At 38.6% G+C, this 72,089-nt stretch overlaps 1 protein-coding gene, 1 long non-coding RNA gene and 1 pseudogene across 5 annotated transcripts; 2 read left to right on the forward strand and 1 right to left on the reverse strand.

Annotated features, from left to right (window-relative positions):
• Positions 1 to 10,268: 10,268 nt before the first annotated feature.
• LOC133823179 (two-component response regulator ARR5-like) lies at positions 10,269 to 11,764 on the reverse strand (annotated as a pseudogene). The gene is made up of 5 exons (XR_009888170.1): positions 11,457 to 11,764; positions 11,290 to 11,369; positions 11,089 to 11,166; positions 10,910 to 10,980; positions 10,269 to 10,786 (listed from the first exon to the last, which is right to left on the reverse strand). The product of XR_009888170.1 is annotated as a two-component response regulator ARR5-like (transcript).
• Positions 11,765 to 30,133: 18,369 nt separating this feature from the next.
• Positions 30,134 to 31,639, forward strand: LOC133821381 (uncharacterized). 3 transcript variants are annotated; one of them, XR_009887526.1, is made up of 5 exons: positions 30,134 to 30,310; positions 30,466 to 30,531; positions 30,670 to 30,704; positions 30,807 to 31,001; positions 31,489 to 31,639. It is a non-coding gene; the product is annotated as an uncharacterized LOC133821381 (long non-coding RNA). The 3 variants fall into 3 exon arrangements; XR_009887524.1 differs by lacking the exon at positions 30,670 to 30,704; XR_009887525.1 differs by lacking the exons at positions 30,134 to 30,310; positions 30,466 to 30,531 and having other exon boundaries at positions 30,544 to 30,704.
• Positions 31,640 to 35,413: 3,774 nt separating this feature from the next.
• Positions 35,414 to 37,256, forward strand: LOC133821382 (E3 ubiquitin-protein ligase BRE1-like 1). Its single transcript, XM_062253711.1, has 5 exons — positions 35,414 to 35,455; positions 35,514 to 35,597; positions 35,692 to 35,811; positions 35,911 to 36,043; positions 37,091 to 37,256. The coding sequence occupies exons 1-4, from the start codon at positions 35,429 to 35,431 to the stop codon at positions 36,019 to 36,021; spliced, it is 342 nt and encodes a 113-aa protein (XP_062109695.1). The 5' UTR covers positions 35,414 to 35,428; the 3' UTR covers positions 36,022 to 36,043; positions 37,091 to 37,256.
• Positions 37,257 to 72,089: the final 34,833 nt, after the last annotated feature.

Raw genomic sequence — 72,089 nt, forward strand, 5'->3', positions numbered from 1 at the left:
CCGGTAACTTTGGTAAGGAAAATAGGCTAGAATCTATATGTTTATGTTTATGTTTATGTTATCTTATGTGTTATGTTATGATATGTTATGAATATGTTATGAATGTGTATGTTTGTAGGCTTGGGCTTATGCCCTATTTGACTAACAAGACCCCAAAAAGATTGTGGGCATATGCCTATTTAGCTGGTAGGACCCCACCAATCTCATGGGCATAAGCTTGTTTAGTCTATGGGACCCCAAGTAATAATGGCCATTATAATAAGTGTATTATGTGTTATGATATGTCTTTACGTTTATTATGAAGTTTATGTTTATGACTATGTGTTAGATTTTCCTTGCGGGGCATTAGGCTCATTCCTTTCTGTTTTATGTGCAGGAAAATAAGCTTTAGAGGCGGTAAGATTCGTTACGCTTAGAGGATGTGTATCGATGGTGAATGGAGTCAAGGGGTCGAGCGTTATTCGATTCGAGGATGTAGTCTTGTTTATGTTTTTATGGTTTTAGATGTATTTTCCGCATTTTCTATGTAACTCTTTTTACTTTAAGTTATTTTTGTTTTAAAGACAATGGGTACCCATATCCTACTTATTTTTATGAAAGTAACCTTTGTTTCTACAAGTTTATAATAAATTATGGTATTTTCGCAAATGTATGTTTTAGTAAGAATTTGTATGTATAGTTCGATAATGGTCCAAGAGTCTAGATTAGTGGGTCATTACAGTTGGTATCAGAGCAACGGTTCCTTCGCATGAAGTTCTCCTCGATACACACGCTCAAAGCTCCGAATCGGACCGCCAAGTAAGTGTTTAAGTTACTAGTTATGTTACTTATGTGTATAGCTAACACCTTTAGTGTTTATGTTTTCAGTTAAGAATGAACGGAGCTTTAAGCAATGAGGATATCCGAGCCATTAAGGCTTTAAAAAGAATAAGGGAGCCAAGGAACACCGTAGGAGCACTAGAAAAGATCACTCGAAGATTGATCTTGTTCCACAAAGAGATAGGTCACCTTCAAGAGTCTAAGCAAATCATGATGAGAGCTGCAGAACAATATGTCCTAGTAATTAGGCTTTTAAAAGATTTTCCTTCAGCAATTTTAACTTTAGAAGAAATATGGGAGAATATAAATAATGATGATGACTTACAAGCAGCCCTAAGATATTATTCTCTCATACTTAAGTTCACCTATGATTTAGAGTTTCAATTCACTAATGAGCAACAACATAGGATCTTCTTGAATCTTCCCCGAGGAAATTTTGAGGCTCAAGACAATGATGATTATAAGGAGATGGATGATGATATGCTAGATGAAGGATCGGATGTAGAAGATCCCAATTTTTAGAATAATAGTTTTCATTATTTGTTTTATTTCTTTCTTTATTTATGATTGTAATAAGTGAAAATTATTTTTTCCAAATTAATTTCATGTTATTTTATCATCATGTATGAGTTTAATTTTATTTTCGCAATCATAATAAGTAATAAACAAAATGAATAATGACTAAGTTCAGTGAGGGTGGATACAAATCAATGAACCAAGTTTCCTTATTGAGAGTTAGGGGGGCCTTAGTAGTGGGAACGATTTTACTGATCCCAGCCCTCCCTCAATATGGTTAACTTTGGAACAAAGATAAGTTTCGAGCCTGAGAATTAAGTCATATAGGATGAGTAGAAACACACTTAGAAAATAAAGCTGACTTGTTTTTCTAAGTATAGAAACCCACTCTAATGATAAATAAAGACCTATATAATTTTTTCATAAGAAGTCATAATAAATAGGTCTGAGATATGTTTGTTTTAGAATAAGTTTTTGCCTTAGAGCCTATTAGGGTAAGTTCTAACAAGTTCTCGACTGTTAGAACTTTTGGTGAAGATGTCGCTCCGAAGATCTGCACGCACCAACGGAAACGTCTCCAACGTTGTTCCAACGACCAATGATGCCCTCCAGTTCGCAGAAGGGGAGTGCGTGCTACTACTAGCCGCAACGCGCCGACACCGCCAGCTGACAATCGCTAGACGGCGACAACAAGTCGAGGAACTCTTGCAGCAACAACGTCAACATGCGCAGACTCAGCCTCAGCCTCCGCCGCAACCGCAGCCGCAGCTACAACAAATGGCCCTAGCACCCCAACAAGTTGGTCCATATGGGGGATGGCCAGTGACGAACTACGCGCCACATCCAGTACCGAATATGGAGTCAGTGTATGAAAGATTCCGCAAACAGCACGCTCCAAACTTCGAAGGGACTATAGACCCCTTTGAGGCAGAAGAGTGGCTAAGGAATGTGGAGCCAATTCTTACGCACATGAATCTCAGTAATGCAGACCGCATATCCTGCGTCTCGTCATTACTCAAGAAGGATGCCAAAATATGGTGGGACTTTGTTCACCAGACTAACGATGTCACCACCATGATATGGACAAGATTTGTGGAGCCGTTCCACAAGAAGTATTACACCTCGGCAGTCATCGCTAATGGTAGAAGAATATGATCGTCAGTTCAACAGATTATTCAAGTTTGCACCAGAGTTGGTCCCAACCGACTTTACGAGGTTGACCAAGTTCGTCAGAGGACTTAGACCAAAGATGGAATTAGGGGTTAAGCTAGCAGACCTGGGAACTACAACCTATGTCAATATTCTAGAAACGACAATAGAAGTAGAAAGGATTCAGATGAATGTTAGCGAGGAAAAGAGAGATTAAACGATTGTTCCAGACCAAAGTCTTTGTCTTGACCCAAGGAGGAACCCATGCTAGTAACAAGCATTTACAGGTCAGATCCTATCCTCGATAGTATATGTTCTAGTATCGCTTGATTGGTAGCAGTATACTCGTATATCTCGTTAGGAATGATAGAAAAACTAGACAAACCTAGTGAAAGATTTAGAACTAGGTTTGTAACCGAGTTGCCTTCGGGCAAAGTAGTTCTATCATCACGAATAGTACGAGGCGTACCGATCAAGATTGAGGACATAGAACTAGAAGGAGACCTGATAGAGCTAGTAATCAAGGACTTCGACGTAATACTAGACATGGATCGGCTAGCATGGCATGGCGCAACGATCGACAGCAAACGCAAGAAGGTGATGTTCGAGACTCCTGACGACCAGAAACTGTGCTTCATGGGACAAGCTTCAGGACTACGCACACCGTTAGTGTCATCTGTCAAAGCTCAGAGAATGATGGAGAAAGGATGCCAAGCATTCTTAGCCAGCATCACGAATATGGAGAAGGAGACATCACTTAAAGTTGGAGATGTTCGAGTTATACAAGAATTTCCAGAGGTATTTCCCAATGACTTGCCAGGATTGCCGCCAAATCGAGAAATAGACTTCACAATAGAATTAGTACCGGGCACCGAGCCTATCTCTAAGGCACCATACCGGATGGCATCTACGAAACTCAAGGAGTTAAAGCTACAAGAACTCCTAGACTTAGGCCAAGCCATTCACCATGGGGAGCTCCGGTACTATTCGTGAAGAAGAAGGATGGAAGTATGCGGATGTGCATAGACTACCGTGAGCTGAACAAAGTAACAATTAAGAACAAGTACCCGCTACCTCGGATTGACGATTTATTTGATCAACTCCGAGGCGCGACTGTATTTTCTAAGATCGATTTACGGTCCGGGTATCATCAGCTCAAGGTAAAGGGAGAAGATATTCCTAAGACAGCCTTTAGGACTCGTTAGGGACACTACGAGTTCTTGGTTATGTCTTTTGGTCTTACTAACGCGCCAGCCGCGTTTATGGATTTAATGAATAGGGTCTTCAAAGACTACTTGGATAAATTCGTCGTTGTGTTCATCGATGACATTTTGATTTACTCCAAGGATGAAGTGGAGCACGAGGAACACTTGAGGATGATTTTGACGCGATTGAAGGAGCACCAACTCTACGCGAAGTTCAAGAAATGCGAGTTTTGGCTTTCACAAGTGGCGTTCCTCGGGCACATCATATCGAAAGACGGAGTTGCAGTAGATCCATCGAAGGTAGAGGCCGTGAAGGATTGGCCTATACCAAAGAACGCGTCAGAAGTAAGAAGCTTCTTAGGGCTAGCAGGTTACTATAGAAAGTTTGTAGAGGGCTTTTCTAAGATAGCCACTCCACTCACCAACCTGACCCGGAAGCAACAAAAGTTTAACTGGAATGATAAGTGTGAGGAAAGCTTCCAGTTACTTAAGGATAAGCTTTGCTCAATACCAGTACTTAGTGTCCCAACACCCAACGATAAGTTCGTTGTCTACTGCGATGCATCAAAGCTAGGATTGGGATGCGTGTTGATGCAAAACGACAAGGTGATAGCCTACGCCTCACATCAGTTAAAGGAGTATGAACAACGCTATCCAACTCACGATATGGAGTTGGCAGCGGTGGTCTTTGCGTTAAAAATCTGGCGCCATTATCTTTACGGAGAACGGTGCGAGATTTACACGGACCACAAAAGTTTAAAATGCTTCTTTACGCAGAAGGAGCTCAACATGAGGCAGCGCAGGTGGTTAGAGTTAGTAAAGGATTACGACTGCGAAATCCTATACCACCCGGGAAAGGCAAATGTAGTTGCCGATGCACTCATCCGGAAAAGCTATGGGAACTTAGTAGCCTTATCTAGAATAGAAAAGTCGCTACAGCGGGAGCTGATCAGTGCCGGAATCGAAGTGGTTGTAGGCAAGCTGGCTAACTTGTCTATCCAATCAAATCTGCTAGAAGACATACGGAATGGTCAGAGACATGATGACTCGCTAGCAGCACACACGGATGCAGTCAGAGAAGGCAAGACTACAGATTTCTCAATATCCAGTCAAGGTTTATTGAGATATAAGGATCGAGTATGCGTGCCAGACGATCAGAGTATTAAGAAGACGATCCTAGAAGAAGCGCACAGCACCCCATACTCGTTTCATCCAGGGTCTACCAAGATGACTCATGACATCAAGGCAGTCTATTGGTGGCCAGGGATGAAGAAGGACATAGCAGAGTATGTATCTAAGTGTCTGGTATGCCAGCAAGTGAAGGCGGAGCATCAGCGGCCTGCAGGATTATTGCAACCGCTTAGCATACCGGAATGGAAGTGGGACGATATAGCCATGGACTTCGTAACGGATCTGCCAAAGACGAATAAGCAGCATGATTCCGCTTGGATAGTCATAGATAGACTAACCAAGTCGGCTCATTTTCTGCTTGTTAAGACTTCATATACGGCAGACCAACATGCAGACATCTACATCCAGGAGATTGTACGATTGCATGGAATCCCCAAGACGATAGTGTCAGATAGAGGATCAATATTTACGTCAAGATTTTGGAGAAGCTTACAGCAAGCTATGGGTACTAAGTTAAGCCTTAGTACAGCTTTCCATCCTAAGACAGATGGGCAGTCTGAGCGTACGATTCAGATCTTAGAGGATATGCTACGCGCATGTGTACTTGATTTCGGAGGATCATGGAACAAGTACTTACCACTGATCGAGTTCTCGTACAACAATAGCTACCAGTCGACGATCGGAATGGCACCTTATGAGTTGCTATATGGAAGAAGGTATCGATCACCGTTGCACTGGGACGAGGTAGGAGAAAGGCAGCTTCTAGGGCCCGAAGCTGTTAGACAAGCACAAGAAGCAGTAACGCTTATTAGACAGCGTATGCTTGCTGCTCAAAGCCGTCAGAAAAGCTATGCGGATACCAAGCGACGCGATGTGAAGTTCCAAGTTGGAGATCAAGTCTTCCTGAAGATATCTCCTATGAAGGGTGTCAAGCGGTTCGGGAAGAAAGGCAAGCTCAGTCCCCGATTCATAGGTCCTTTTGAGATATTGGACAAAGTTGGACCAGTTGCGTATAGACTAGCCCTACCGCCAGCACTAGCCGATAGTCACAACGTCTTCCACATCTCGATGTTACGCAAGTATGTGTCAGACCCATCTCACGTCCTCAAGTACGATACCATAGCGCTCCAGAAAGACTTAAGTTATGAGGAACGACCGATTAGCATCCAGATAGAGGGATGAAGCAGTTACGGTCCAAGAGCTTTCCTATAGTCAAAGTCCTATGGAGCAATAGTTCTGAACGCGAGGTAACATGGGAGTTGGAGGAGGACATACAGAGCCGGTATCCGGAGTTATTTGGTAAGTAAATTTCGAGGATGAAATTCTTATTAGTAGGGGAGAATTGTAGAGTCCAAGAACTTTACTTAGCTAAGATAGATAGTAGTATTATAGTATGTATAGTATTATCTTTGTTACTGTGGATTTTTGGTTCAGACCGGGAATTATTTGGACACTCATAGTAGTACTTATAGATTTTCTAAGTTTAACCTATATTTTAAGAATATTAAGTATAACCTAAGGTTTGATTATATGACTGATATTAAGGATAATATTTGTTATATTATAAGGTGTAGATATCAACCAATAGGATTTTAAGCACATGTTATGAATGGGTAATTAAGGATTAAGTATTTTTTAGGATTAAATTAAATAAGGGTAAAGTTTGAATGTTATAAGGTCAGTCAGCAGCTTTGAATATGTTGAAGGCTTAGTCAAGGCTGTTTACTCCATTCAAACTTAGCTAAAAATGTGTAATTTCGTGTTTAAATATTCAGCGTGTGCCGATATATCGCAGCTATAGGGGGCGATATATCGCAGCACGTAGATACGGAAAACACGAGACGATGCACGGTCGCCTCGGGCATACTGGCCCAGGCGATATATCGCCTACAGGGGGCGATATATCGCCTCCTCCAGCATAAATTCAAACACTTTTGAATTCTTTTCCTTTCAGCCATTCAAACTCCTCCATAAGTCCAGCATCTTTTGAACGAGTCTTCAGCCTCTGCTGAACGATTATTCAAATGATTTTCACCTAAAAAGCCATTATTTTTATTCAAGTAAAATCAAGATGCTTTCATTCCCAAACTCTATAAATAGGACCTAGTACCCAGCCATTATTCACCTTTTTGCTCTAAGTTCAGAAGCTGCTAGTGTTAAGTGAGTGTGAGAGTGTAAACACCTGGTTTGGGAAAAATCATAAGCTTAAACATCATAAGCTTATCAAACACTTTGGGAAGTGAGGTTCTATAGCATTTCGGTTGAGTCGTAGATTGGTCTTTCAAGTCTTTGAGGTAACCAAGACTCTAGTTCCTTTCTGTATTATGTTATTTTTTTTCTCATAGTCTTCTACTCAATCTCTAACCTTAATCTTCATTTTGGTTAGGGAATCTAAGTTCTTGAGCACATAAGTTTCGGTAAGCATGTTTCTCAAATGGTTTAGTCTTTCCATCCCTTCCATTTCATCTCCTTTCTTCTTTAGACTCACTCTTTCTTATGGTTTTAGGAGTGTTCCAAAAAGTCCCAACTCAGTCCACATATCCCGGTAACTTTGGTAAGGAAAATAGGCTAGAATCTATATGTTTATGTTTATGTTATCTTATGTGTTATGTTATGATATGTTATGAATATGTTATGAATGTGTATGTTTGTAGGCTTGGGCTTATGCCCTATTTGACTAACAAGACCCCAAAAAGATTGTGGGCATATGCCTATTTAGCTGGTAGGACCCCACCAATCTCATGGGCATAAGCTTGTTTAGTCTATGGGACCCCAAGTAATAATGGCCATTATAATAAGTGTATTATGTGTTATGATATGTCTTTACGTTTATTATGAAGTTTATGTTTATGACTATGTGTTAGATTTTCCTTGTTGGGCATTAGGCTCATTCCTTTCTGTTTTATGTGCAGGAAAATAAGCTTTAGAGGCGGTAAGATTCGTTACGCTTAGAGGATGTGTATCGATGGTGAATGGAGTCAAGGGGCCGAGCGTTATTCGATTCGAGGATGTAGTCTTGTTTATGTTTATATGGTTTTAGATGTATTTTCCGCATTTTCTATGTAACTCTTTTTACTTTAAGTTATTTTTTTTTTAAAGACAATGGGTACCCATATCCTACTTATTTTTATGAAAGTAACCTTTGTTTCTACAAGTTTATAATAAATTATGGTATTTTCGCAAATGTATGTTTTAGTAAGAATTTGTATGTATAGTTCGATAATGGTCCAAGAGTCTAGATTAGTGGGTCATTACATTTCACCTCCAAAAATAAAATTTTGGTACTTAAAGTGTAAAAAAAGTGAAAGTTTTACTACTGTAGTGTCAAATATTCCAAATGAGAAACATGTTTTGTAAATGATAATTGTAGTTGGGAAATTTCATGTTATATGCATGACAACTTGGTGGAATTTTTTAATATGCCAACATATGTTACTATCCCAAATATATGACAATTTAAATTTTTTGGACAAAAATACCCCTAACATTCAAACATCTATTCTCTCTCTAACTTCTCTCATTCTCACACTCTCTCTCTCTCATTCTAATATTGTAAATCTTGAAAAAAAATACCAAAATTTTAAAAAAATCATCTGAAATGAACATTTGAGTGTAAAAAATATGAACCTCTAAAGTTTTCTTCAATTTTCAATGCAGAGCATCAAAATTGCATCGAAAAAATATCGTTTTGGCCAAAAATCAAATTTTCGTGATTGCATCACAAAAGCATCGTTTTGGCCCAAAAAAAGTTTTCATAATTGCATTGCAAAAGGATCGGAATACCATCGATTTTGCTTCGAAAAAACATCGATTTGGCATCGAAAAAGCATTGATTTTGCATCGAAAAAGCATCGTTTTGCCCAAAAATCAAGTTTCATGATTGCATCGCAAGAGCATCGAAATTGCATCAATTTTTCATCGAAAAAACATTGTTTTGGCCAAAAATCAACTTTCATGATTGCATCGCAAGAGCATCGAAATTGCATGGATTTTGCATTAAAAAAAAACATCGTTTTGGCAAAAAAAAACACAAATTTTCATGATTGCATCACAAAAGCATTGAAATACCATCGATTTTGCATCGAAAAATCATCGTTTTGGCCAAAAATCAAGTTTTATTATTACATTGCAAGAGCATCGAAGCACCATCGATTTTGCATCGAAAAAGTATCGTTTTGGCAAAAAAAAAAATCAAGTTTTCATGATTGCATCCCAAGAGCATCGAAACACCATTGATGCAAAATCAATGGTGTTTCGATGCTCTTGCGATGCAATCATGAAAACTTGATTTTTTTTTTACCAAAACGATGATTTTTCGATGCAAATTCGATGATGTTTCGATGCTTTTGCGATACAATCATGAAAATTTATTTTTTGACCAAAACAATGCTTTGTCGATGCCAAATCGATGCTTTTTCGATGCAAAATTGATGGTATTTCGATGCTTTTGCGATGCAATTTTGATGCCCTGTACTGAAAACTTTAGAAGTTTATATTTTTTTTTTACTTAAATGTCTGTTTTAGATAACTTTTTTTTAAAATTTTGGTATTTTTTTTTTAGATCTACAATATTAGAATGAGAGGGAATGAGAGAAAGAGTGAAAGAATGATTGACGTTATGGAGAGAAAGAGAGTTCTTACCGATTGAGAAAATAAATATTTGAATGTTAAAGATATTTTTATCTAAAAAAAATTAAAATTGTCATCCAACATAACATGAAATTTACCTTGTAGTTTGTATGTTTTCATTGCTTTAGAGGTATATATATTGCAAGTGGATGTGAACTAAGTCTAATAGGTTGACCCTTAAAACGCAAACTCAATAGACCAAGACGTGCCCCTCATTGATGGTTCAACCAATCAACCACAATGATGTCTCAGCAAAGAGGAGCCATAACCCATAAATACAGGGCGTAGAATAGTATGCCACAAAATTAAAAACAATAAACAAAAATTAAAACAAAGTATGTGACATGACTTGGGAGTGGGTCTCAACTCATCAAAGTCTCCACTTGTCAATCTCTCTTTGACAGCTTGGCACAATTGTTTTGAGTATCACAACCAAGACCATACGACAACCCCTCCGGTTCGAGCCCAGGTCCCACCCAAGCCAGCCACCGAGCCCCTCCAAAAGGGAACATTTCAAACATGTCCAATTCACAATCCAGTTCTAATATTCCCTCTACCAGACAAGATCTTGCACACCTTCAGTCCCAATCAGACCAAATCCTTTCCACTTCACATCAGGCTCTTCCTCTTCACTTCTTTTTTCTTCTTCTTTATTATTACATTCATACTCTCCAACAACCATCTCAACAAAAAATTAACTGACCACCCCACAGTAATAATAATTTTCATTTAATAATTTAGGGTTCCCAACCCCATAATCAACAAGCATAATAATGTAATTGGTTAGTTAATGTTAGTAAGTGTACGAAACCACCGTCATATCAACAAACGATATAAATAAACGCCAAATGAAAAAGAACGGTAGTGCAACAAAAAACCGTTAAGGCCTAATGGGTAAGTGCAGTTTAACCCATAAGAAAATTTTTAAATTAAAAATTATAATTAAAAAAAAAAGTAATTTGCAGAGATTGCAGGGCATTTCAATTTTTCTTTTCTTTTTCGTATTGATGATTTGGCAGATCTAATAATTTGAGTTGGTCATTTTGAGCCGTCTGATTGGGGAATCTATCGGCGTGGGTGAGGATGGCGCCGATAGGGATGACGACAACGGTGATCTTGACGGCGAGGGTGATGACGGAGATGATAAAGATGATGGTGATGATGAAAGTGACGGTGGTGATGAAGAGAGATCAAACGACTCTCGTAGCTTTCTCTTGTTAATTCCACTCTCTTCGGATTCTATTTTCACCTCTTTCGTCATATAATCTCTGATCCTCTTTACATCTGCTAGTTTCACCGGTTTTACTATGAAATCCTCTGCTCCTTCCTCCAAACACCTAATAATTAAAAAAAAAAAAAGAATCAGTCTAATACAATCTTTTTAATTAATTATATAGATGAACTTGTTGAAATTTAATTTTAAAGAAAATAGTAGGAAAAAAAAAAGATAAGTAAAGTACCTGTCTATGCGAGTCAAAACGTTCTCAGAAGACATAATCACCACCGGTATTTGCTTGAAAGTAGATGATTCCTGTATCAACATAAAAAATAAAAAAAATAAAAAATTATTTATGTTTAAAGAAAAAAGTTTTAAGAATCTTTCTGAATACAGAACGGATTACAGGGTGAGAATTCTGACCTTTATTTTCTTGAGAAGTTCATATCCAGTCATTCCAGGCATACAATAATCTGTGATGATCAGATCCACCTTCAAACCCTAAGAATCACATACAGTTTCAAAATCAGTACATTGCGAAACCAAAAAAAATAAAAAATCTGCTTAAATAAAAATCAGAGCAGAAATTCGTATCATAATTATATATGATTAAAAAAAACTCACATCGAATCCGACAGAAGAGGTCTTCTCCTCATCTAAACCAAGAAATTGCAGAGCTCTTCTTCCGCTATCAACAGCAGTAACTGCAGATTCATGAACCAGAATTCAAAATCCCGTAATAATTTTGTTTCTAGTGGAAATTCTGTCTTTTCTAAGACGGAAATACAAACCTTTACAGGAAGTAATTTTGAGTAACCGCTCAATGACTTTCCGATCAACTAAGCTGTCATCGACGGCTAAAACATGAACCTCTTCAGAATCCATAATAGGCGAAAACTCAAAGGCAGTGTCAACCTTCTCTGACCTTCTGAATCGCCGAGAAACAGTGCCGTTTCTAGCCATATTAGCCAAGTTCAAGCCTAAAAGAAAATCCTTCCAACTTTGATTCTCCTTGAAGAAGAGGCAAACAAAGGAGTATATGGAAAGAGAGGGAGAGAGGTTCCTTCTTCTTCAGCTTCTTTATTCTGAGACCAAATTGTTTTTATACGCTGTAATAATGTATTGAGTGAGTCTATCTGTCTTTCTCTCTCACTTAATACGTGTCTCTATCGCAAATCAAATCTTTCTCTCTCTAAGAAATCTCAAATCTGCTTTATTTTAATTCTAAGCCATAACGCTGAGATTCTGAAATCCACTTTGGTGCGATCTTCCAAATAAAAAAGACAACGATATCTCGCGTTCTTTTGTCCCCAAGAATCCAAAGAATCGCGAGTGATTCCTTCCTTTTTAACACTTTATTTTACACGGTATTTTGGTCAATCTCGGGTTTTGTGCACACTAGCAAAGTGAAAATCTGGTAAAAGTAGTTGACGCCAAGTCAATGGACCACCTCCGCCGGCAAATTTACCTGAAAAGCTGTCAGTAAACTGACACGTGTCCCTGAACCGCTGCATGTAAAAAAGAGGCTCTCAAAGTTTACCGTCTTTAGCCGGTGACCTGTTACAGGCATTGACCGGTAACTTACAGACTCGGTTAGTCTCTTCCAAGTGAATTCCCTTCTCTTCTCATCAAAACAAAACTAATGTCAATATTTTCACAAGCTAAGGGTCTGATTAGTTCGTGATTAGAAAATTATATTTTTGAAAAGTGAGATTCTAAAATGAAAATCTGAATTTAGTGACTAAAATCATGTTTCTGAAAATATGATTGGTTGAATGTCAGTAAACTGTTTTTGAGTTTAAAAAAAATGAATCTGTGATTGGTATTAAATTTGAAAATATAACATAAACTGAATATGTGATTGGAACAGCTGAATTTAAATATTATTTTAATTTTATATATTTTATATACATAAGTTGTATAATATTAAATTTTGATTTATCAATAGCTTTAATTAAGTAAAATTTAATTATATTAATAAACTAAAATTTAATAATAATTATTGATTAAATTTATAACAATATTGCATTGTCATCTATAAAAATACCAGCACAATTTATTTTTAAATTGTGCATAAATGTCATAAAATGTTCCATAAACACCTTATTACTAGTGGAAACATACTCAAGTCATAAAAATTAGCAAAAAAAGAAAATAAATACAAACAATGATACAAAGAATAGGAGTAGAGAGAACAAACAAATCCTGATTTTGATTTTAAGTTTTTGGAGAAAAAATCACAAAACAGAGAAAACGCAAAATTGTTGTTTTCTAAATTACAACACAAAATTAGAATTTTGATTAGGATATAGTTTTCAAAAACAATCTACCAATCAAATATTTTGGTAGGTCCCACAAATTTTAAGTTTTCAAAATCATAAAATCATTTCCAAATCCCCAACCAATCACACCCTAAGATTTCTGTTCCAAAATTCTGAATTCTGAATTTTGATTTTATTTTATTTATTTAACCAATTTAAGTTGCTTGATTTCTTTCTCTTCACTCTTAGGCATTTGATCAGATTTCAAATCATATCAAAATCAATGCAAATCTGATTACTAACGAGGAATTTATTGATTTGGTATCTTTTATTTTATTTTTTTGTTTTCAAATAATGCTCGTATGGTATTTTATATTTTGAAAACATAGATATTTAATATTCTAATTGATAAAATTTTGTCATGACCAAATTGTCAACAGTTATATATAATTTGTAGCTCATATGATTGAGAGTAATTTGATTAAATTGGTAAAATTTTATTAACTAAATTTGAATTTATGGTACCAAATATGTATAATTTTAAAATAAAAAGTACTAAATATATACAATTTTAAAATACAGGATACCAAATAAGTATTATTTATAAATATAAGTACCAAAATGATACTTTGCAAAAACACATGTACCAAATAATTACACCCCTAATAACAATAACAACTATTCGATTAGGGAAAAAAATCCAAATTCTTCACAATATTGTTTATTCTTCGTTTTAAAAGACATGGGATGAGTATCTATTTCATTATTTTTATTTTATTTTCCATTTTTATATACAAAAGAATAGGTCTTCAATATTCATATCCCAGTCATGCGAGTCATGCCCTTCTCATCTTACACGTGCCACCTCGAATTCATTTTTTATTTTATTTTAGATAATTAGAAGAATGTTAAAGTATTTTTAATTAATTGTAACCTAGAAGAATGATAATTAAGTCTTCAGTATTAAAATTTGATATATATATATATAACTAAAAACAAAGATAATTTAGAATAGAGATTAAAATTAGTAAAATGTTTATTTCTTTTATATATATATATCAAACTAAAGCCTTGTGACAGGTCAATTTTGTATAGTGAAAGGCAAGAATATGAAACATCCAAAGCTAAAAAGTGACAGGAGTGGGTTGATAATTCAAAGGTATGGGAAGCAAACCTCGTGGGCTATGGACCATGTTATGTTAATTGTTATACAACAAACCAAAAGGAAAAATAATTTTTGGGCACAAGAATCCAAAGCGACAAGAGAGAGAATTGAGGAGATTTGGGAGTCCCAAAGAAATCTGGTGGTGGGACCCAAAATTACCCTTTTTTGTGCTTGGACTTTTGTTACCCTAATCCCTCAAATTCTTTTTTTTTTCTTTGGCGAAGAGTGCTACAGATCATAAGAAGTGGCTAGTTCGCAATCCCTGCTTCCCTCATCTCCTGCTCTACCCGGATTTTGGATTTACCCGTATGGTAAATCCCACAATGTTACTGATTTTCCTTGTGTACAGTTTTTAGGAAATTGTTCTTCAGTGAACCCCATCATATTCAAACACAAATCTACGTATGGGACCAACACTACGCCATAAACAGTGACTTGTTCCCTCCCTTACATTACATTTCTGCTCTTCTTCTTGTGTGTGTTCTTAAATCATATTACATACTCAACATATTTCACAATTTCACAAAAATGGGATGGTTTAAATATATTAAAGAAAAAAAAAACCAAATAGGGTTTTAGATTATTTAGTTTTCCAACGGGGCTAGCTAATCAGGCCCCATTACCAAAATAAATGAGGCAGCCAGACCATACCACTTGTGAATTACAAGGCATTTAGGGACAAAATTCTAATGATTTGAAAAGGCTTATACTATCATGTTTATATACGCGAAAATTACTATATTGGGCACTCAATTTCAGTTAATTATCAAGTTTAACTTTGAGTTTGTGAAATAAAAAAAATTAAAAACAATTTTATGTTATTTTGTCAAAAATGACACCTTCATTTGTTTTTAGTGAAGTTTTTCTTTTGTTTTAAAATATACAAATATATTATCACTTAAAATTCATTAAAAAAAATTAGTTTTTAGATTTTATTAATTGGTTTTATTGATATTTTACATTTTAATGCATAAAAAAATGTCAAATATAATTTTTATTTGTTATAATTTTAGATTTTTTATGCATTATCAATCAATTTTAGAAATTATATTTACATATTAAAATATTAGCGCATTTTTGGTGAGAACATTTTCAAAGTATTTTTAAAAATACCAATTATTGAGAATTCATTCCCCTTCAAAAAAAAAAAAGTATTAGTTTTAAACTTAGTAGGGTTTAAACCAAGGGGCCAAAATGTTAATATTTTTATATATTATATATAAAAAAAAGTGTATATTTAACGAATTTTTTTGGTTTTAAAGGTTTTTTATTTCGTTAACTTGAATGGAATATTAAAAATTTTAACGGAATATACCTTTAAAACAAATTAAAAATATGATAGAATATATATTTTAATAATTATATTAATATAAATTTAAATATTATAATAATATTTAATCCAAGACCAAATATTTAATAATTATATTAAAATAAATTCAAATGTTATTAAAAATATTATTATTGTTATCCATATTTTCCACCTTGGACACGTGAGATGGTCAAACGAGTTTCATGGGCTCTCGGGAGAGGCCTGGGCCCAACCAGGGCCCAGCGAACAATGAGCAACCAAACCCTATCGGTCCAGACCATGCCGAGCCCAATAATTAGCGAGTAGCATGAGCATAGTAAGGGGGCCGGAAATGGGATGTAGGCCTGAACTACCTTCCCAGGTGCACCCAATCTCTATCCTCTGGGATTCATATTATGGTGGTGGATGGTCAATTTCAGGAAGCAGATCCTATCGAGTAGGATCCATATGAAGTCTTCGGGTCCATCCCCAATGTTTTAATTCACCATCAGGATGTCCTTTGATCTATCATCGCTAGTTGATATCCTCCCTGGTAAATGAACCCGTATCTTGGTAAATGAACCCGGACATCAGTAAACGATTCCGGACCATATGTCCGGATAAAGACAAGCTCAGTCCTTCCTACAACTGATGTGTCCCTGAGAAATCCGGCAGTTGGTCTCCCTAAGTAACATGCAGAATGGGGTACGCACGGAACGTACAATGTTCCTACGAAATCGTACTGCCACTACTCTAACAGAACCTGTCCCCAAGATTGTAATGCCCCAAAATCCCTAATGAGGTTTAATGGTCGGATTAGTAGGTGAGGAGGGCCATAATTGATTTATTATGTCATTAAATGATTATATGCATGATTATGTGAATTATATTATTATATGATGATAAATGCATGCATGTAGGTCCACTTTTCATTTTAAGGGTATTTTGGTAATTTGGCCTGTTGAGGGCATATTTGTATATTTTCATGCATGTTGGTGATTATGGATGAGGCCACATTATAATTTGGATTTTTTTGAGCTATTCGGCATGAGACGATCTTTGAATGCAAGTTAGCGGTTTAGTCATAACGGGGTTAATTTAGGGGCTCGGGGTGAGTCTCGGGTAATTTGATGATTACTACATTACCCAGAATTAAAGGGTAATGGGATATAATTTATTAGCATTTGAGAATATTGGGAATAACGGGAATTAGAGGACGTTAATTATGATTAACGAGATAGACAGGAAATGACGATTTTGCCCTTGCTAGCCTTGAAAGGATTTTACTTAACCTAGGGGCATTTTGGTCATTTAACCAAGGGTTATATTCAACTAGAAAGTTGTTGAAAGCTTAAGCAAAACAGAGCATTCTTCCTTCTTCTCCTGATCATTTTTTCCTTCTCTTTTCTCTTTGAATTTTGAAGCTCCAATTGAGGATTCAAGCTAGGGAATCAAGCCTTGAGGGTCTAGAATTGTGTTTTACCATTGAAGAGGGTTTAATCTTGAGCTTGAGGTAAGAATTCAACCATGGAAACTCTGGTTTTTACTCTTTTTTTCATTGATATTCAGTTGGGATTTTTGGATTGGATAGTTAAGAATTTATTGAAGTTTTTGGCAAAGTTTGATTGGGTTTTGATGCCTAGGACTTGTAGAATGGGTTTTTGGGTTCACTTGTGAGTTTGGTTGAGGTTTGGAATCAATTCTTGAAGTTTGGAAATTGGAGAAGTCGAAGGGGGAAAAACCAGGGCAGAATCACCCTGGTTCTAGCGCTACAGCGCCCAAGGATGGGCACTACAACGCTGTCCAGGGCATGTCAGCCCTGCTTGTAGCGCTATGGCGCCAGAGGGGCAGCGCTACCATATTTTTCCAGGGTACTATTTTGGGTAATTTTGAGGGTTTTTGGCTCGGGGTTTCAATTCCTAAGGCTCAGGATTGAATCTACTAACCGTTTTAGTACGATTCGGGGTCCCGGGAGTGAGGTTTAGATCATGAACCTTTTATTATTAATTTCATTGATGGAGTTCCATATTTGGTTATGACTAGGTGACCGCTAAAGGATCAAATGATCGATCGTTCTCAAGGGTCATTTTTAACTTGTTTCACACTCGAACTAGAGGTAAGAAAACTACACCCAGTATGTGACATGCATGGTTATTAATGAGGCATGTTGAGTGCTCTAAATGTGGACATTGATTGCATATTAAATGCTTAGCAATCTTTCTTACTTGTGAGTGGCACTGACTTATTAGTCAGAAACGTCAATGGTGTCAGTATTGATTATGAAGCGGTGACTTATTAGTCAAGTTCGGCAGTTGTACTGAGCATTGGTCGTATGGTATTGGCTTATGAGTCAAGAACGATATTACTGTGTTTAATGCAAGCCGAAAAGATTAGATCTAATCGACATAAGCATTATCGTCATAAGCATGAAATGCTTGACCGGCCTTAAGTTCGATGAAAACAAAAGCGCTTGTCTAGTCTAAAGGCTAGTTACTTAGAGTCGTGGAATTAAAGGGTAATGGGATATGATTTATTAGCATTTGAGAATATTGGGAATAACGGGAATTAGAGGACGTTAATTATGATTAACGAGATAGACGGGAAATGATGATTTTGCCCTTGCTAGCCTTGAAAGGATTTTACTTAACCTAGGGGCGTTTTAGTCATTTGACCAAGGGTTATATTCAACAAGAAAGTTGTTGAAAGCTTAAGAAAAACAAAGCATTCTTCCTTCTTCTCCTGATCATCTTTTCCTTCTCTTTTCTCTTTGAATTTTGAAGCTCCAATTGAGGATTCAAGCTAAGGAATCAAGCCTTGAGGGTCTAGGATTGTGTTCTACCATTGAAGAGGGTTTAATCTTGAGCTTGAGGTAAGAATTCAACCATGGAAACTCTGGTTTTTACTCTGTTTTTCATTGATTTTCAGTTGGGATTTTTGGATTGGATAGTTGAGAATTCATTGAAGTTTTTGGCAAAGTTTGATTGGGTTTTGATACCTAGGACTTGTAGAATGGGTTTTTTGGTTCATTTATGAGTTTGGTTGAGGTTTGGAATCAGTTCTTGAAGTTTGGAAAGTGGAGAAGTCGAAGGGGGGAAAAACCAGGGCTGAACCACCCTGTATCTAGCGCTACAACACCCAAGGATGGGCACTACAACGCTGTCCAGGGCATGTCAGCCTTGCTTGTAGCGCTATGGCGCCAGGGGGGCAGCACTACCATATTTTTCCAGGGTACTATTTTGGGTAATTTTGAGGGTTTTTGGCTCGGGGTTTCAATTCCTAGGGCTCGAGATTGAATCTACTAATCGTTTTAGTACAATTCGGGGTCCCAGGAGTGCAGTTTAGATCAAGAACCTTTTATTATTGATTTCATTGATGGAGTTCCATATTTGGTTATGACTAGGTGACCGCTAAGGGATCAAAGGATCGATCGTTCTCAAGGGTCATTTTTAACTTGTTTAACGCTCGAACCAGAGGTAAGAAAGCTGCACCCAGTATGTGACATGCATGGTTATTGATGAGGTATGTTGAGTGCTCTAAATGTGGACATTAATTGCATATTAAATGCTTAGAAATCTTGCTTACTTGTGAGTGGCACTGACTCATTAGTCAGAAACGATAATGGTGTATGTATTGATTGTGAAGTTGTGACTTATTAGTCAAGTTCGGCAGTAGTACTGAGCACTGGTCGTATGGTATTCGCTTATGAGTCAAGAATGGTATTAGTGTGTTTAACGCAAGCCAAAAAGATTATATCTAATCAACATAAGCATTATTGTCATAAGCATGAAATGCTTGACCGACCTTAAGTTCGATGAAAATGAAAGCGCTTGTCTAGTCTAAACGCTAGTTACTAAGAGTCGGGGCGAGAAGGCCTAGGCAACTGCATCGTCACATGGCTAAGGGTGCGGAGCCCAAGTTCGTGACTCACTCATTAGTCACTTATCTAATTCAAGTTCGTGACTTACTCATCAGTCACTTATCTAGTTTAAGTTCGTGATTTGCTCATCAATCACTTATCTAATTAGGGCTACACGCTCCAACATGATTATTAGAATCTCAATACCATCTGATTAGGGCTACACGCCCCATCATGATTATTAGAATCTTGATATTATTTGATTAGGGCTACAAGCCCAGTACGATTATCATAATCATCTTTTAATATTGTATACATGCAGTAATGAGTTTTCTTGCTGTGCATTGACTCACGGATGCTATGTGGTGCAGGTAAAGGGAAAGAAAAGCTCACTCGGCCTTGAGTGGAGAGCTTAAGTGGCGATGTTTACGTATGCGGCCGCTTGACCACCACGGCCAAGATGTTTCTCAGGGGAACTAGGGGTTAACCCTATTTTTGCTGCTTAGGTCGGCGGGTTGTAATTTTTACACTGTAATGACCATTTTGGATTGTAAATAACTTATAAATATTTTTTATGGGCCCATGTATAGTTTTATGTTTTAAATGAAATATATCATTTCCTTTTGATCGAGATTTTTCACCTTAGCCTATTAATAACACTTAGATGCACGTTTATAACCTAATGACTCAATTAGCGAGTTAAGAACGGTTTAAAGTTCACAGTAACGGTCTTGGAGTAACCAGGGCGTTACAAGGATCCCCCTGGCAGCCCACACAGATCAGTCCGTGCCAACATACGTAGGGCAGGTGTAAGGCTCTACTACACTTAAGCCGGCCCAATGGGCCTAGATTAACAACTTGCAATCATGTTATATTCTTGTATTATAGCTCTGTTAGAGAGCATTTGTCATTATATCCTCATAGGTTCAGGATTAGTCCAGCCGAAGTCACATGACTGCCTATAAATAAGGTAATTCGTGCACTCTAACGGGGATCCCGATTTTCTCTTGTAAGCAAAAACACTGCTGAACTTACAGAAAACCTCCATTGTTAAACTCTCTAAAACTCAATACTAGTGACTCGTGGAATAAGGCTCATTAACGCCCCAACCACGTAAAAACTGTGATCTTGTTCGTTTCTTTGCCTTTCTTTCTAGCTCTTATTTCTCAATATATTTATAGTATTCGAAAAACTTGGCAAACATTTTGGTGCTTTCATTGAGAGCTGAAGAAATCTTGAACCGATACTTGTCATCTACAAAGATGGTGAACACCAGACATACCATGTTTGATCCCACTCAAGAGCAACGACAACAAGACAATGGAGAACCATTGCAGAATTAGCAAATTCCTCAAAACCAACTAGAGGACGTGCCTTATCACGGGCCCCTGCCTGATGACTCCCAAAACTTCAGAGAAGGGGGTGAATATGATGAATACTATTACGAGGAAGACGGAGAGAGGTATGAAGACCTTGAGACTGAGAATCTCGTCGATCTCGACGAGAATGATGTGGAACCTGAACAGGAGGACCTAGAAGTGGTCCGTTTGAGACAGCAGGTCCTCAACCAAGAAGCAAGGATGGCGAAACAACAAGAGACTACCTGCCAGATGCAAGAGTCTCTCCTGACTCTTCAAGCTTTTATTGCTGCTCAGGGATCTACAGTCAATCCCTCAGCTGTTCCTCCCCCAGAACTCAGCAGCATGTCCCACCTACAGGAACTGGCACACTCAACAACGCGACAACCCCTACTCCCCCTCCGGGATGATCACCTCATCCCGGAGCCGGTCCTTTGAACCCTGCTCAAGAAAAAGGGAAAGCTAAAGCAGTCGATCCCATTGAAAAAGAAAACCCCCAAAGAAGACTCTTCCCGCTCCAAAAACTAGGGTGGACCCAGGGTATTTCCCTAGGAAAGAACGGGTGAATCTTATCCCAGGACGGAATCACCCGAACAATCCGCAGGGGAAAAGCCTGTAAGGTAATAAGCTCTGGAATGTTCCGAGACAGGACGACCAGGGAAGATGTTTTTATTCTAGCGCTTCCGTGAACAAGGATCACGGAGGGCATAAACGCGGAGATGAGCCAAAAGTTGTTAGTTCGAGAGACGACACATCTCGTGTCGATTTGCTAGACAACCTCAATGCTTGAAAGGAGCATGCCCGGAAAGAAAAGATTCACCCTCGAGGAGGTAGCTTGAAGAATAACCTCAACAACAGGAGGAACGAAAGAGTTCCCCTTGATGATGGAATGACCAGAAAGTTCATGGAGCAGCTGGCCGATCTCAAAAAGGTCACGAACCTCTTGGTCCGGAAACAAGAAGGCAAAGGTTTCGATTCTGAAGATGAAGAAAAGGAACCATGTACAAAACACATCCTGGACGTCGTGTTACTAAAGGGGTTAAAGATGCCATTTATACCCGCATACATCAGAAACACTGACCCTAGATACCATCTATCTCACTACAATCGCCTGATGACTGTAGCCCATGTCTGCGACAACGAAAAATGCCTGTGTTTTTTTATCACCTTGGTCGGACCCGCTGAAGAGTGGTGGAAACGGCTCAAGACAGGATCAATCCAAACATGGTCCGGATTGCAGTCAACTTTCGGTAAGCAATTTGTAGTCGCTTAGAAAATGGACATGGAGGTCAATGCGCTCACCAACATTAAGTAACATCCCCCCTTAGGGCTTACATCCAACGCTTCACGGAAGAAGATTCAAAATCTAAGGTTGATGATGGAGAGTGCCTAGTAGCCCTCCAGTCCGGAATCAGAGCTGGATCCCCTCTCTGGGATGACATGCAATGTAGCAAGGCGGCCACCCTTGAAGAGTTTATAAGAAGGGTATTGTTGACCTGTGAAATTGGCCAATGATTGTATGTACAGTATATGACACCTTTTGAACGAAATAAATGACAGAGTACGATTATCTTAAATAAACACACATGTATTTTATAGTGGTTTAGCCCTGTTCAGATGAATAGTAATAACCTAATCCACTTAGCATTTAATATTGAGTCACTCGACAATTACAAGTAAAAACTGGTGAGTTCACTCGTCAGTAAGATTTTTCTCCCAAAATTCTAGAGAAAGAGATCAGATCCCGAAAAGAGAGTCCGAAAAAAAAGTCCCTTTAAATGAAGCCCTGGGTCCTTTATTTATAGTACCCAGGGGCTGTTACATGACCAGTCATACTGGGATCGTGGTTTGGCACATGATTATCAGGTAGTGGAGATACATGTCCACCTCTGCATGATCATGAGATTGTGGGTCTTCTCATTATTTCTTTAGATTGTAGTAGACAATGCACGATTGAAACTTCTGGGAAAATGTTAAGTCTTTGTTGGTATGTGAGACTTAGGTGCTAGGCCCGATGACCCGAGCTTGGGTGCTAGACCTGTGATCTTCTAGGTGCTAGGCCTGTTGATCTCAGTTTGAATAAGAGTGAGTATTTCTCAGTGAAGTGTACTTGGGGGTTTGAGCCGACCACTATTGGTTTTTATTAATCAAATCAGAGATTATGCGCAGCGAAACAACAATCAAATTGTTAATTTAATCCCACAAGATTTCTAGATCTAATTCTTCACATGCATATATATATTGAATCAAAGACATGAATAGAAAAATTACCTCAGGTCCTTCCTTGCTGCTATCTTTTTGTATGAAAAAATCATTGAGATCTCACACCAAGATCTTCCAAAATGTTCTCAGCACACAAAGAACGAGTGTGGGCTCGCTATACAAATAATAGGCAAAATATATTTATCAGATGTTCTCAACACATGAGATCTGATAAAGTTTGGACCTAGGTTTTGTGAAGAACAGTGACTTTTGTATGTATCACTGTTCTCTTTCTCTGAGAGAGATTTCAAGATATTTTTCTATCCCTGAAAAGTTATGTTCTAAAAAAATTGATATCCTATATTTAATATATCCTAGATATTAAAATAAAATCTTAGTTATTTTAAACAATTTGAAAATAACTAATCAGTTATCAGATTTTTGTTTAAATAATAATATTTTAATCATATTACAATATCTCATTATTTATTTAATATTTAAATAAATAAAATCTTGGAACCAAGAAACTTTCTTAGTCTCTTATGCGCGTAGCACAATGACTGTGCACTGTGCTACACGTGTACCACATGCCAGTGATGGCATGTGATTTTTCCTAATTTTTATTATTATTTAAATACCAAAAATCCCAAACATAAATTAATTATATTTTTGTTAAATCAAATAATTAATTAATTAATTACACATAATTATACAATAATTATGTTTGATACATAGAAAAATATTGTACTTATCACATAAGTCATTTTTTCCCCATTTTTGTATTTACCTTTGTCAGTGTTTGTTTGAGCCATTTTGGAGACCATGGACCTATAACATTAAGCTCCAATAAATTGAAACTAAATAATTAAACTCTTTAATTATAATAGTTAATTTATTAATTCAGATATTTCTCCACTATAAATTCAGAATTGCACTCTTTATGTTATATATATACTTTTACAGAAATCTTTTCTCAAGTCGTCCATTGATATAACCATCTTACAATAGTTCAACCCTCTAATTAATTAGTTCATAAATTAGAATGGAAGAATTACCATTTTACCTTTCTAATTTACTTCTTATTCCTTAAGTACCATTAATTCACTAGTGAATAATTAATCTATAATCTAATTATAGATTTGAGCTCAAAATCATTTAGTTCCAGAATTAACCCTTAAGGGAACTAATATATGATCTGTTAGGAAAGATTAGATTTCGTATTATTGATACATGTTTCCAGCCATCCATGATATTAAATCTCCAAAACAAAAGTCATTAGCCTCATTCTTTGAAGAGACCTTAACGAATGAATCAAAAGATTTAATAAACATGAACAGGAGTTCATGAACACTCAGGATTTAGGTTGATCTATAAATGATCATCAGTTATGATATGAATTACAAGTCTTTATTGTTAAATGGTTTTTGGATAAAGACTTTAATTCATATCGGTCCATGTCATATATAATCATATTATATAAAGCACCTTTACTGAGATGTCTTACCACATCAATAATCTGAATCTAGATTATTTGTATCATTATGATACTCAGTAAACCGTACTTACAACTCCAATAAAAGAATTCCATAACTTTAATTTATTGTTGTTGACTATTTTTATTCATTCATGTGATCTTAATTCTCTCGTACTAATACAAGATCACATCCTCAATAATGAATATTGAATTTTTCTGATATTTACAAAATTATTCAAATAATAATTTAACAATCTAAATATAACAATAATAATAAACCATTGTATTTATTTATTCATAGAAAAAACAAATGTCTTTTACATGCTTTTAGGACACACTCCTAACAATCTCCCACTTGTACTTAAAGCAAGTGAGGCATTTCTCTCAATCCCATATTACGTACATGACCCTCGAATTGCTTTGTTGGAAGCGTCTTCATGAACGGGTCTGCCAGGTTGTGTTCTGATGCGATTTTCAGAATGGACACATCTCCTCTATGTACGATTTCTCTGACTAAGTGGTATTTGCGCTCTATATGCTTTGCCCTCTTGTGGCTTCTTGGTTCTTTAGAATTAGCCACTGCTCTACAGTTGTCACAATAAAGAATAAGTGGTTTCTCCACTTCTGGAACTACTTCCAAATCTGGGTAGAACTTTTTCAGCCAAACTGCTTCCTTAGCTGCTTCACAAGCTGCTATGTATTCAACTTCCATGGTTGAATCAGCTATACTGGATTGCTTAATGCTTCCATAGACAACTACTCCACCACCAAGAGTGAATACTGACCCCGAAGTAGACTTTCTACTATCCTTGTCAGATTGAAAATCTAAGTCAGTGTATCCAGTAGGTTCGAGCTCACTACCCGAATATACTAGCATATAGTCTCTCATTCTCCTGAGATACTTGAGAATATGTTTCACCGCAATTCAGTGTTCCAAACCTGGATTTGATTAATAACGACTGACAATCCCTACTGCATAACATATGTCAGGTCTAGTACATAACATTGCATACATAAGGCTCCCTACAGCTGATGCATAGGAATACTTTCTCATATCCTCTTGCTCTTGTGGTGTCTTTGGACACTGATCTTTGCAAAGAGTAATTCCATGTCTAGTCGGCAATTGACCCTTTTTGGAATTCTCCATAGATAATCTTTCAAGCACTTTATCAATATAATTTGCTTGTGAAAGTGCTAGGAGCTTGTTCTTTCTATCTCTTAGAATTTTAATGCCTAGAACATAGCTCGCTTCTCCCAAATCTTTCATTTGGAATTTGTCACCCAACCATTTATTTACATTTGATAATGTCTCTACATCATTCCCAATGAGTAGGATATCATCAACATAAAGAACTAAGAAAACCACAATTTTTCCTTTGATGTTTTTATAAACACATGCTTCGTCAACATTTTGTTTGAAACCATATGTTTTAATAGTTTCATCAAATGTTAAGTTCCAAGATCTTGATGCTTGTTTCAATCCATATATGGATTTCAACAACTTGCATACTTTTTGATCTTGATCCTTCTTTATAAACCCTTATGGTTGTTCCATATAAATGGTTTCATTAAGGTGGCCATTCAAAAAGGCTGTCTTGACGTCCATTTGCCATATCTCATAATCATAGATGGCAGCTATGGATAAAAGTACGCGAATGTACTTAAGCATGGCCACAGGAGAAAGTGTTTCTTCATAGTCCACACCCTCTCTCTGTGTGTAGCCTTTGGCCATAAGCCTTGCTTTATAGGTCTCTACCTTTCCATCTGCACCCCTTTTCTTCTTGTATCCAATGGCATTAACATTGTCAGGAAGATCTACAAGTTCCCAGACTGAATTGAATACATTGATTCCATTTCTTGATTCATGACATCTTGCCACTTATCAACATCAGGGTCTTCCATTGCTTCTTTAAAAGTCAATGGATCGTCCTTTTCAGTATCTGATACAAGAACGTGTGCCTCATGTTCGTAGCGAATAGGTTGTCTCACAATCCTCCCACTACGACGTTGCACTGGTTTTTCCTTTTCAGGAATTGTGGTTTGTTTGGTTGTTTTATCATTAACTGATGAAGAATATGGAGATGAAATATTATCTGTCATTAGTTCCTCTAAAATTACTTTGCTCCGAGGTTTAAAATCATTCATATAGTTGTGTTCTAAAAAGGTTGCATTTGTCGAAACAAATACCTTTTGATCACTTGGGCTATAGAAATATCCACCTCTTGTTTCTGGAGCATAGCCCACAAATATACACACTTCAGACCTAGAATCCAGTTTTCCAGATTTAGGTCTTAGCACATGAGCAGGACAACCCCAAATAAGGAAATGTTGTAAACTAGGTTTACTTCCAATCCATAGTTCTAGAGGTGTCTTTGTCACAGCTTTGGACGGAACTACATTGAAAATGTAGTTAGCCGTTTGAAGTGCATATCCCCAAAACGATAAGGGAAGTGAAGAGTAGCTTAACATAGACCTGACCATGTCCAACAGGGTCCGGTTTCTTCTTTCTGAAACTCCGTTTTGTTGTGGTGTTCCAGGTGCTGTGAGTTGGGATTGAATTCCATGCTCTAGCAAGAAATCTTTAAATTCAGAATACAAATATTCACCACCACGATCAGATCGGAGTGTTTTTAAAGATTTACCTAATTGCTTCTCAGCTAAGGCTTTGAAGTCTTTAAACCTATCAAAAGTTTCTGACTTCTTAAGCATTAGGTAAACATGACCGTATCTAGAATAGTTGTCAGTAAATGTGACAAAATATTCATAACCACCTCGTGCTTGAATGTTAATTGGACCACATACATCACTATGTATTAGCTCTAGTGGTTCTTTGGCTCTATTTCCCTTTGAAGTAAAAGGTCGTTTAGTCAATTTTCCTTCTAAACAGGATTGACAAACCGGTAGGGTTCCAACTGTTAGTTCCCTTAAAGATCCATCTTTAGTTAACCAGTTTATCCTATCTAGACTAATATGACCTAATCTTAAGTGCCATAGATACGTGTCATTTTCTTTAGAAACCTTTTGTCTTTTATTACTTTGTGGAACAGCTACTTTAAATAATTCATAATTATTGATCGATTTTTCTATTGGATTAAGCATGTACAGTCCGTCCTTTTGTTTTGCATGACAAATATTGTTCCCATTCCTTGAAATAAAAATCATATTATTATTAAAAGAAATGCCAAATTTTTGTTCATGTAACAAAGGTAAAAGAATAATGTTTCTAGTAATTTCAGGAATAAATAGCACATTATTCAAAACTAGAAAATTGTTCTTAAAATTTAAACAGATTGTTCCACATGCTTTAGCTGAAACAAGCGCTCTACTTCCCACTCTCATAGTCATCTCTCCTTGCTCCATCTGCTTTGTGGACTCAAGCATCTGCAAGCAAGAACAAACATGGTTAGTGGAACCAGAATCAACTATCCATGATAATTTATCTTGTTCCACCATACAAGCTTTGAGTACAAGTAAATCTGATTTACCTTTTTTTCTCTTTTAGCTCGGCGAGATACTTTGGACAGTTTCTCTTCCAATGACCATCGACATTACAATGGAAACACTTTCCTTTGGGTGCCTTTTGTTTGGGGTCATTGTTCTTTTTGTTCTCGGGTGCCTTGGATGACTTCTTTGCCTTTTTCGGATTGTCCTTTTTAGGTTTGCTGTCATTGTTATTGCCTTTTCTTTTCTTCTTAGAAGAAGATGGTTTTGCTTCAGCCTAACTTGAGATGGTCTTATTCAAAGACTCAAAAGTTTGTAATTCATTAAGAAATTGTGTCATGTTAAAATCCAATTTGTTCATGACATAATTTGTTGTGAATGTAGAAAAAGCAGGAGTTAAAGACTCAAGTATAATGCTTACTTGTGTCTTTTCATCCATGACTCACTACACCAAATACCCCTTTCCATAACACATGAATATAATACTAATAAAAAAGTATTATGCTAGAGTATTGTTACTGATTTGCTAAATAAAAAAAAAACACGGAGGGAACGAAATTTTCTGGTGCCAAGTGAATTAATATAATGGCGCCTTTAGTCTCTTTTTCCCCCCATTATTTTACTCATCATTCTCATTCTATATCCTTTCAATCTTATAATATTATATCATATGTTTTCTTGGTTAACTCTTTTTTTCTCTTCTTGTTTCCCGTCTCTCTGCCTTCTTCCTTATTTCGTTTCCTTTCCTTTCCTTCTCCTTCTCCGTTGTAGTCTTGGCAGACTCCAAGCTCTGATGCTCTAGTCATGGAGCATGCGACACCCTTGGGGATTGGTTCAGAGTGCGACGTTGAGGAACCTCCGGGTATCATAGTTGTCTCATATCTGCAACTAATAAAGCTCTCAGGGGTGATGTCTTTCATGGAGTAGTTTAGGTGAGTCTTTCTTGGATTTAGAAAGTGATTTTGTCATTTTTTTTGTTTAGATTTTTTGGTACACGAGATGATTTGTTGCTCAGATTATTATATGCCCTTAACCTAATTTTACTGCAGGTGATTTTCCATTATTGTTTTTCATGAGCATTCCAATTGCTTCAATATTTGTTCTTAACATTCAATTTCCCTCCCTTTTCTTCCCTTCTCTATCACAGTCTTTGTAGACTCCAAGCTTCGGCACTCCAGTCATGAAGCAGGCGGTACACTTGGGTTTTGTTCAGAGTGGGATATTGAGGAATAGCCTGTCATCGCTGCTGTCTCATCTCTGTAGCGGGTAAAGTTCTACCAATTTTTGGCTTAGGTCTGGTTGTGTCATATGAAATTTATTTAGTTTATTGGTTAGGAATGGTTCTTCTTTTTCAGTTTTGGGGTTTGCATTTGAAGGAAAAATAAAATAAAAAACAGATTTGGGGTTTTGGGTTTGAAGTAGACTCTATGGTTCTAAAGTAGACCAAAGTGTTGAATGGATTGGATTTGATTATGATTTATTTTGCAGTAGTGTTTTTAATTCAGAACTAGCAAAACAAGCAAGTTGATGACCCTGTATAACCATATTTATTCTCTTTGCTTCTTAAATCTTCTTCTTTTGTAGTTACTTTATTTTCGTAGGCCAAAGAGTTCATTGGATTGGATTTATTTATGTGTATTCTGTACGCAAACTGCTGATATATGTTCTGAGGATCAATTTTGTGTTGTGTACTATTTTGAGAGTTAGTTATATTTATTGGATTGAATCTATTGTTGTGTATTGTTAGCATATGGGATATACGATAGTAGTGGCTGTGGAATTATTTTGTAACTTTGAGAATTCTTTAGAATTCACTGGGAGGCTTAAGGGATCCTCGAAAAGTTAATCTTTGCTCAGTTTGATGTAAAACTTTTAGATAATCAAAGAAATCTTTTGTTAGACTTTTTCAATTTGTTTAATGGCAGAGGGCGAGGCAATGGCTTTTGAGTTGGGCATTTTCAAAGAATTGATCTCTTTTTGCTCCCAAATTCTCAATATTGCAATGGTTTTGAATCTCGATCATATGTCAAGTGGCACTTTTTGTTTTGATTTTATGTATAATGAATTGGTAGTTTATTTAATCTCTGCCATCATAATGATTTTATACCGTTAAAAGAGTATACTATTTTCAATTCTAAGTTCTTACCAAAATCAACTTAAATTGAAAGAATGATCATTAATACTCCATGATAAAATTTATGTGTATATATCTTTACTTTTGCAGAACAATATATTCATGGCTAGATCAGCTTCTATCAGGGAGTAATTTTAAGTTCACAAGTTTATGGATTCAATTCAAGAGATGGAAGTCACACTTGGAAAAGCTATAAGATTGGGACGATATTCAATATGCAAAGTGGTGTTATATCCTCCTTGGAAGGCATTGGGGGCATAACTTCAGGCCAAGGGCAACCACGATTCATCAATAACTAATGTAAGTTTTGCTATCTTGGTTGACACCTTTTGCCAAAACATGCTTTTCACTTTCAATTTATGACAATTTTAATGTCTCTATGATGCAGGGAGGTTCTTCAGAAAGGCAGGAAGAAGATAGTTTTCTCAACATGAAACAAGCAATGTTCTGAGGGCTCTAAGGACAGGTACATGAGAAAAAAAAAGAAACAGTCTTATCATTCAGGGAATTGATTGATCTACCAAATCTAAGACTTTTTTTTTATTGAAGTATGTGTTTGATCTTCTTATTTTGTTTAGTTTTATTCTCTCTATTTATGATTTGCTTATTTCCATGTTCCAGCTTCACCATTCTTTCACCAACTAACCAATCCATATTTGTTCCAAGTCTGGCTTACCACAATCCCAGGTTTGTTTTACGTCTTTGAATATTATTTAATTTTTATAAAAATATTTACTTATAATAGTATGGTAGGACCTGTAGTAATTTGAGATTATTTTACATCTCTAAAGATGGTTTTTCTTCTTCTTTTCTTTTCAATTAAAGCTTCAGCTCAAGTGCACATTTTTCGTCTATATGAGGTATTATAATATGAACTCAATCCAATTTTTTGCATATTATTTTCAATATATATAGTTTGTTATGGTTGAAATTCTTATTCATTGCTCACTTTGTTTTGACAGGCTTTATGTACACTGAAAATCTGAGACTGGAATTGTTTAGAATTCTATATTTCTGAAAGAAGCTCTTGATTCCCAATTATGATTTCAGATGATGATGTGGCACAGTTGCAAAGAAAGCCTCTGTTTTGGAAGACTGACTGGAGTTTCATTAAATGCCCAGTTTCCACAAGTTTTATGCTCTACTAAATTCTTCAGGTGTGTTTAATTACTATTTACAGTTTGGGTTCACATTGGTAAATCACTTCTTATGTGTTTTTCTATATGTATTTTTCTCTCTAATGATCAGGAAACTATAAATTATCTAATATGAGGGTCTTGTAACATTTTCTTGGAATACTTTATAAGATATCCAAATTATGCAAGAACTGTTAATTGTTGTGGATTATAAAATGTACTATATGTGCATATATAGCCTTATAGTTTATAGCTTTTATGGCTTTCATCATTACACAGAAAAAAAGCATATAATATAATACATATCATTGTACTGTCTTCTTTTGGAGAAATACAATACATTTTTTCACTGTATTATGATTTTGAAAGTTTGAATTCCATGTCCACATGCTGCATTATGATTTTTATCTTCACTGTCTTTCTTATTTTGTTACCAATTTCCTTTTCTTCTGTGTATGTTTTTTTGCTTCAAAAATAATAAAAAAAAAATTTCACTTTGTTTTGACAGGCCTTTTGTGTACTTAGAATCTAAGAGTGGAGTCATATGTGCATAGATTCTTCCAAAGAAATTATTCAGCAAATGGTGTGGTGTACATAAGATACTTGAATAAGTTTTTATCATACACTAATTTATACCATCAACGATCGCGAATCTGACTTCCCTATTAGACTTGTGAGTACTATATTTAATAATCATTTTCATATTTATATGCACGTTTTTAATGCTAACAATCTTTAGTGTGAATTATCTATAGGCGGTTAAGTGAAATATCTAATGTAAGTTCTTCCCTTGCATTTATCAAGGATATGAAGTCTCTAAGTACCTTGTAAGTAACATGGTTTCAACACATTATTACACCCTTTCTAATAAATCATTCATATTCAAACATATCTTTTTTCTTCTGTGCTGTTCTGATTTGAGATATAATCTAACAACTATTAAAAAAAACGTGCAGAGTACTTAGAACAACAATATCACTGGTACAATTCCATCGAATAACGGAGAGCTCCAACAGTTACAAAAACTGTAAGTTAATTAAGAAACTCAAAACTAGCCTACTTGCACTATTAACTTTTCATGTTCACTCATGAAGTTGCACTTATTTTTTACAGAGATTTGAGCTTTAACAAGTTAAATGGACAGATTCCAGACTCTCTTTTCAACATTAGCTCACTCTCTTATCTGTAATACATCCTTAGTTTTGTCTCTTGGGTTAACATGATTGTACCATTTGGTTAACTCTTTCTGTCTAAAAAAAACTGTCATTTTTTTTTAGCAGTAACTTGGTTGGCAATAGCTTTACAATGAATGGCTCAAACAACAGGTAGTTTTCCTTAGTATTTTAGAATAGCTTCCTTCATTTTTGCTCTTATTTGTACTGCACTTAATAAATATGTTTCAAATGTCTACTGCTTAAAACTTTTTTCTTGGATTTGTTGTTCAATATTATATAACCTCCTTCTTTTGTCTAAAATTATTCTTTGTTCCTTTCAGTCTTCTTCTTGTAACAAAAGCCACTTTTAATAACAGATGAACATAAGACTAATGAAAAAGTATTATAATAGATATGAATATATATATATATACTCAACTTTTTCTTGCTTGCTTTTATTTAATATCTAAAACTTATAAGCTCATAAATTAGAGTGACAAAGAGATAGGGAGAAAGAAAAAAAGAGAAATCAGTATTCTTTCTTCTGTTGTTTTATTTTAGAGAGCTTGATTTGGTTAATTTTACAATTAAATCTCAATATCTTTGTTTTTTTATATATTAGCTTTATTTGATAAGAATAAATATGTATGTTTTAATCAACAAAAAAGTGGTATTCATTTTCTTATTATTTTTTGTTTCATAGTTGGATGAATGATTGAGATATAGTTCCTTCATTTGCTTCAAGAATTATGGCTGAAATCATAATTCTTTTTATAATCTACTTTGTGGGTCAGTCATAATTATTTTTCAGAAAATTTTTGTGAGAGTTTACGAATTCGTTCCATTCTGTGTTAGTTTGGGTGTTAGATTCACTGGTTGTTTACTTAGTTAAGAGATAGTTTTGGAAGCAATTAAATATGTGTATTTCAGATTCTAGAATGCCAAAATAATGGTTGGTTGTCTGGATTGTTGTTATAAAGCTGCAATTTTACACATTATTACAATTTTAATATGTGATTTTGATAAATTGCTTAATGTTGTAATGTGAAAATTAATATTTGGTTTTACCACATACACTGTTATTGATACATTTGATGTGATTGCAATTTTGAGACATAAATAAAAAGGATGAGTTTGTGAGAAGAATTTCAGAAGCAGCAGAAAGTAAGTTCAATTCAATTTCGTTTTTTGGTTTTAGATATGCAACATGCATTTTATTGATTTTCCTCTTTTTTATTTCTATTTAATGTGATAAACATTTCCAAGTCTATACTTACTTTACATTTATTCAATAATACCAAATATGAAAAGAAGAAGAAAGAAAAAAGTCTATTGTTCTTAAAGATTATAAAAATCTGAAATCATCAATTGTTGAAGTCTATCTATTGGAAATGTTTACTTTTAAATGGAAGTTAATTTTATCGAGTGAGTTTAGTTTATGATCAAACATTAGTGTTGATCCTTCTATTTCTTTGAAACTCTTTTATTTGGTTTAATTTAAGGTCAATCCTCATAAAACTAATTGGTATTAATTATCTATATGGATCAATAATCAAATATCTTAGAAACTGATTCTCATTTGTGTCTATATATTATCTTGTGATTTGTCTTTGTCTTTGTCATAGAAGTGGACACTACTTAGAAACCAAAAAAATATATTATATATATATTTTTTTTCATATATGTGTTAGTGTGAAGCTGCCACCTTGATTATGTAAATCTTTTAGGATATCAACAATAGTCTTTCAAAGTACTTTGTTTAATGGTAGAGACAATGGCTTTTGACATAGCATTTTTTTTTTAAAATATTGCTCTCTTTTTGCTCAATTGTTTTGATCCTTTGTCATCTAAGTTCTAACCAAAATTAACTTAAATTAAAAGAATGAGGACTGGTTTTCTTTAGGCTTAGATTTGTGCATTGTGAATTTGAGTAGACCGATTGTATTTCTATGTTTAGGCTATTAGTTTTGGGGTTAGAAGTCTGGAATCTGAATTTAACTAGATAGAGCTTTCGATTATCTCTCTATGTTTAGGCTAACAATTTTAGGTGCAACATCTTTAAGCTGTTTAGAATCAGAATTGCATGGTTGGGCTACTTCATTTTGGTGCAACATCTTTGTTAGTAAAAAACAGTTCTGAAATTTTGAACATTTGGAGGGCTTATTACATGTGATTATTAAAGATAATTTACTGACGCAGTTATGTAACAGGTGGTTTGTCAATAAACTGAAGTTTATGTTCATTGGTTGGCTAAAAAAACTCTAGGTCCTATAGATAATATATGCTTTACTTGCATCAAACATGTCGTTCTTTAGGTGAATCTATTCCTGTTATTTTCTTGGATGTAATCATGTAACTGGTGAGTGTTCCCCTTTCTGAAACTGAGTTGGATGATATCTTGGTATATTTGTTGTTTTCAAATATCTGACTGTATAGTTTCCTGAGTATATTTTTGGATTTGACATTTGATCTTGTTTGTGATTATGTTTTATGGGTTTGAGATTATTTTAGTTTCAGTTTTTTTATCCTATTTTTGGATTTAAACTTTCGGTGTGCTGTGCTATAAAATCTTGAGCTTCTTGCAGTATTATTTGAGGTCAGGGGGATGTAAATTTGGAAAAGCGTGTAAATATAACCACACTAAAGGAAAGACTTCTGCAACACCATTAGCACTAGTTCCGGAGTTTAGCTTTTAACCTTTCAACATATAAAAGCTGCAATAGTTGCTTGTGGTAAGAATGTCCATATTACATGCGATATCCAGAACATCTGCCATTTTTGTCAAGGTCTGCTGCTATTTTCCGGGTAAGTTATTATTGTACCAGAAATTCTACTCATTTCCATGCTTATTTAAAGGGTAGCGATGATACTAAGTTTTGAAGATTGGGAGTCTATTCAAAGATTTTAGTTGGCATTTGACATTAGTTGCTTCTACTTGCAAACTCTGGTTTTACTAATGTACTTTATCCTTTATATGACTTCAATCTGTTACTTTTTTGCTTGAATGATCATTTTTCTTTTAAGAAAAAATTATTTGGTGGTTGCTTTTTGATGGATGCGAAACTATGTGACAAGTTTGTCTAAAACAAGTAGGAGAACTATTAAGAAATAGCTCAAGAATCATGTTTTGGTGATGAAAATAGTAATCACCCTTTCCCTTGTCATATTTATTTTTATCATTTAAGTGATGTTTTTTTTCTTTTAAATATGTACTGGATACTTTTCTCCTAATGACTGTGAAACTGATTTATATTTCATGTGACACAGTGGGACAAAGTAAAAGATATACAAGATATGGAGACTGCTCTTAAAGAATTAATGGTAGTGTAATTACCTTTCTTTCAAACACTTACCTTTGTAACTGATTTGAGCTCTGCAGGATCAAGCTTCTTGCCGGCTTAAAGAAATAAAAGGTCTTCATGAAGAGAGAGTACATATATTGCAGCAGTTATCTAACTTGCAGGTCACTTTAATGTATAACTAGTCTTTTGTGTGTGCTGGTTTTATTACTTTAAAATATCATTTCACTAATGCTAACTCTTCTCGCAAATGGACAGAGAAAATTGAAGAATGTAGCATGTATTTCCTCTTCCCAAGCCTACCTCTTAGTGAGAGATCAAATTGAAAAATCAAAATCTGAAGTTATTGAGTATCAGGCTTCGTATGAGAAACTTCAGGTTGCAACTGGTCGGTAGTTTATTTATGCCTTTTATCTGCCATTTTTTGCTAAGATGTCATTCTGATGCTAAAAATAATGTTGTCATTGGAGATTGTAGGCTGAGAAGGATATTCTTGTCTTAAAGGAAAGGGAATTCAGTGTTAAAAGTGATGTCATTGATTTCCTTCGAAGATCTACTGCAATTGAGATTCATTGGTCAGGCTGCTGAGATATAGAAATTGCAAACCATGGTATGTATTATGTTTTTAGATTTGTATCTTTTAGATGGTCACCAGGTGGAGACTGGCCATCACTATTAATCTTTGGTTAATTTTATAAATGTCATGTCACATTAAATTTATCCTTCTTAGTTCTAAGCAATGGAAACTGGTTCTATGTTTTTATATTCATTGATTCTTTTCAGTTGCGCAAAAAATCTGTCAAGTCTATGATGTTGTTTAAAACATCATCATATAGATCATTTAAAACTCCATGTATAGGAATAGAAAGAGTAAATAATGAAATGAAGAATTCTACCCAAGAGAAGGATGTGATTTCTAACAAAGAAATAGGACAAGCTAAGTGGAGCTCTTATTTGCAGTAGTGTATGTTAGTCATGTGCCTTTAATTGGATTGCTAATTCAATATAGTGAATATTCAATGCTTTCCCTTCAATCTAAGTTCCAGCTTATGTGCATGTGTGGTTTATTACTTGACACTAGCCATATATATATATAAATATATGTAAATGGTAATTTTGTTCCTGCTGAAGTTTCGTGTGTCAAGAATTTAAGATACCGTCTTTTCTTTTGTCAATTGTGATTATCTGGCTTAGTGCACGTAACAAATTGATCTTTGATTTAAACAAATTTACCTGCTCTGCTCCGCTTTTTTACTCTGGAAAAGGTGAAGTCCTGGAACAAATCACCATCATTATCATCTTTATCTTCTTGGATTTGCATTTATTGTGCCATTAGATATGAAACACGCATTTTATTGATTTTTTCTCTTTTTTATTTCTATTTAATATGATAAAAATTTCCAAGTCTATACTTACTTTACATTTATTGAGAATGATATATTTGTTATCTTGATACATTTCACAAGCCTTGTTTTAAGTTGCATGTTTTGTTGCTTCAGTCGTTGTTTTGGATGGTAGTACATCTTGCTATACCCTGTTGTTTCGTCAAGTTTTGGAGTTATTACAAATTTAATTTAAACTTTATATGCTTACAGGTGGAAACTAGCTTAAGTCTTATGTTCTTAATCATAAAAGGACTTTTTTTTACAATGTGCAGGTATATTGAGATGATTTCTTTGGAGCAATTCTTGACAACATTTGTAGTTGAGGCCTTTAGAATGGAAGAATGTATTTCACTAATTTTTGTATACATTTCTTGTTTTGTATTTAGTGATAAAGGAATCTGAATTGGGCATAAATTATGTTGTAATATGATTTCTTAAGCCTAGACTAGTAGACTAAATATTGTAATTACATTTGAGTAATTAATAAAAATCTATTTATGTTACCTTATTTGGCTTCAACTTTCATATTTGTTTTCCTAGTTTTGTGTAAGTAAAAAAAGATTATGTTTCTCAAAGCTAATATAACACATGTGTTATACTAAAGTGTAGTATAACACAAAAAAAGTGTTATACTAAAGTGTAGTATAACACAAATTTATAAGTATTGAAATGTGTTATATAATCGACCATAAATAACATAATTAAACACTTATCTATTTATTAAAATAACATAGAAATTGATTTATCGTTGACAGTATAATAACACATCTGTATAACAATGATAAAGTGTTATGTAAAGTACCCTGACCTACGATAACATAGTCGGTCTTAACACATCAAAAAGTGTTATGGTATGTTTTGATAACACATTTTTGGTGTTATTAAAATCATTTTTTCTTGTAGTGACTGCTCCATGCATCTCAACTTCATGAAGTACACTGATCATGTTCAAAACATGCTCACGCACAGATTGACCTTTCTTCATCTTAGCATTCATGTAGGTTCTAGTAGCCTCATGACGGCTTTGATCAGATGGGCGCCCAAACATTTCCTTAAGAGATTCTAGTATCTCAAAAGAAGTTTCCATGGATTCATGCTTTGTTCGTAAGACATCACTCATGCTTACAAGCATATAACACTTAGCTTTGTTGTTAAATTGAATCCATGCATCAAATTTGTCCCAAACATGTTTCGGGGCATTGACGCCAGGTTATTCAGGACATTCCTCATTTAGGACAAACTTGTGGTTTTTGCTAACCAACAGCAGATTCATATTTGATTTCCATTTTATGAAGTTATCACCAATTAATTTTTCTTGTGCGATCAAAGCAGTGATGGGATTTCCAGAGATAGACATATTCTGAATAAAATAAAAAATACAAATATTATTATTATATTTAGAAAAATAAATATCAAAGTTTTCAGAAATTAAACGTGATGCATGAGCACAATTAAAACACATAAAATAAAGATTAATTTCCACGATAAATTTTTCTAACAATTAAAGTGCCGCCTTAGGGGTGGTCAAATTAATTTTAGAGAATTTATAAGACATTCTTTTCTTTATTGTTTAAAACTTAAAATAACTCTTTATTTTCTCTTTTAAACATTAAAGTACCGCTTAGTTTGGTCAAGTTATGATTATCCACTGCAAAAGCTTAATCATAGCTTTGTGAGTGTAACCCATTATTTCAGAGTTCATGACTTAACTTAGGACATGCCGCCTTAGGATCGGTCAAGCCTAAAATACATCATTAGTTCATATCTATGTAAGAAATACAACCTTGCTATTGATATGTCTAGACACCTTCCTTAGGGGGACGAAAACAAAGTCGTCGCGAGGCGCTATTCATATCTCACGGTGTTATATTAATAATGGAGACCACAGGTTATATTTGAGATATAAACCCTCTCCCACTCACTATTTTGAAATAAGTGTTTTTAACCTAATTAATTCCAAATTAATTATAACATCTTTAAACCTTATGAACATAATTAAAATTGGAAAGAAAGCGAGTTTCTAAGTCCATATCCAATTTTAAATAACCAATCATGTTCATCTAAACTTTACTAAAAAAAACACTTTTAAAATAAAGTTTGTTTAAAGAAAATAAGTCATAAAGACTTAAAAATTGGTGTGATATTTTACCAAGTTTTCAAAATAAAACTAAGTAATTTACATGCAATTGATTTCGCAAAACAATTCATATAAACATATAGGACAATCCTAATAATCATGTTTCTACTAATGAGATGCATGATTATGACTGTGTGGGTTTTTATGTGTGGCATAACATGCATGAACATGTTATCAATCACATTAAAATAATTATTTAAATAAATAAATAAACAATAAATGTTGAACCGGGTGCTTTTGGGTATTTCTAATTTTACAACCACTTTATAAAATTAAGAAATAAAATAAAACCACCCTGATCTCCATCGAGCTTCTTTACTTTGCTGTCGGTAGGATATGTGTCATTGTTGGTCCAGAATAATAATAAGAAAACAATTTTCTAATTATTTTTTATTAATTAAAACAAACTTTTAAATAATCATTATTTTTATTTGTCTTTTTAATTAAAACAACTTTTAATTAAAATTAGAAACTGAAATAATTAAATAAAATTTGTTATTTTTAAAATTAGATTTTTTAAAAAAATGTTTGTTAGGATAACAAAATTATCACATTATTTAAATATCAAATTTCTAATAGATAAGATATTTAACATTTTAAAATTGAAAAAAATAACAGAATAATTTCAGAAAAAATAAAAAAAAATTGGACCAGCAGGACGGGGACACGTGGCGTCAAACGGGGCTGCCGGGGTCGACATGTAAGGAACCGTACGGACCCGTCCGTAAGACGTCCCGACAGCAGCTTGGAGGGCGGCCTCGGAGGAGCGGTGGCTGAATTCTGAATCTCGGACTCCGTTCTGACTTTTGTGTGATCAGAATTACAATTTTATGGTGTCAAAAACCAAATAAAATTATATAAATCCTATGCCCTTTAATGGCTTACACAATGATCTAATCATAAACAAATCCTAACCCAAAAACACCATACAATTAACGATTCAACATTCCCATGCATTCAATCATATTAAGCCACCCATTCATTCATCAAAATAAATAAATGCATAAAAGTAAACCCACACATATTCAATATATAAATATATATGTGAAGATGGCTCTGGTACCATTTGTTGGTTTTTATTGATCAAATTAGAGATTATGCGCAGCGGAACAACAATCAAATTGTTAATTTAATCCCACAAGATTTCTAGATCTACTTCTTCACATGCATATATATATTGAATCAAAGACATGAATAGAAATATTACCTCAGGTCCTTCCTTGCTGCTATATTTTTGTATGGTAAAATCCTTGAGATCTCACACCAAGATCTTCCAAAATGTTCTCAGCACACAAAGAACGAGTGTGGGCTCGCTATACAAATAATAGGCAAAATATATTTATCAGATGTTCTCAACACATGAGATCTGATAAAGTTTGGACCTAGGTTTTGTGAAGAACAGTGACTTTTGTATGTATCACTGTTCTCTTTCTCTGAGAGAGATTTCAAGATATTTTTCTATCCCTGAAAAGTTACGTTCTGAAAAAACTCATATCCTATATTTAATATATCCTATATATTAAAATAAAATCTTAGTTATTTTAAACAATTTGAAAATAACTAATCAGTTATCAGATTTTTGTTTAAATAATAATATTTTAATCATATTACAATATCTTATTATTTATTTAATATTTAAATAACTAAAATCGTGGAACCAAGAAACTTTCTCAGTCTCTTATGCGTGTAGCACAGTGACTGTGCACTGTGCTACACGTGTACCACATGCCAGTGATGGCATGCGATTTTTCCCAATTTTTTATTATTATTTAAATACCAAAAATCTCAAAAATAAATTAATTCAAAATTAATTATATTTTTGTTAAATCAAATAATTAATTAATTAATTACACATAATTATACAATAATTATGTTTGATACATAGAAAAATATTTTACTTATCACATAAGTCCTTTTTGTCCATTTTTGTATTTACCTTTGTCAGTGTTTGTTTGAGCCATTTTGGGGACCATGGACCTGTAACATTAAACTCCAATAAATTGAAACTAAATAATTAAACTCTTTAATTATAATAGTTAATTTATTAATTCAAATATTTCTCCACTATAAATTCAGAATTGCACTCTTTATGTTATAGATATACTTTTACAGAAATCTTTTCTTAAGTCGTCCATTGATATAACCATCTTACAATAGTTCAACCCTCTAATTAATTAGTTCATAAATTAGAATGGAAGAATTACCATTTTACCTTTCTAATTTACTTCTTATTCCTTATGTACCATTAATTCACTAGTGAATAATTAATCTATAATCTAATTATAGATTTGAGCTCAAAATCATTCAGTTCCAGAATTAACCCTTAAGGGAACTAATATACGATCCGTTAGGAAAGATTAGATTTTGTATTGTTGATACATGTTCCCAGCCATGCATGATATTAAATCTCCAAAACAAAAGTCATTAGCCTCATTCTTTGAAGATACCTTAACGAATGAATCAAAAGATTTAATAAACATGCACAGGAGTTCATGAACACTCAGGATTTAGGTTGATCTATAAATGATCATCAGTTATGATATGAATTACAAGTCTTTATTGTTAAATGGTTTTTGGATAAAGACTTTAATTCATATCGGTCCATGTCATATATAATCATATTATATAAAGCACCTTTACCGAGATGTCTTACCACATCAATAATCCGAATCTAGATTATTTGTGTCATTATGATACTCAATAAACCGTACTTACAACTCCAATAAAAGAATTCCATAACTTTAATTTGTTGTTGTTGACTACTTTTATTCATTCATGTGATCTTAATTCTCTCGTACTAATACAATATCACATCCTCAATAATGAATATGGAATTTTTCTAATATTTACAAAATTATTCAAACAATAATTTAACAATCTAAATATAACAATAATAATAAACCATTGTATTTATTTATTCACAGAAAAAACAAATGTCTTTTACATGCTTTTAGGACACACTCCTAACAACCACCCTATGAAGAATAGGGTGGGCCGACCCCCAAGTTGTTCTTGAGCATGTCAGGGCAACCACCCTAGGGGTTGGGGTCAGGCCAACGACCCCTAGGGATCCTTGGGCATGCTGGGGCTGACCATCCCTAGGGTAGGGGTTAGGCCGACCACTTTCTTGGACACACAAGGGCTGACCACCCCTGGGGTAGAGGTCAGGCCGACCACCCCTAAGGCTCTTTGGCCTGCTTAAGCCGACCACCCCTAGGGGTAGGGGTCAGGCCGACCACCCCTAAGGGGTTTAGGCTTGGTCGACTTTCCTAGGTCTTAGACCTATCTGTTTTGCCTGTTGGTCTTTTCTTAATACTTTGTCGTTTTTCCCTGATTGGTGATGTCACGTGCCTCCTTCTCATTCACCACGTCATCCTTGTATTTTTGAGGGATAACATTTGCCCCCCAAGTTTATTGCAATGTTTTCAACATTATGATAAACTTGATCCTGTCCCGAGAAACATACCGTAGCAGTACTCAAATAGTCAAGTCCCTTGAGACATTACATAGTACTTTTTTAAGTATCGATACTTTGCTCGGTACGAATTTTTCAGGGACAGTTAGTAATTCTTAAAAATAATTAGGTTTTTCAAGGAAAATTAATTTTCTAAAAATCTAATATATTTTTCAAGGAAATTTTGTATCCTAAAAATAAAACATATTTTTCAAGGAGTTTTAAAGTCATAAAAATATAATATATTTTTCAAGGATATTAGTTCCTAAAAAAATATTTTTCAAGAAATTTTAATTCCTAAAAATATAAATATTTTTCAAGGAATTTAAATTTGAACCATATTAGATATTTTTCAAGGAAATTTTAATTCCTAAAAATATCTTGTCTGCCTGAGAGGTTATAAGTAGATCCTCTTCTTCATTCCTGCTCCATGCGCCACTTTCAAACAGATCTGAATCTGATTTCTCCAGTTCCTCATCAAACTCAGATCTTTGGTAAGTACTTTCTTCTAATCCTCACATCATTTAATTTAAATGTGCTATGATTCATAAGAAGAACTTTGTATTTTTGAGGAATTTTTGTCTGAATCTTCTTGCTTTGTTGTATCTTGATAAAAAATAATTGACCTTCTTGAATCAAGATTTCTCTATAAAAGTCCTTAGTCTGGGCGATTACACTCAATAGTCTTGGTGATTTCTGGGACTCCAAACCTGGTGCTTGTGATTTCCATGGATAGACCCAGTTTGGGTCGAGCACCTCCTTGGCATGGGCCAAGTACCTCCTTGGCATAGGTCGAGCACTCCCTTAGAGCTTCATAGGCCGAGCACTCCATTTTATTTCTTAGGCGATTTCCTGGGATAGGCCCAGGTTTGGGCCGAGCATCTCCTTGGAATGGGCCGAGTACCTCCTTGGCACGGTCCAACTACCTCCTTGGCATGGGCTGAGTACCTCCTTAGAGCTTCATAGGCCGAGCACTCCCTTTTCTTCCTTTAGGCAATTTCTAGGGATTCAAGGTGGTCGGCCCAAGCATAAGCCGACCACCTGGGATCCTAAAAATATTTTGGAGACTTGAATGGTCCTCAGGCACTTTTCTAAAGCTTAATTCCTTGGGGTAGTCGGCCTATGCTTAGGCTCACTGGGCCAACCCCTATATACCCCCTATATAGAATTTTGCTCATGATTTCTTCATTTTTACTTTTTAGTTCATGAACGTGCCCCTATCCGTTGGCTCCATTATGCTCATTTAGTAACTTTAATATTTATTTTTCTTCTATTGCAGATGTCCAGCTCCTCTTCATCAGACAAGTCAGTAAGTGAGCGTACTCCCCAGGAGTTTTTGGAAAGGTTGAAAAGGATTCTCCCTCGTCTATACTTATTTAGTGAGGAAGATTTCTTAAAGAGGTACTGTCCAATGGCGAGAGTGAAACAGACAACTCGATAACCCTCTGAAGATGATCTTCAGATTACCAGGCATATCACTCAGGGCTCCTCACCAAGCTCTTCTCAGATTACTTCTCAGCACAGTACGCCCCGCGACTCCCAAGGCACACCTCAGCGGAGTCTCTTCTTAGCGGGATAGGTTAGGTCAGCGAGAACCATTGCAACGCCCTTCGCACCGAGGTACTAGTCGGGTTCCCCATCAATCTTCTTCTTGGCAAGATTATACCGAGGGCTCACCTCACCATACCACTCATCCTCAGGAGCATCCCATTCATAGATTCCATCCTAAGGTAGTTTGCTCGCCTTTCAAGAGCAAGACAGTCTTGCCAGCTGAGAAGCAGAAGAAGAGACGACAAAAGGAGTTCCATTTATCAGATTCTGGGGCCATTTTCTAGTGAGATCATATGGAAACCATTTGAGAAGCCTCGCCCTGCTGATTATGAGGTTGTTTGGTTCAAGGGGGCGACCTCTGACATGACCGAAGAGAAGGTAAAGAACTTGAGGAAGACCTTTGACCTCTCTGGCATGTCCATCACTATCCCTAGTCCAGATGACAGAGCTGATGACCCCCTCTAGGTATATGCGCTTGGACACGTTCTACCATTAGGTCAGGGGCCCTACTTCCTCTTCATCCGTACTTCCAAAGTATAGCAAACTATTTTGGTATTAGTCCTCCTCAACTGGCTCCTAATGCGATATTGGCCTTGTCTGTATTGTACATCATCTATCACCGCAAAAAATGGGCTGCCCCAGTGCCTCATGAGATCCATTATCTATTTGACCTGAAGACAAACCCTTCTCAGCGCAACTCGGGATATTTCCATTTCCACCATTATACAAGTGAGGGTACCAACACCTTTTTGGAAGAGATCTCTGGAAATAACAAGGAATTTAGATATGTCGATAACTATTTCTTTACCAAGGACACAGAGGCCAACTACTCTAAATTTAAGCACGCTGGGCTCTTTTATAGATCACTCCCAACCCAGGCTATGACAGTTAGGGCCAAGGCATTGATTGCCATGACCCTTGAGAAGAAGAATGTCAAAACCCTTATTACTCCAGAGAACCTTAGGAAGGTGGGGCTGTTTCCTCCTACCATATCATATGTTCTAGATGACGATGGTTCCAAGCCCGTGATAGCCATAGACTTCCCGGGACCCATTCATGTTGAGGAGGTACCCTCTTTGCCAGTACTAGCCGGACATGAGGGTGATGAGGCGGGTGCATCTGCTGCGTACTCATCGCTTGCTTCAGACGACTTTGATGAGGCTGCGCTCGAACTCAAATCACATTAAGATGGTTTGACACTTTATCACTTTTATTTTATGGTTCATCGGTACTTAATATCCTTCTATCATTTGATCTTCTTTTACAGGCTCATACATGTTTGGTTTTGTCCATACCTAGCAGAGGTCGACTCCCATTGAGGCCAGTTCTTCTATTCGAGCAGCAAAAAGGGCTGGGGTTGAGGCTGAGTCGGTCATGGAGGTTCCTCTTGAGGTGTCTCCTCTGAATCCTTTGGCGTCTAGCCCTGTCGCAGAGGTAGAGCCATCTTTGTCTACACCAGTTCCTCCCATTTTCAATGAGGCGGGTGCTTCTTGTTCTACGCCTGCTCCTTTATCTGAGCCACATCAATCTGCTATACGGAACTTAAGCACCCTCATGGACCAAGCATCGCATCTGGCGCAAACAACAATAGCCTTTAATGGGATCAAGAATGAGGACCTGAACACCATTCTCACAAAGTAACTCTTAGACATTCAGAGTGTGAGTCCTTTACAGTTCCCTCCTTGTCTATTTAGCTTGTGTTTTGACGTTTATCTAACACTTGTATGTTTTTTGCAGGCATTGATGCTGGTCTCTCATGTCTGTGATAGGTCTGTAGAGTGTACTTCTACACTCTCCAACCTTCGTTCTAAGCTTGAAGCTGTCCGCCAAGAGGTACTGGACCTTAGGCGCATTCTTGGCTCTAGGGATGCTGACATTGCCTAAAAGGATGAAGAGATCAACACCCTCCACAGTATCGTGGAGCTCAAATAGAAGGAAGTGACCGAGTTGACTCTCAGGATAACCCAGATGGAGGGGGGAACTTGCCGATCAGCTCCAACAGTCTGAAGCTGAGAAATAGAACTTGATTGCTGACATGGACCAACTGCGGAAGTATTCTTTTGTCGAGAATGAGCAAGAGGAGTATTCAGAGACAACCTTCTCTTCCTTCTACTTGTTTTGGAAGTCCAACAAAGATCTGAACTTGGATTTCCTTCCCGAGAAGGCACGAGCGAAGGAGCTTGGGAAGTGCCTGGCTCGTGAGGCTGCTGAGGCTCAGGGTAGTCTTTCAGATGATACTCCTCACCCTAGTTAGTCTTCTTGGTCCTTTATTCTGTCTTTCCTCTCATGCCATTGGTGGGGCACCTTGTACTTGATAGTTTTTACATATGACATTTTATGCTTTTATGCTTTTTTGTTATGAGTACTCAGTGTATTGACTGAAATTTCTTTATTTCCAATGCTTACTAAGTATATCAACTCACAACCCTCATTGGTTCAGATATCAGTATGCTTTGAACACATTTATTTTATGTGCCATACAACCTTACTCCTTTACGTTTTTCATGCTAACAACCATGGTAATGTGAGTAGTATGATACTTCACCAAGTACCATGAACAAAACGGTCAGGTCGACCACCCAATGGGTGATAGGCTGACCACCCTATAGGGTTGATGGATTAGCTGAACACCCCATAAGGGACATGGTTGGGAGTCTCCCTACCAATGCCTTTTTTTTTTTTTTTTTTTTCACTTTTGGAACATATGTTGAACAAATGTCCTAGAAAAACTTGAGCTTGCTTAGTACTTAAGGTCACACCCTCATTGCATGTGTATACCTCGATCGGTATGTACTATATGCCCCCAAGTGATCATGGGTTTAAAAGCCTTGGTCACTTGCTACTTGACCATGCCTTGCTTCGAGCATTAGACACATAGTACTATCCTTCTCACCCAATGATGAAAGCAACAAATGCTTGTCCCTCATTGGTAGCGGGTGATGGTTTCATACTCAGTAGTAATGATACCTATACACAAATGCAGATTGTATAGCAAATGTCGATCACAATCTACGTAATCTCTGGTGTACTCATTATAATGATTGTAGACAGAAATATCTAAGTTGGACCAACTGGGTCTAGATGGGCTGATCGAGCCTGTAACGAGTCTTAGATCAAATTATCGATCGGTCCCTCAAGAACCAGATTCGATTATGATCCAATAATAGCGACTGGTCCTCGAACCAGTCTCTTGTTTTTTTATCGTATGGGCCGATAGGTTCCTCAAGAACTGAGATCGAACATGATCAAATAAGTTGGCGACAAGGTCCTCAGAGCAGTCTCTTATTTGGATCTTATGGGTCGATAGGCTCCTCAAGAACCAAGATCGAACATGATCAATTAATTTGGTGACAAGGTCCTAGGACCTGTCTCTTTTGTTGATCATGTGGGTCGATAGGTTCCTCAAGAACCAGGATCGAACGTGATCAAACAATTGGTGACAAGGTCCTCAGACCAGTCTCTTGTTTGGATCGTATGGGTCGATAGGCTCCTCAAGAACCAAGATTGAACATGATCCATAAATTTGGCGACAAGGTCCTAGGACCTGTCTCTTTTATTGATCGCGTGGGTCGATAGGTTCCTTAAGAACTAGGATTGAACGTGATCAAACAATTGGCGACAAGGTCCTCAGACCAGTCTCTTGTTTGGATCGTATGGGTCGATAGGCTCCTCAAGAACCAAGATTGAACATGATCCATAAATTTGGCGACAAGGTCCTAGGACCTATCTCTTTTGTTGATCGTATGGGTCGATAGGTTCCTCAAGAACCAGGATTGAACATGATCAAGTAATTGGCGACAAGGTCCTCAGACCAATCTCTTGTTTGGATCGTATGGGTCGATAGGCCCCTCAAGAACCAAGATCGAACATGATTGATAAATTTGGCGACAAGGTCCTAGGACCAGTCTCTCTTTTTTGGATCATATGGGTCAATAGGTCCCTCATGGACCAGAATTGAACATGATTCGATGGGGCTGACAAGTCTACAGGACAAGTCCTTCATTGAACGAAAATTAAAGAACTAAGAGAAACTTTAGAAATTAAATTCATTCACTGAAGCACAATGGCTGTTACATAGATAATTCGTAAATAATACATTTGCAAATTAAAACTTGTATTGCTACTGAGAAACTTCATTAATAGTACCGGTGGAGGTGTTCGCCATTCCAGTAGTTTCTGATTAGTTCACCATTCAGTCGAGCGATCTTGTACGTCCTTGGTGGAATCACCTCCTCCACAAGGTATGGCCCTTCCTAGTTAGGTCCTAGTACCCCTACCGTAGTGTCCTTAGTGTTTAGGAATACCCTCCTGAGTACTAAGTCCCTAACTTGGAATTTTTGATATTTCACTCTGGAGTTGAAGTATCTGGCCACTTTTTGTTGATGTGCTGCTACTCCGAGGCTTGCCTTTTCTCGTCTTTCTTCAATTAAATCGAGTGACTCTTCTATTAGTTGATGGTTCCTCCCCTGATCGTATGTCTCCCGTCTATGTGGGGAGTGGGTTTAACTGGCAACATGACTTCATACCCAAACGCCAAAGAGAATGGTGTATGCCCTGTCGCCATTCGCACCATCATTCGATGTGACCATAGAACTTCCAGAAGTAATTCTGGCCAGGCTCCTTTGGCTTGTTCAAGGCATTTATTCAGAGTGTCTTTGATAGTCTTGTTCATTGCTTCTACTTGGCCATTAGCTTGGGGGTGTGCTACCGAGGAAAAGCTCTTTGTGATTCAATGCCTCGTACAAAATTCGGTGAACGTATCACTGTCGAATTGAGTACCATTGTCTAAGACTATCTTCTTTGGTAGGACAAATCGACATATAATATTCTTCACCACAAAGTCTAAGACTTTCTTTGAGGTTATGGTGGCGAGCGGTTCTGCTTCGGTCCATTTGGTGAAATATTCCACAACTACAACAACAAATTGGACTCCTCCCCTCCCTTTGGGTAGCTTTCCGATTAGGTCGATCCCCCATACAGCAAAGGACCAAGGGATCTGAATTTGTGTTAATTCGTTAGGTGCCACTCGGGGTATCTTGGAGAAGCACTTGTGGCATCTTCTGACATACTCCATCGAGTCTTCATTCATCGTCGGCCAAAAGTACCCTTGTCTTAGGATTTTTTTTGATAGGCTCTGCCCCCAGCGTGATCTCCACAAAAAACCTCGTGTACCTTGATCATTAACAACTTTGACTGGTCTTGTATAATGTACCTTAGCATTGGTAAGGAGTACCCTCATCGGTATAGTACCCCTTCGACTATCATATATCATGCAACTTATCTCACCAGCTTCCTTGCTTTGTTCCTATCGATGGGCACTACTCCTTGGTTGAGATAGTTAATAATAAGGGTCATCCATGTATCTCCTAACTCAACATATCGTGCCTCCTGCTCGGTTAGTCTTCTTTTCGCCAAGTATTTGACAAGAACAACATTTAAGGTGTCTACGTCTTTGGCACTGGCAAGCTTGGCTAAGGCATCGACATTGGTGTTCTGCTCTCTTGGGACTTGTATAATTGAGTATTTCTTGAACTGTGCCAACAAGTCCTTCACCGTGTTCAGGTACTGCACCATCCTAAGTCCCTTGGCTTGATACTCCCCCAGTACTTGGTACACCACTAGCTGGAAATCGCTGAGTATCTCCAGGGACTGTGCATGTACATCCCGAGACAAGCGTACTCCATCTAATAATGCCTCGTACTCAGCCTCATTGTTTGAAGTGTTGAATCCAAATCTGAGAGCGCAATGGATTCGATGATTCACCAGAGTGATCAGTATGATTCCTGCGCCTAAGTTATGTTCATTGGATGCTCCATCAACATATAGCTTCCATACAGGAGTATCTCCTTCCTTCTCAGTATCTCCATTCTCTGATTGGTAGGAAGGGTCTTCAAGGTTGGTGCCTTCAACTGTGAAGTCTGCCAATGCTTGTCCTTTTATCACCGTCCTCGAATGATAAGTGATATCAAACTGTCCCAGTTCCACTGCCCACTTGAATAATCGTCCCGAGGCCTCTGGTTTCTTAAGAACCTGCCTAAGCGGTTGATCGGTCAGGACTCGGATCGAGTGAGCTTGGAAATATGGACGCAACTTTCGAGAGGTGATTTCTAAACAGTAGGCTAGTTTTTCAAGAGGGGGATACTTAGACTCTGCACATACTAGCCTTTTACTGATATAGTATAAAAAGGGTGTTGTACCTTGTTCTCTTCCCTCTATCAAAGCAACACTGATTGCCAAATAGAAGAATAGTACTTCACCATATATTGGCTTTGCTAGGATGGGAGGTTGGGCAAGGTGTTCCTTCAGTGCTTGGAAAGCCTCCTTACACTCCTCGGTCCATTGGATCTTCTTGCTGCCCCTCAGTAAGTTAAAGAAAGGGACACACTTGTCAGTAGACTTTGATATGAACCTACTGAGGGCAGCTACTCTCCCGATTAAGCTTTTCACTTCTTAGATTGTGGTAGGTGACTTCATGTCGATCAATGGTTTGATCTTCTCGGGGTTAGCCTGAACTCCATGTGAATTGACTATGTATCCGAGAAACTTACTAGAACCAAATCCAATTGAGCACTTTATAGGGTTTAGCTTCATGCTATACTTTCTAAGTATTGCAAAGCATTCCTCCAAGTCTTGAACATGCCTTCCATATTCTTTGGACTTGACCAATATTTCATTGACGTATACCTCCATATTTTTTCCAATCAAGTCTCAGAACATGCCATTCACTAAACGCTGGTAGGTGGTTCCTGCGTTCTTCAAGACGAATGTCATCACCTTATAACAGTACAATCCCTTGTCTGTCCGGAAGCTGGTATGTTCCTCATCGAGAGGGTGCATACTTATTTGATTATACTTAGAATACACATCCATGAATGAGAGTATTTCATGTCCCGCTGTTGCATCGACCAATTGGTCTATTATGGGTAGTGGGAAGCAGTCTTTGGGGCAGGCCTTGTTCATATATGTGAAGTCCATGCATGTTCTCCACATTTCATTTGGTTTTGTGACCAACACGGGGTTTGATACCCAATTAGGGTAGTAGGCCTCCCTTATAAAACCGTTTTCCTTGAGCCGCTCGACCTCCTCCTTCAGGGCTTGAGATCAGTCTTTGATAAGCACTCTCCTATTTTGTTACACTGGTGGGTAGTTCTTGTCTATATTGAGGACATGACTTAATACGGATGGAGAAATTCCAGCCATGTCCTTATGTGACCAGGAAAATACGTCCTGGTGTTTCTTCAAGAATTCCACCAATCGTGCTTTAATTTCCACCTTTAACTCCTTCCCGACTTTGATTACTCTAGTCGAGTCCTCCTCATCTAGTAGGATTTTGTCAAGATCTTTGACTGGTCCTATCCCCATGACATCATCCCCAAAGCAAGGATCGATGTCGTTTCCCTCGCTTTGGGAAACTTGCTATAACAACAAATCATCGTTAAAAGGAGCCCCCGACTCCAGTAGAATGTTTCTTTCAATGTCAACTTCCATGTTAACAATCTCATCGGTTCCTTCACTCTTTTCGTAGCAGGTTACTTTCATGTTGTTTACAGATGGTCCTTTATTTGCCTTGATCACTGATGCATTATAGCATTCTCGTGCTTCCCTTTGGTTACCCTGTACGCATCCTTGCCCTGCGCTGGTGGGGAACTTCAAAGATAGATTCTAGATAGATACTGCTGAGTGTAATGCCATTAGGAGGGGTCTCCCGAGTACTACATTGTAAGCCAGCGAGCAATCTACCACCAAGAACTCTGTCATTACAGTCTCGTGCCCGGGGGCATCCCCCACTGTGACCGGTAGTTTGATAGTTCCTGCTGGTGCTAGGCATTCTCTTGTGAACACATATATCACATGGGAACACGGTGTCAGGTCCTTGACTGTGAGCTTCATCTTCTCGAGGGATGATTTGTAAATGATATCTATCGAGCTTCCTGTCTCCACCAAGCATCTCTTCACTCGGGCATTGGTGATTTGAATGGTAAGGACTAGAGGGTCATTGTGGGGGTACCTCACGTGTCTGACATCATCCTCTGTAAAAGTGAGTGTTTCACTTTCATACTTTGGATTTTTTGGAGACCGCTCCTCGACCGCCATACACTGGGAAGATTGCCCTACCTCATGCTTGAGGGTCCATGCATATCGCTCATGAGCATTGTTACTGTTGCCTGCTATCTGGGGCCCTCCACATATGGTATCCATTGTGAAGTCTACAGCTGCCGGCTCCAGTGGTGGACTCCTCTACCTTCAGAATTCTGGATTCCTGCTTGGGGTCTCAGTCTTGCCTCGGTACCTTGAGAGTTTTTCTGATCGGAGAAGAAACTCTATCTCATCCTTCAATTGTTTGCACTCATTTTTGTCGTGCCCATAATCATTATGGAAATGACAAAACTTATTCTTGTCCTTCTTTCCTTCTGAATGAAAGGGTGGTGGCTTTCGGTATGGTACCTCCTAGTGTATTGCCAAGTAAATCTCAGCCCTCGATGTGGTCAGGGTGGTATAATTGGTGAACCTGGGCTGGTAGAGTTGATGCTTAGCTTGTTTGTCGGTGGGTGCTGACTTAGCTTTCTTTTCTCCACCCTGCTCGGCCCCTGAGGTATTCCTCTTCTTACCGTTGCCCCCACTGCCACCCTGAGGGTTCGTATCGTTTTTATCTGCCTTGATAGTGGTCGGATGGTTTATGCCTTTTTCTTCCTTCATGATAGCGTCATCTAGCTTCATGTATTTGTCGGCTCGGTCCAGGAACTCTTGCAAAGTGTTGTTAGGGTTCCTGTGTATACTATCCCACAAGGAACTATGATAAATTATTCCTGTCGAGATGGCAACAAACTTCCCTTCATCTCCTATCGTGGCCGCTCGATTTGCCTCTCCCATGAATATTTGAATGTAGTCTTTCAAAAATTCATCTTTCCCTTGCTTAATGTCATCTAACTGATTGGCATAAACCGGTTGAATCCGCCCGACACTAAAGACTTTGCAGAATTCCTTCCTAAACTGCTCCCAGGAAGTGATGGATCTAGGTTTGAACTTCCAATACCATTCCTGAGCTGAGTCAGAGAGAGTGGTAGGGAATACCATGCACCTATAATCATGCTCCACACCGAGTAATTCCATCTGATCCTCGAACTTCCCAATGTGTCGTACCGGGTCCTCCTTCCCAGTGTATGTAGGAAGTTTCGGGGTCTTGTGTTTCGATGGTGGTTGGGCAGCTTGGATCTTGGCACTAAAAGGACTCCCACTTCTATGAGCCAGCTCGATATCTGAAGGTTTCTTTGTTAGACCCTGAACAACCATAACGAGTGCATCTATTTGAGCATGTACTGCTAGTGGGACCGTTGGTCCAGATGGGAAGGATATCACTGGTACCCCCTCCTGAGCATTGGTCCTCCTGTTGATGACCTCCCTCAAATCCTGAGGTTGTGCATCTTTCCCTCGAACACAGTACTTGTGTTATTCACTGGTTCTTTTCCCTTGCGAGACTAAGGGTGTAGGGGTGGTAGGTTCGCCTTGCCCCTGTCGGTGTGACCCTGCCCCCGAGCCTCTCCTCCTATATGACTTTGAGACTTTGAGCGGCCATTTCCATTCCTGTCACACCTTTTAGATGTTTGACCCTTATCTCCTGCGTTGTTTCGTCGGTCCCCCTGGGAGGAGGCCTTCGGGTTGGTAATACTCCTACTCCGAGATGGAGTGTTATTCTTCTTAGTCATGGAGGAGGCAGTCTTGGACTGTGCCTCTTCATCCTGTCTCTGGGAAAGTGGTTCTGAGAGTGTCCTTGGGGTCCTACTCCTCCTGGGACTCTCTATTACTGTTGTCTCACATTCCTGCTGCTTTGGCTTGAGCCTCCCTCACTGCTTGAGCAGCAAATTCAATGTTAGCTCGGGCTAACTGAGTGGCCGCATCCAAGGTCACATCGGCCTCCTGGTGCTTCCGTTCAGCCTCTTGCTCCCTCTGGATCATCCTCTGGACCTGCTCATTGATCTCTTGTCGTTGCCGTTCCATAGTCGCCCTCTGAAGGGAAATTTCTATAGCAAAGGCCTCTTGCCTCGCCAGAAATTGCGCCATCTCCTCCTGGTGAGCATCCTGTGGATCTTCTGCATCAGGTTGATCTCCTACCTCCACCTGAGGTTCGTTAATGGGATCTATGGGATCCTGGGTGGGGGTGATCCTTGGGAGAAGTCTTCTTTGTCTGACTAGGTTTTGGAGGCATCGTAAAAATGATGAAAATGTGTTTCTGGATTTTGTACTCTCAATGAAAGCACCAAAATGTTGACCTGTGAAATTGGCCAACGGTCGTATGTACAGTATACGACACCTTTTGAACGAAATAAATGATAGAGTACGATTATCTTAAATAAACACAAATGAATCTTATAGTGGTTCAGCCCTGTTCAGATGAACAATAATAACCTAATCCACTTAACTTTTAATATTGAGTCACTCGACAATTACAAGTACAAACTGGTGAGTTCACTTGCCAGTAAGATTTTTCTCCCAAAATTCCAAAGAAAGAGATTAGATCCCGAAAAGAGAGTCCCAAAAAAAGTCCCTTTAAATGAAGCCCTGGGTCCCTTATTTAAAGTACCCAGGGGCTGTAACATGACCAGTCATATTGGGATCATGGTTTGGCACACGATTATCAGGTAGTGGAGATACGTGTCCACCTCCCCATGATCATGAGATCATGGGTCTTCTTGTTATTTCTTTAGATCGTGGTAGACAATGCACGATTGAAACTTCTAGGAAAATGTTAAGTCTTTGTTGGTATGTGAGACTTAGGTGCTAGGCTCGATGACCTGAGCTTGGGTTCTAGGCTTGTGACCTTCTGGGTGCTGGACCTGTTGATCTCCTGGGTGCTAGACTTGTGACCTTATGGGTGCTAGGCCTGTTGATCTCAGTTTGAATGAGAGTGAGTATTTCTCAGTGAAGTGTACTTAGGGTTTTGAGCTGACCACCCTATGAAGAATAGGGTGGGCCAACCACCCAAGTGGTTCTTGAGCATGTCAGGGCGACCACCCTAGGGGTTGGGGTCAGGCCGACCACCCCTAGGGATCCTTGGGCATACTGGGGCCGACCACCCCTGGGGTAAGGGTCAGGCCGACCACTTTCTTGGACACACTTAGGCCGACCACCCCTAGGGTAGAGGTTAGGTCGACCACCCCTAGGGCTCTTAGGCCGACCACCCCTAGGGGGTTTAGGCTTGGTCGACTTTCCTAGGTCCTGGACCTATCTATTTTGCCCGTCGGTCTTTTCTTAATACTTTGTCGTTTTCCGTGATTAGTGATGTCACGTGTCTCATTCTCATTCGCCAAGTCATCCTTGTATTTTTGAGGGATAACATGTTCAAGGATTCATGAACTGGAAGGAAGCTCGAATCCATGCTTTTGGATGGCAGCCGAAACCCCAACCAAGATAGTGGATCAGCGTGATTTGATTTGGGTCATTGTGGACCAATATTTAAAGTGTGTTCACTTCTATCAGTAAGGACAAGTAACACAGCTGATCAACATTCATATCTCTATGTGAGAGAGATAGTTCGCTTTCATAGAATCCAAAGTCTATCTTATCAGATGAGGACTCTGTTTTTACTTCCAAGTCTTGAGGAAGGTTGCAGAAGGCCATGAGTATATAGATGGAATTTAGTACAATTCATTATCCTCAGACTGATGGTAAATCAGAGAGAGTTATCCAGTTATTGGAAAAGGTACCTTATGAGATAAGGTATGATAGAGAATGTTTATCACCCGTTCATTGGAATGATATGGGTGAGATATTTATTTTTGGATCCTGAGTTAGTTCAGGGGATCATTGAGATTATTAGAGGTTAGAGCATGGATGCTCACTTCTCAGAGTAAATGGAAAAGCTTTGTTGAATTGAAAAGTAAGAACATGGAGTTCCAAGTAGAACATTGCATCTTCCTTAAAAGTATCACCATGGAAAAAGGATGAGGAGTTAAGGGCAAGTTGAGCCTTACATTGATATGACAGTGTGAATCCTGGATAGGACCGGTCAGGTTTCCTTTGGGTTGACCTCAGTTTTGGCACTGTCAGGAGTATACATTGTATTTTATATTTCCATGTTGAGGACATGGTTTGGAAGGAAACTCATGAGTTGAGTTATGAGAATCTGGAGATTGAGGCTAAATCATCCCCTGAGGAGTAGCCAATCCAGATATGAGAAAGGAAATATAAGGTTCTGAGGAACAAAATTATACCTTGAGTCAAGGTAAAGTTACAGAGACAGTGAGGTCGAGGGAATGACCTGGGAAACTGGAATCAGTTGTGTGGAATTCTTATTCCGGGCGGTTAAGATAAATTTCGAGGATGAAATTTTTGTAAGGAGGGGATAGTTGTAATGCCCCAAAATCCCTGCTAAGGTTTAGGACCTTGATTAGGAGGCCAGGAGGGCCATAATTGATTTATTATGTTATTAAATGATTATATGCATGTTTATGTGAATTATATTATAATATGATGATAAATGCATGCATATGGGTCTATTCTTAAATATAAGGGCATTTTGGTAATTTGGCCTGTTGAGGGCGTAATTGTGTATTTTCATGCATGTGGGTGAATTATGAATAATACCACATTATATGTGGATTAGTTTGAGCCATTCATCATGAGACGATCTTTGAATATAAGTTATCGGTCTGGTCATAACGGGGTTAGTTTTGGGGCTCGGGGTGAGTCTCGGGGTAATTTGAGGATTAGTTCATTATCGGGAATTAAAGGATAATGGGAATTGGAGGGTGTTAATTATGATTAACAAGATAGGCGGGAAAGGTCGATTTTACCCTTGGGGGCTGTTAAGGAAAGAAGATAAGCCTAGGGGCATTTTGGTCTTTTGACCTAAAGGATATATATAACCTTAAGTGGCTGTAGAAGCTTAAGAAAAACAGAGCGTCTCCTTTCCTCTCTCTCCCTGATTATCTCCTTCTCCTCTATTTGAATTTTTGAAGCTCAAGTTGAGGGTTCAAGCTTGGGAATTGAGGCTTAAGGGTTTAAGCTTGTTTTCAGCCATTGAAGAGGATTCAATTCAAGTTTAAGGTAAGATTTTAGTTCACCTTACTCTGTTTTTGGTGTTAGTTTTGAGGTCGGAGTTTTGATCATAGGAATGGGAATTTGATGAGGTTTTGATTGGGTTAAGGCTTAGGTTTTGTTGGTTATATGATGGACAAGTTGTGGTAATAGTTCGGAACCTTGATTTGTGGAATTGGAAGTGTTTTAGTAGGTTTTTAAATTGAGGTCGAAGAGGAAAAACAGGGGTTTTTGGCTGGGTTTCAGGTGGGGCCGTGTAACGCCCTACTTCCTTAGAGCCGTTACTAAGTGAGTTTTAAGACAAAACAGTGTGCAATGAACTCGCTAACCGAGGTTTTGAAACGAAAGTGTGACTAATTAAAAGTTAGGGCTGTAATCTTTGAAAATGCGACGTTTCATTAAAAAGCTTATAGTATTAAACACTTGGGATCCCAAAATAAGGTTTGAAAACTATTTACATATTGAAATAAGTTTACAGTTGATTAATCATAAAAATCATAGATTATTACAGCCATTTTCGAATAAACCCCCAACCAAAGCAGTCGGGCAGGCCAAACATGTACGCGTCGCTTCACGCTCTCCGTACTCATGGTTGGTTGACTCATCCTTTGCCCTTACCTGCAACACGGAGCACCCGTGAGCCGAAGCCCAGCAAGAAAACTCAAGCATTTCATAACATATGCAAAATATACAGTTAATCATATAAGATAATCCACAGATAAACAAGTCAACCATTAGACTAAGCAAACACGGCCATGCCGCCCCCGAAGCCTTACCGAAGCCTGGGGTCTCGGTCCTCACCGCAAGGATCTCACACATATCCTCTGGGTCCCGGGCCCCGCCCTGACCATAAGCATCCCATGTGCTTAGTGTTACTTCCGGCTCCGCTGCCGTACCCGGCCTATGCCGCACTCGGCCCTTGCCGTTCATTTCATTATAAGCATATATAACATAAATCAAGCAACATTCAAACAAATGCCAATTTATTTAAATCTGCACCCTAACATGTAATGCAATATAGGGCCATGCCCGACAATCATCTCATCATGCAACATGCAATATAGGGCCATGCTCGGCAATCACACTATGGGCCCACGCCCTATCCTACGGGTGTTATAGTTTTCTTACCTGTATTCCGAGCCTCCTGATGCACTAAAGCCGCGAGCACGGTCCTCTAGCACGAGCCTCACCAACAACCTAGTCACAACACACAAGAAACATCCCTCAATACTAATCAACCCAAAACCACTTCCTGGGACCAATTCCGCACTCTCGGGACCTCTAAAACCTTAAAACAACACCCCGGAGACATCCCCCGAACCCCCGGAGCAAAGGCCTAAAATTGCCAAAAATGTCAACCTGAAATTGGCCTTGTGCCGCGGCACCCATCAGTCAGGGGCTCCCTCGCCGCGGCACGAAAAACCTGTGTCGCGGCACGCCTTCCCAGACCCAGAATTCTGGGTTTTCTCTTGCGTTTTCTCCGAGCTAAAACCTTCCCAAATCATACCAAACCAATACCCAAACCCCAAAACTCAAATCCAAACTTCATATAGACCATACATCAACCCATAAACATCATAACCCAACTCAATAACACAATCACACTCAAAATCACCCATTTGATTTCAACTTTCAGAAAACTCAAACCCAAAGGTCAAAAACACAACCCAAGCTCTAGATTTTACAAATCAAAACAGAAATCAAAACTTAGATGTGAATAAAAACCTTACCTCAAATGGAGAACCCACACAAAGTCCTTTCATTTCTATTTCATATCTACCATTTTCAATCTAGAACTTGTTACTCTCAGCAGTAACTAATGGTTACCCAGGTTACTCAATCACCAATAACCATACCCGCTAAATCTCAATCTTAACCATAAAATTCCCAAAGTACCCCTAGGCTCCTCCCGAGCCGGGTATAGAAATCCCGTTGTGACTCTTAAGTTAATTTGCTCTCTAGGACCGTCTCGGCACGTGCATCACAACAATAACACCACACTCGCGTGGTACAAATCACGGATTACAATTATCACATATATGCCCTCAGCGGGCTAAAATTACCAATTTACCCCTATCATGCAAACGGGGTCCACATGCATAATTATTTCACCTAACATGCATACTAACCACGTAGTCATGCATCTCAATGTTCAATTAGTTATATAACATGCTTTAAATCATAACCATGCATTAAACTCATAAAATCACACATAAATTCCATTATGCCCTCCAGACACACTAATCAAGGCCCTTAAGCCTTATTAGCGATTTTGGGTCGTTACAACTATCCCCTCCTCATAAAAATTTCGTCCTCGAAATTTACCCAAACACATCAGTCAGTAAACCCGCAACTCTGACCATAACCTCCAAGGTCCATCGTCTTACTTTAGTTCCCACCAACGCTCTTTCAGGAGAACAATCTTGGCTCGCAAGATCTCGTCTAATAGCCATACTCTCGATAGCCCCTCTTTAACACCGCAACCCTGCCGAAGCCCAGGGTCTGCCTAGATTACAATGACCAATTCATTGTCTTATTCCTGATTCCAGAGATACTCAAAAGTCATCACCTCTACTAGGTGGGATCAACTTGTAGGCCCCGTTGGCCTAACCCTTAGTACAACTTCAGAATTTTATATCGAATTAAGAGTAAGAAATCTCCCTTCTTTCTCTGAACACCTTACAGATCCTCGTCTGTTATTACGCAGAGATGCAACTCTTACCTTCCGGAGCTTTATTTCCTCATAATTTAACAATTCACCAGCTCTTTATTCTTTCAGATAGGCAGACACTCCTACCTTAAGAATTCCAACAGCCTCTCTGGCTTCCTCTCTGAGCCATTGCCAAAAAGTAGTATCCACTATCCTTCACCTTTTACCATGTCCTATGTCGCGTTTCATTAACCAGACACCAGCAACTGCTACCACGACTAACTCATCAGGGATTACACTTCCCTTAATACCTCAAGTATTCGCCTACTCAGCGTTCAATCCCTTAAGATATCCGATAAACTTTCCGACTGCCATTCCACTTGCAATCAACTGATAGCTCCAGGCTCCCACTCTGTTCTTTTCGTTCTCTAGATCCTTTCCAAGATTTAAAATACTATAGGGTCTCAATTCCGTATCATTGACGTTCTACTCTGAAACCAGTCCACTTGACCCGACAACATGAACTCACTCAACTGAGTTAAAACTTTTCACGTCCAAACAATTCACTCAAGGTCTATTGTGGTCTATCCCCACGACACACCACCACATCACCTAACCCCTCAGGGTCCAAAGGAAAGCACTAGATTCTGTCACCCGCTCGACCCTCCTGGTACGACGTACCCAAGGAGGTGGAATGATATCCATTCAGAATTCTCATTCATAAACCGAATCTAATTGGATCCTTCATCCATTCCTGGTATCCCAACTTGTACCACCTTAGCAGGGTCCTTCCCTGCTTCAACCCAAGCCGACACTTCGGATTCCGTAGCTCAGTGACACTCACTAGCTAACCATTACCTACTAACATCATGCCGATCTCAGTTGTTGCCTTGTCCACTCCATTACAGCCTATAGCGTTATTCCTTGACTGATACACGCCTCCCAGCTAGGAGTTCCGCCTCCCATTATCTCCCCTCGCTCAATCGAGGGTTTCAAACACTGATCATCCGTCTGTTACTTTTCACCACACCTAGGTCTCAACGCTATCTTTCTTACTAACACCCAATACTCGAGTGCCTTATGCCATGCACAACAGTCGACTTAACGTTCCAAGTGTATCAACTAGGTTCATACTTTCGTCTCCCGCAAGGTTCGATCCATCCTCGCGCCAGATGCGCCTGGGCGTGCACAATCCGTGACGCACTCCCACAAGTCCATACCCTTACCATAGATCAATTCCTTTATGCCATCACTTCTTTACTTAACCATAACACACACGCATTCCAGCATTACCAGATACTAATCAATTCTTACCTTGCCGTCTGAATTTCCTTCTGATGTGACACCACTCAGTCCGTCTAACCTCAAGTTTTACTGTTCTCCTCATCTCTGATGTAGTTGTCTCTGGAGGTGCTTATGCAATAGATGACACGCTTACCAGTCCTGAGATGCTTTCTGTTCTTCAAATGTTCTTCATTAGCTTATTGCGGCTTCAGATCGATTCCTCTCTTACCTGTCCTTTCTTCTTGTAGCTCTAAACTGAGTACTCCTAACGACACCCAAACTAACACTCCGTAGAACCTTACCTGAGACTCCGCCTTCTGGATACAAACGTCTTCCGCATAATCATTGCTCACCATTTCCGTCTGGGAGTAATCCACATGTACTGCTCGTGAGCTTAAAGGGGACTTGTCCATACCGTTCTTGTATTCTCTACTTAAAGAACTTACCTATGCCACTGTAGCTCGAACCATTCTAGAATCTTTGTTACCAACTCCTCACACCCTACCCGGTGCAAACTAGACAATTCACGAAATGTCTCTGTCCTTGGTTTCCAACTGGCAATAACCAGGTCGTAGATCAACTCTTGGGGACATCGTCCCATCTTGTATCCAACATTAAACTTTTTGTTCTAACCCGACGATGCTAACAATCCCCGCAGTATAACACTCTGGCTACCCCAAGGTTGAATTCCCTCGTTGCTTCAATAGATTCTCTGTCAGCCAAAACCGTCTTTTACAACATTCCTTATACCAATCCTATCTGTTGTTCGACCTTGAAGTACCCCCGAATCTCTCTTTACATACTCACCTACTTTTCCCACTGGTCCGCTCAGCTCCCATTCAGTCTCATTCACTTACTCCAGATGATATCCTCAACAATCCATCTGCCAGAGTTTCTAATTCCTTCTCAATAAGTATTACTGTCCTCGGCCTCTCAAATGGCACCTTTGAGGCAACCTCTCTATGTCCATCTCCCTCACTGGACATTCTCAACACCGAGTCCTTCCAGTTCGTTACATGACCAAAGCATAACCCAGCCAGTTAAATAATCATTCTCGAGGAATCAGCCTCGAACTTCGAATGTATCGCTGCCTTCTAGTTCTCCGTTTCCCTCACCATGGGATATCCATCCTAGCATAGCGAGTCCTTAAATGTAGAGGTCATGCACTCGCCTGACCTCCTCTCAGGTGGCACCCTCTCCCTCATGCATACCAATTAACCTCCTGGTTCCTGTCGCCATCTCGATAACTACCTTTTCGATCAGGCTTCTTTCCAATCTCAATCTAGGTGCCCAAGCACTGTCTGGAGTCCTTTTACCTCAAAATTGAGAATCCGACCTCGCTGCGTTCTATCAACACAACTACCATCTTACCAACCAGACCTTTCCCCTTTCTTGGAAATTCCAGAAGCCACAACCCTATCCGGGGTTCTTTTAACTTGATTATCATGGGTCTATCTTTACTAATTCCATCAAAGGAAGCACTGCCCTTGCGGCTCTAGCACTCATGCTCTAATCATCAACCATCAGTTCCTCGACATCATGGCCCTCTCCCCCATCTACATACATAAAATGATTCCTTATATCAGGGCGGCCCAAATTCCCTAGACTATCCCAGATCTCATATCCTTAAATGGGTCGCCAACCAATTCCGGATACATCCGTCAGTATAAATTTCCAAAAAGAATTATCCAATTCACCAAACCCATTGATCTACGCTGTTGTTACCCCTAACAGTCCAAACCAGACTTATACATTTGCCCGTCTCCACGGTTCTAATCATGTCTTTAAAATCTCTTCTAACCATTCATCATCTAGGTTCTTTCCAATCCATTAAGCCAGTACCTCCGCCCGAGTACCATATCCAGGCATCTCCCTGCCTCAATATTTAACACAACCCTCTAATCAGGATCTCTCATCCTCTTAACCAAGGGTGGAATTAACTCTGCTCATCTATTGATAAATTCCTTGTCAACTCGAACTCTCCTCAAAACCCGAGGTTAACACCCTTTAAGCCTTTCATTTAATACCCTTTTCTGTCCATACCTCACAGTAAACCATCACCGGTAACCTTACTGTTAAAACATCGAAATCATCTATTTCCCCAGAGAAATCCGCTGTTCTTCTATCCCATCTCAACTAACAAACTCCACAGCTTACTCACACACTAGTGACCCCTTTGCTGCTGCTCTCAGGGATAACTAGAGATCTCAACTCCAACTTATATCTAGAATCCCTCTTTTCAACACAATATCGGGTCCACAACCCTTCTAGGAACAAACAACTCGAGTTCATCTGTCAAAACTGACCAACTCCTGAACTCTGTGGTTCCTACCCTGAACCAAACCACGACTAGATCCAAATATCCCCAGGTATAATGCACACACAAGCATATACTAGGTCAAATCCACAATAATATACATTTAGCTACCAGATTCTATCATCACTAAGTATATCCATACTCATCATGATTCATACAAGCCAATAAACAGATATAACATATGAATTAAATCCAGAAAATTAACCACATACACTCAATATGCGAACCATTATGCCAATATTCATCCATATGCATAATAGTATTATTCAGCATGCATCAATCTCAACATGCAATAGTCAAGGGCCAGGCCCTATCAGTATCTCATTCTTATGTCATTTCATACCTCATGCTCCATATAAATAAGCAGGCAAACAGGGCATTCAAACATATATTCAAGCATATTAATCATTCATACCAACCAACCCTGAGTTGAGCTTGTCACTGACAGCGAGCGTACATGTTCGGTCAATCTCCAGAACCAATAAACCTGGCTTTGATACCATTAACTGACGCCCCACGTCACTATGGCTGCTTTCTGGAATGACGACTGGCCCTACAAACCAAGACAAGTCTTTCCAGCGTGCTTTGTCCTCACTCGCACACTTCCTGGGAAAACTTCCCAGGAGGTCACCCATCCCTAGATTACTCCAGGCCAAGCACGCTTAACCATGGAGTTCTTAAGTGATGGGCTACCGAAAAGAAGATGCACCTTCCTGATATAGGTAGTACCAATCAATCCATTTAAGCCCTCTTCTACTGTGTAGTCCCATACCTACACAGTCTTAGAATCATTACACTTGACCTTCCCTAGGCAGTGTGGGATTGCACAGCTTACCCGGTCTTTCCCCTTACGGATCACGGGATTCTGACTGTCACAATCACCCCCCCTTACAGGCCCGACGTCCCCGTCGGCCACACTTCTGGCTGGGTCAAGGCTCTGATACCAAGTTGTAACGCCCTACTTCCTTAGAGCCGTTACTAAGTGAGTTTTAAGACAAAACAGTGTGCAATGAACTCGCTAACCGAGGTTTTGAAACAAAAGTGTGACTAATTAAAAGTTAGGGCTGTAATCTTTGAAAATGCGACGTTTCATTAAAAAGCTTATAGTATTAAACACTTGGGATCCCAAAATAAGGTTTGAAAACTATTTACATATTGAAATAAGTTTACAGTTGATTAATCATAAAAATCATAGATTATTACAGCCATTTTCGAATAAACCCCCAACCAAAGCAGTCGGGCAGGCCAAACATGTACGCGTCGCTTCACGCTCTCCGTACTCATGGTTGGTTGACTCAGCCTTTGCCCTTACCTGCAACACGGAGCACCCGTGAGCCGAAGCCCAGCAAGAAAACTCAAGCATTTCATAACATATGCAAAATATACAGCATATAAGATAATCCACAGATAAACAAGTCAACCATTAGACTAAGCAAACACGGCCATGCCGCCCCTGAAGCCTTACCGAAGCCTGGGGTCTCAGTCCTCACCGCAAGGATCTCACAAATATCCTCTGGGTCCCGGGCCCCGCCCTGACCATAAGCATCCCATGTGCTTAGTGTTACTTCCGGCTCCGCTGCCGTACCCGGCCTACGCCGCACTCGGCCCTTGCCGTTCATTTCATTATAATCATATATAACATAAATCAAGCAACATTCAAACAAATGCCAATTTATTTAAATCTGCACCCTAACATGTAATGCAATATAGGGCCATGCCCGGCAATCATCTCATCATGCAACATGAAATATAGGGCCATGCCCGGCAATCACACTATGGGCCCACGCCCTATCCTACGGGTGTTATAGTTTTCTTACCTGTATTCCGAGCCTCCTGATGCACTAAAGCCGCGAGCACGGTCCTCTAGCACGAGCCTCACCAACAACCTAGTCACAACACACAAGAAACATCCCTCAATACTAATCAACCCAAAACCACTTCCTGGGACCAATTCCGCACTCTCGGGACCTCTAAAACCTTAAAACAACACCCCGGAGACATCCCCCGAACCTCCGGAGCAAAGGCCTAAAATTGCCAAAAATGTCAACCTGAAATTGGCCTTGTGCCGCGGCACCCATCAGTCAGGGGCTCCCTCGCCGCGGCACGAAAAACCTGTGTCGCGGCACGCCTTCCCAGACCCAGAATTCTGGGTTTTCTCTTGCGTTTTCTCCGAGCTAAAACCTTCCCAAATCATACCAAACCAATACCCAAACCCCAAAACTCAAATCCAAACTTCATATAGACCATACATCAACCCATAAACATCATAACCCAACTCAATAACACAATCACACTCAAAATCACCCATTTGATTTCAACTTTCAGAAAACTCAAACCCAAAGGTCAAAAACACAACCCAAGCTCTAGATTTTACAAATCAAAACAGAAATCAAAACTTAGATGTGAATAAAAACCTTACCTCAAATGGAGAACCCACACAACGTCCTTTCATTTCTATTTCATATCTACCATTTTCAATCTAGAACTTGTTACTCTCAGCAGTAACTAATGGTTACCCAGGTTACTCAATCACCAATAACCATACCCGCTAAATCTCAATCTTAACCATAAAATTCCCAAAGTACCCCTAGGCTCCTCCCGAGCCGGGTATAGAAATCCCGTTGTGACTCTTAAGTTAATTTGCTCTCTAGGACCGTCTCGGCACGTGCATCACAACAATAACACCACACTCGCGTGGTACAAATCACGGATTACAATTATCACATATATGCCCTCAGCGGGCTAAAATTACCAATTTACCCCTATCATGCAAACGGGGTCCACATGCATAATTATTTCACCTAACATGCATACTAACCACGTAGTCATGCATCTCAATGTTCAATTAGTTATATAACATGCTTTAAATCATAACCATGCATTAAACTCATAAAATCACACATAAATTCCATTATGCCCTCCAGGCACACTAATCAAGGCCCTTAAGCCTTATTAGCGATTTTGGGTCGTTACAGGCCGCGACTTTGTTCTAGAGTGTCGCGGCCCAAGCTTGATGAAGAAGCAGGTTAGTGCTGAAGGGTCGTTGGGCCGTGACATGGGGAAGGTAGGGCCGCGGGGCGTGGTGGTGGCTGGGTTGTGGCTGCTTCTGTTTGAGGAGGCGGGCCGCGTCATGGTGGAGTAGGGTCGTGGCCCTTAGTGGCATTTTTGGCCAGAAGGGTGTATTCATCGTGGGAATCCAAACCTTAGGCCTCGGGATCGTTCCTACTACCCGGTTTAGTGAGATTTGTTGTCTCGGAGCCTAGGTCTTGGTCTGGGAACCTTTCATTGATTTAATTTATTGATGGAATCCCATACTTGGTTATGACTAGGTGACCGCTAAGGGATCAAAGGATTGATCTCAAGGGTCATTCAATTGTTATTTCTCGCTTGAACCAGAGGTAAGAAAACTGCACCCAGTATGTGATGCATGCGATGCACGAGAAATATGTGATTAGGGCATGCCATGAATGTTGAATATGAGATTGATTAGAGCTCGAGTCTCTATGTTTGTGCATGATTCTAATTATGCTAGCAATTGTTGAGTAAGCATGCTGAATGCCCTACTTTTGGATATTTGACATATGATATATGCCTGGTAGCATTGCTTACTTATGCGTGGCACTGACTAATTAGTTAGAATTGGCAATGGTGTATTAACTATGAAGCTGTGACTCACTAATCAAGTTCGGTAGTAGTACTGAGCACTGGCCACATGGTATTGACTAATAAATCAAGAATGGTCTTAGCGTGTTTAACGCAAGGCAAAAAAGATTAGATCTAATCGACATCTGCATTGAATGACTCATCGTGAGCATTAATGCCAGACCGACCTCAAGTTCGATGAAAACTAAAAGCGCTTGTCTAGCCTATGGCTAGTCACTAAGAGCCAGGGCCAGAAGGCCCAGGTGACTGCTTTGTCACATGGCTATGGGTGCTGAGCTCGTAGTGACTACCCATCAGTCACTCATCTCTTTAAGTTAGTGACTACCCATCAATCACTCATCTGTTTAAGTTAGTGACTACCCATCAGTCACTCATCTGATTAGAGCCAGGGCTTGCTCGTCAGTCACTCATTATGGTTAGCAGAACCTCAAAGTGGTAAATCTCTCATTTGATTTGGATTAACTTGATAGTCATCCCTTCAGGAGGGTAGGATTCTTTATCTTGGATACCCCATCATTATCTGAACCTATTTGCATGCATGAATATGGCTATCATTGCTAGGCAAGCACATTATGATTTTGTAACAAGTTATCACTGTTCATAAGCATATTGAGTTTTCTTGCTAGGCTTCAGCTCACGGGTGCTATGTGGTGCAGATAAAGGCAAAAGAAAACTTGACCATCCTTGAGTTGGAGAGCTTCGGTGACAATGTGTACATATGCGGCTGCTCGACCGCTACGGCCGAGGGTTAAAAGAGGAACTAGGGTTAAACCCTATTTTGCCGCTTAGGTCGGCTGGTTGTAAATATTTTCCTGTAATTAACCTTTAAATTATATTTTTGGGATCCCACTTTATACGTTAAATGTTTTAGTGAAACGTTATATCTTAACCAAAATTTTTAACCCTAAACCGCTAATCATACTTAGTTACATGATTATGGCCAAATGACTCGATTAACGAGTTTAGCACTGTTTAAAATGCAAACCGTAACGTTCCCTGGAGTTTAGGGCGTTACAAATGTTGTCAGTTGAATGATGAGATCGAGAAATTGATCAAGCTGGGGCACCTCCACCAATGGGTCAGAATGCCAATTGGAGTTCTGGGACTGCCCACGGCTCTTGGACAACCTTTGGCCCAGGGAGCACAAGTACAATACAGAACTCCTCAGAGAGATACACTCCAGGATCAGGTGCACAAGCCCCTCAGGGGGCCCCAATAGTGCAACCTCTTAGAGGCCCTATGGCTCCCGGTACCGAGATGCCATATCCACCCGGAACCGCACCCCCTCGAGTAGATGGCCACGTAGCCACCATATCAGGTGGCCTGCACCTAGGAGGACCATCCCAGAATTACCAAAAGAAGTAACTTAGTGAACTCAACCATGACCATGAGGTGTGTGCACTGGTCCAGACTCCAGCTCAGCGCCCAAAGCTGATGAATCTACCAATAAAGTTCATGGAGGAAGATGCCCAGAATGTCCACTTTCTGCACCATGATCCCTTGGTCATTGATGCCCAAATCGCCAACAAAAGAGTATCCCGAGTGTTGGTGGACAATGGGAGTTCTGCCAATATTCTGTTCAAGCTAGCCTTTACAGCTATCGGCCTAATAGAGGCAGGCCTAGCATTTTGTCCGACACAGATCTGCGACTTCAATGGGGATTCATTGCTCCTGATGGGCAAGATACAACTCCCTGTCATTTTGGGGGAAAATGTTCAAAACTCGTTCAAATACTACACATTTGTAGTGGTGGATTGTCCCACTACATATAATGTGAGTTTTGGGCGCCCTGCTCTCGTCGACTTTGGTGCCATTACCTCCATCCACCATCTATGCTTGAAGTTCCCATGTGATAACGATGGAGCGGGGACAATACAGAGAGATCAAAAGAGCACCCAGAAGTGTTACCACGTCTCTGCCTGACCAATCTTCATGGTTCGTGAAGAAACCTCTCAAAATGGAGAATGTTGATCACATCCCACCACCATGGCCATCACAGAGGGTGGTTCGGGAAGACGACGAGTTGGATCCTTGAATAGAGGCAGGCAGGGCGTTAAATCCTATGGAGGAGATTGAAGAGGTGTGCATGAGTGGCACCGATCCGACCAGAGTAATCCGGGTTGGAAGTAATTTGAATCCGGAGGTCAGGCCTACCATAATTGCCTGAGTAAAAGAAAACTAGGACGTCCTGGCCTGGTCCCACTCAGATATGACCAGGATTGACTGAAACATCATATATCATGTTCTAAACATTGACGAAAACGCAACTCCAGTTCGGCAGAAGCGAAGGCCACTGGGCACGGAACGGGCAGAGGCCCTCAATTTAGAAATCGAGAAGTTATCCTCAATCAACTTTATCCTGGAAGCACTATACCCCGTTTGGCTGCCCAACCCGGTGTTGGTGTCAAAACCAAATGGGATGTGGAGGACTTGCATCGACTTCACGGACCTTAACAAGGCATGCCCAAAGGACTTTTTCCCTGTGCCTCGGATAGACCAGATGGTGGATGCCATATGTGAGTACGAGTTGCTAAGCTTTATGGATACCTGGACAAGATCCCTGAAGTGTTTCGGGGTGCTATGTACAAAATGGCGAGCCATATGGTTGGCCATGCTTACAGAGCCAATGCAAGAGACTTAAGGGCTATAGAGGAGCGTACTCTTGAGGACGTCCTCGAATTTTCTATGGGGATGAACCTCACCATGAGTCCTTCTCACTCTTTTTCTTTTTCCCTTAGTTTTTCTTTTTATAAACTATTATTGACTTGCCTTATTCTTTTGCAGTCTGTCCTGACTCAATTTCGAGGAATTGCCCAGATTAAAGCCAGGGACGAGGAGCTCCGAGCCTCCCTGAGTGCTGGTTAAGAGGGTGAATAGACCACCAAAGCCGCCCTGGTTTCCTCTCAGGAGGGTGAGCGGTCTGCAAAAGTCGCCCTGTCTGCCTGCTAGAATCAGGTCGTGGAGGTGAGCCGTTGCGTGGAATAGCTTCAGGCCAAAAATGAAGAACTCAAGAAGAAGCTGAACAAGGTCGAGGCCAAGGCCAAGGAGGAAGTTGTGGAGTCATTGACTCAAATGGAGGAGATGCTTTACCATTTTTGGGCTTTCAACCAGGACAAGAACTTCTCAATTATGCAGCTCGAGATATGGGAACCATATCTTTCCAGGTTTAAGATTCGGTTCTCACAGGAACCCTCAGAGACCGCCGAAGCCTCTGAAGCTGTTGAGGGAGATGGAGAGGAGGTGACTTCTCTGGAGCGAGCTGATAGACCTCAGTGACTTATTATTTTCACTTTTATTTTTCAAGCTTCTTTAATTAAGTCCTTTAAGACCAAAACAATTGCCTTCGGGCTTAGGTCAAGGTTTTTCTCCTTGAGATGAAAATATATTTTTGAATATACATCTAACTTGTGATCTATTTGTATTTCCCATGACCTATTGTTTTCTCATGCTTATGAATCCCTAGGTTCTTGTACATTCAAAATCTTAGGGGTCAAGTTTAGATCGGTCTATATTTTATCGATATCTTAGTTGTATCCAAGATTTTGCTCGCTTAATTGCGTCATACCTGTTAAGAATTAGGTCGTGGACCTGGTCCTATCCAAGGGATTTAATAGGCTTAGTAGCTGTATACCTATTAAAAATCAGGCCTCGGACATGATTATATCCAAGGTTTTATTGTTAGAGATTTCTCAAACTTAGTTCGCGTTCGGAATTTTGAAAATTCGAGCTTTGAAAATCCGTTAAATAATCAATTTTTCAAAAGTCTAAGTTTTAATCTTTATCTGAATAAGTTGAACTCTCTTTGTTTATGTGCCCCCCAAGCAACCATAATGTAAAAATGTTCTTGGTTGCTTTTACAAAGTGAGCTCGTGATAAAAAAATGAGAAAATTAGTTACTTAATAATCCAAGTGTTTTTAAACTGAAATGACTTTTATAAATAAGCCTTACATAAGCGGTAATTCCAAAAACATTAAAGACAACGAAACTATTGATAATACTTTCTTAAGTGTAGGACATTACAGGTCTGTGGGACTGTTTCTCCACTTAACCGAGCTAGCTTGAAAGCTCCTTCACGCACGACCTTCTGAATCTGATATGGTCCTTCCCAGTTCGACCCTAACACACCATCTTTGGGATCATTACTTGCTAAAAAGACCCATCGGAGAGCCAGATCGCCAAATCTGAGTCCGCGTCCCTTAACCTTTGAATTGAAATAACAAGTGATCTTCTGTTGATAATGGGCGAGCTGTATTTGTGATGCCTCTCATTTTTCTTCAATTAGATCGAGGGATTCACTAAGTAGCTCGTGGTTATAATCCTAATCAAAGGTCTTTTGTCTGTGGGTTGTCACCATCGCCACAATTACGATCATAACCTCGCTTCTAAAGGTCAGGGAAAAAGGGGTATGTCCCGTGGTTCGATGTGAGGTCCAGTAGGCCCAGAGTACTTGTGGGAGCTGCTGGGGACATAACCCCTTAGCCTCATCTAATCATTTCCTTAAGCAGGCCTTCAGGGTTTTGTGTACGGCCTCGACCTGTCCATTGGCTTGTGGGTATGCTACCGAAGTAAAACTCTTGGTTATGCCATATTTTTCACAAAAGTATGTGAAGAGATCACAATGGAACTGAGTTCCATTGTCTGACACGATATTCTTTTGGAGTCCAAATCAACATATGATATTCTTCACAACAAATTCCAGGAATCTCTTCGAGGTGATGGTTGCCAAAGGTTCAGCCTCTACCCACTTCGTGAAATAATCGATGGCGACTACTGCATACTGAACTCCTCATTTTCTTGTTGGCAGAGAACCAATCTGCAAATGGCCAAGGGGATGAGATCATGGTCTGCTCGACTAGAGCAGCTCAGGCCACTATGGAGAAGTGTTGGCATTTGTCACATTTCTGCACATACGAGATCGAGTCCTTTGTCAACGTGGGCCAAAAATAGCCTTGTCTCATTACCTTCAGAGCTAGGTTTTTCCCCCCAGCATGGTCTCCGCAGAAACCTTCGTGTATTTCTTGAAAAATATTGTGTGCTTCCTCGGTCAGAACACATCGCAGGAGGGGCAACGAATGTTGGGTTTTATGCCCTAATTAAAACCCAAATTCTTTGTAATCTCATTTTATTATCAATAAAAGAATATAAATCATTTTTTGACTTGGTCAATCACTTTGCTCAC

Source organism: Humulus lupulus, chromosome 3 (genome assembly GCF_963169125.1).
Source record: "Humulus lupulus chromosome 3, drHumLupu1.1, whole genome shotgun sequence".
Taxonomy (NCBI): Eukaryota; Viridiplantae; Streptophyta; class Magnoliopsida; order Rosales; family Cannabaceae; genus Humulus; species Humulus lupulus.

Bases quoted from the DNA above. Each gene is read 5' to 3' on its own strand.
- LOC133821382 (XM_062253711.1), top strand. From the start codon at position 35,429: ATGGAGACTGCTCTTAAAGAATTAATG. The intron at 35,456-35,513 runs GTAGTGTAATTA...TGAGCTCTGCAG, and splicing joins CTGCTCTTAAAGAATTAATG to GATCAAGCTTCTTGCCGGCT. The intron at 35,598-35,691 runs GTCACTTTAATG...GCAAATGGACAG, and splicing joins AGCAGTTATCTAACTTGCAG to AGAAAATTGAAGAATGTAGC.